This window comes from Chenopodium album, chromosome 14, assembly GCF_948465745.1.
Source record: "Chenopodium album chromosome 14, dcCheAlbu1.1, whole genome shotgun sequence".
Taxonomy (NCBI): domain Eukaryota; kingdom Viridiplantae; phylum Streptophyta; class Magnoliopsida; order Caryophyllales; family Amaranthaceae; genus Chenopodium; species Chenopodium album.
This window is the reverse complement of record NC_137847.1, coordinates 36,709,121-36,781,209: the sequence shown is the minus strand read 5'-3', so window position 1 is coordinate 36,781,209 and position 72,089 is coordinate 36,709,121. Positions and strand designations below refer to the sequence as shown.

Genomic DNA, 72,089 nt, shown 5'->3' with positions numbered 1-72,089 from the left:
TTTAAGTCTAAATAAACCAATTAATGACTAAAAAGGACTTTGTCTAATTAATGAATTAATTAATTAATTTGACTAATTAAAGACTAATGAAGTAATTAATCTGACTTAGTACGACTTTAGGCATGTCCCCTTAGAGTAAAATTACTGGAAACAGTCCCAGATTAATGTTCCAGAAATGGCGCAAGAGTTTGGGCTGTGGCGCCGCAGTTTACTGCTTGTCGCCTGGCGACAAGCTTTAAATTGTGGCGACAGTCTAGTTTCTTACTCGAGTTATCACAACGAGTCTAATTAAACAGTATGCTAATCAGTTTAACCAATTTGTTAATGGCTTTAGCCATGTCTAAGTCCTTAATTGAGTCTAGACACTTAGTCCCATGGTCATACACAAGAGTCAAAGCATGTCACGTACACTCACTAGTGTTAGCACTCACTTTATATAATCACCTTGACCATGTCTTAGGTTCATGCATGAGTCGGTTTTTTTCCGTCATTTGAGTTGGGGGTACATTCTATTCCTAATTTTTTCATATCTCTCCATCTACATCATCTCTCCATTCTCTACATGCTTTCCCCATATCACAATATTCACTCTTCCTACCTTCTTCCATCCATTGCATGTTGAATAGTGTAGAGTCAAATAATTAACAATGAATATCCCTTAATTTCCCTTTCCACAGTACTTGGTTAAAGAGAGAAGAGCACTCAACCAAGACAACACTTTTGATAAAGCATCACTTTTTTATAAAACAAAAGGGTTGTAGTAATGGCCGGCGAAAAGGAAATTTTCTTAAGTAATATTAGTGAAAACTTGTCAAGTCTAAAAGAAGACGTCCGAAAACTGCAAGATGTCATTGTCATGCTCTTGAATGTGGTAGAAGGATTAGCAAATCGGATGATGGTTGTTGAAGAAAAATTCTCACCAAGGATCTAATGAAGAACTCAATGCTCCTAAGCCACGGGCAAAACGGACCATTGAAGAATACACACCAAAAGGAATGACTTACAATGAAGCTTTTGACTATCTCCACGATCAAGGTCTCATTCGCCCCATTGGTCCCAGTCAAGACCCTCCGCCTGAAAAATGGTATCCCAATTGGGACCCAAAATCTTATTGCCGATACCATAGAGGTCATGGTCACACCACCGAAGTATGTCTCGCTCTCAAAGATCGTATTCAAGACCTCATTGATTCAAGTTTCCTTCATGTTCCTCCACGCGACAAGAAGGCCAGGATTAGTAACAATAACAACAGTGGCTGCAAAGGAAAGAAGAACGACTATCCTTCTTCTTCCGAAAACAGCTACTCTAGCAACAGTGTTGGTACTTTCGGCCTTAATTAAATCTTAGCCATGGATAATCGAGGATTTAGAAAGCAACGAAGAAAGGATTTCACCCCTATTGGAATTAGCTACGATGATGCTTTCGATCGACTCCATGAAAGAAACTCGTTACTCCTATTGGACCCATTCAAGATCCCCCACTTGAGAAGAGATTACCTAGTTGGAACCCAAATGTACGCTGCAAGTACCATCAAGGTAGGGGTCATACTACCGAGAGCTGTTGGAAGCAAAAGGAAGAAATTCAATATTTGATCGACAATAACAAGCTTCTTATACCTCCAGTCGGCAAGAAGACCGAGTGATGATAAGACACAAGACAAGAGGCGAGCTTCAACGATAAGATTTCGTGACCTCTTTTTCTATTTCTTTTTTATTCCTTTCCCCAATAAGTCTAGCATAGACACCGTTTTATTCTCCTTAGATTTATTTTGTTGGATCATTATTTCTTCCCCTTTAAATAAAATGAGCATTTATTTTCTTGCATATGATCATCGCATTGCATTGCATTCAAAAAAAAAAAAAAAAATCCATGTCAAACTAAGCAGAAGGTATACCAATGATTTGAGGCACCCCTTGTAGCCACATCATATCACCTTTCACCCTTTAAAAAATATGCAAACCTTTTTTGATAAACCACTTTGAGCCTCGTCTAACGATAGACCTGTCATTTTTCAACCCATATCTACCTAACCTTGGGATGGGATGGTGTGCAACTTATGCAATTTTCAAAGAACGAAAGCTTGAGTGATTTTACATAAAACTCAAAAAGCAAAAATGATAAAAGTGTACAAAAGGACAAGTGTTCCAATGTCATTGACATGAAAATGTCTTTCATATGAACACGTCTCAGATTGCGTCTCTTATCGAGTGCTCGGTACCGTGCCTGAGAAACATGAATGCCAAGTGAGTGATAGACCGCATGATCGGGATTGCCCACGCTTATAAAAAGAAATTGGAATTTGAAAAAAATGATAAAGAAGAAAGAGAGAGCAAAATATAAAGAGTTAAAACACTCAAGCATAAAAATACAAAGATTCAAAAGCAAGGTTGCACACCTTGGGGGCTTATCTAGGGTGTTAAGCCTTTATCCCTTTCTTCTTCAAACCTTTATCCTAGCCACGTTACAACCCTTAAAAGACCTTTTTGAGGTATACACACTTGTGCGAGGTTCGGCTAAAGCTACGTCTGGCCTGATTCCTAACGGATACGTAGGCAACCTTACATCGAGGTGCGGCCGTACTAAACATGCATTCATATTCACATTCACACACTCACACCATGATTATATCAAAGGATTTCCAATGCTCAACCTTAACCATTTAGAGCTACACTTGGGAACTTGATCCTTACATTATTAGCCTACCCAGCCTAAGAGTCACCACCATTTGACTCTTTTCAATATATTTTCCACATACTTAGCCCTTGCGGCCTAAATTTAGTGTCACTATCACACACATCACAGATACATGACCAAATAATCCTACCTTTAGGAACCCTTTGTCATGAAATCTTAACACAACGCTGAAGCATGCCTTGTCATGTCAAAATCAAGATCCATCATCATTGCATCACAAAGTATGAAGTACTTATCCTACGCGCCCAAGCCACTTAAATACTCTCATCTTTAAAGTCAACTAGGATAATCTAAGATGTTACAATCCTTGTACTGTGAGAGACAACATTAACGGATTAAGCTCATTCAACATGCACCATCAAAAAATTCGCTTCTTTCTTTTTTCGCGTCTTTCTTTTTCGGGAGAAAGTCGGTACCCTCCACCAAAATGACGGAAATTTTTGCTTTTTTGCATTTTTTTTAGTCGCACAATCACATTATATTGCATACACGAGTCATGTACGTTGAGTCATGTCACCTCAAATTAAGTCTAACACATGTGTCAAAACACATTAAGTCACATAAGAGTCACACACGTGTCAAAACACATTGAGTCAACCTCAAGTTAGTTAATTACCTTAGGACAACCCTAAGAAAAACACCAGCAAAATCTTTTGGCAATCTTTTGATATTTACAGGATACAACCATTCAGCAAAGCTCCTGTTCGCAGCCAATCGAACGATCTCAAAAAACATTCAAGTATCAAAGCTCTATTGTTCAGAGACGCGTGGACATTTATTTCAAAGCTCTTTGTTCAGAGACGCGTGGACATTTCATTAAAAGCTCTTTTGTTCAGAGACGCGTGGACATTCCTATTCAAGCTCTTTTGTTCAGAGACGCGTAGACATTTCTTTCAAGCTCTTTTGCTCAGAGACGCGTGGGCATCCTATTCAAGCTCTTTTGTTCAGAGACGCGTGGACATTCCTATTCAAAGCTCTTTTGTTCAGAGACGCGTGGACATTTCTTTCAAGCTCTTTTGTTCAGAGACGCGTGGACATTTCTTTTCAAGCTCTTTTGCTCATAAACGCGTGGGAATCCTATTCAAGCTCTTTGTTCAGAGACGCGTGGACATAAAAAGCTCATTTGTTCATAGACGCGTGGACATAAAAAAGCTCTTTGCTCAGAGATGCGTGGGCATATCATTCAAGCTCTTTGTACAGAGACGCGTGGACATTTCTTTTCAAGCTCTTTGTTCAGAGACGAGTGGACATTTCTTTTCAAGCTCTTTTGCTCAGAGATGCGTGGGCATCCTATTCAAGCTCTATTGTTCAGAGACGCGTGGACATTTCTTTCAAGCTCTTTTGTTCAGAGATGCGTGGACATCTCTTTCAAGCTCGTTTGTTCAGAGACGAGTGAACATTCCTTAAAAAAAAAAAAAAAGAGCTCTATTGTTCAGAGACGAGTGAACTTCAAAACTAAAGATGGCTACAAGCAGAGTTATCTTCGATCGTGTTCCCAGGATGTGGAAGATGGTCACAAGTGGCGGAGAATGACTACAAGCAGAGTCATATTCAATGAAATAGGAGGCAGCTACAAGCAGAGCGGTCTTCAACAAATACAACACAAATCGGTTACCTTCAGAGATGTGTGCTCGACGGTGCAAGATACGCGTTTCTTAACTCTTTTATCTGTTTTAACTAACGATAGTTTGTAGGTATTGGCGTTATAAGAATGATTTAGGATTGCAGAACGTTCTGAATCATTCTCCGTCCCCATCGCTACTTTGACTTTCGTTTTCGAAACTTGCATTTCTCCAAACTCAGTCAAAGTGGGGGCTTCTGTAGACACCCAAATGTGTCTCCCCAAAACCAAACCCAGTGATGAATACCTTTTGCGTCGGATTATTATCGAACGAGGTGAAAGTGTGAAAGGTCAAGTGTTGCGGTTGGTTTTTTATTAAAATTCTTTCTTTCTGTTTTCGAAAACAACTCTATTTTATGAAAACAGCCAATCTAGTTTAGTTTGGTCCACGACAACGGTCAAATAATAGTGTAGTTGGATGGGGCTTGCAAAGAGCTTTCCAACGATATATTATAAGCCCAATTCCGATGAATAATGAGGAAGTTATGGCAAAAATACTAAACTAGGCCCGGTTTGATCTTTACATGCGGCCCAATGATCTAGGGGAGGGCCTAATATTAATTATTATTCCTAAAGTTATTAGAATTAATTATAGTCTTCTAGAATTCTCTAGAGGGTTCTCTTTAATCCTAATAAGATTAAAATTAATAATTATATTTTGATAAAGTTTTATTTGGAATGAAATATTATTTTATGAAAGATACGATTTCAGTTTTCATACGGACTTTACAAATCGATTTTGATTCATATGTGGACTCCGTGTTGAAAGCGCGTAGAAATCCAGGCTGTCGCCAGACGACAGGCCTGTCGCCACGCGACAAGCCTTGTCGCCAATCGACAAGGTCGGTTTTGCAGCGACAGCGTGGATTTTTATTCCTTATCAAATTCTACCTATTTCCGGACTGTTTTCTTATAAATAGGGTCCTGAACCTCCGTTTTTATTCATCTACAATCAACAATCATCATCTCTCTCTTTCTCTCTCTATTCTTTTTCTAAACCTTCCCTCTTATAAAATTCCGCATTCACGAGATCTAGACACACCTAGCCAAGTTCGAAGTTGCCTTCGCCCTAGACGTGAAAGGTTATAATTTCTGAGGGTTTGGTCCCAAATCTCTATTTCAATTATTTAATTTAATTGTTTGATTTTATATTTTCCTTGAAGTTACTAACGCGTGTATTTTGTTATTAGAAAGAGGTACGAGGCATCAAAGTATGTAATCTTGTTGCTCTATTCTTGTAGAAAGCATGTTTAAATTTGTTTAATTTCTAGCATCATGTTAGGATGTTATTATTGCTTTCTAGTATCACGTTTAGGGTGCCTTTTACTCTTTTCAAATATCATGTTAGTATCATGCTAGGGCTAAAGCTTTGATCTTTATTGTTTAGTGACATGCTAGGGTTTGTTATTAATCTTGTTAGTATCATGCCTAGGATCTTGCTATTATTGTGCTTTAACATGATTATTATTGTTATAATTATTGTTTTTATAATTATGATTATGATTATTATGATGATTATTATTATGTTGCTTGATGATTATTATTGTTATTGCTTGATCACGCCTTTTATGCATGTTTAAAGGGAATTTGTACTTGTAATCACGCTTAATAAAATAATTAATAATCTTGTTTAGGCTAATATGATTATAATTCAAGTGATCACCAATAATAGTTTTATTTGTGCATTAAGTTCAACCAACATAGATAAACAGGTTTAGGGTTGATCTATTGATTGCATGTTAGTCAGAAAGCGCACATGAGTACGAGAAGAATGAAGTAGAGGCCTATTTTTAGGGCAGGTTCAATCTCTTTTAGGGTGGATTTGTACCTTCATCCCAAACCCTATTTGGTTCAAGACCTTTTGGAGTTGGCGATCTCCTGGATCGTTAAGGGGTGTAATCTTCACCTTGCGAACGGTTTACAAGTTCCTAAAACTTGTTGGCGACTCTTTTGCTCTAGCTTCCTTCCCTTTGGACGCCACCATGCTTAAGTGTATGATCACAGTGGGGTTCAAGCTTGGGGTTAATGACTTGAAATATTCCCTATAGTTGCCGACTTGGCTAATGCCTTGCTTACAGTGGAGAAGGAGTATCAGAATCAGAGCACGACCTTTGTTCAAAAGGATAAGGAAGTTCAATTGGCTCGCTCTATGAGGGATGCGAGGGCTGGTGAAGTGGTTCTCTTGTGAGAGAGAGAGAGCGGATGCCCTGCAACTTCAGCTGGAGAATTCCAGCTCACCAAGACTAAGCTGGCAGACTGTACGGGACAATTGGAGCTTCTCAAGCTAGAGTGTAAGCGTTGAAAGCTGAGATGGCCGATTTGCGAGCTGGGAGGGAGATTGAGTTGGGAGCTACTAGAAAAGAGGAACTTAGGTCTTTTGTGCTTTCCCTAGCTTGTGCTAAGTTGCTCGCTGATCGTCATGATGGGGGCTTGGAGGCCGCAGCTCGTTGTGTGAGCGGTCTTATAGTGAGGGTGAGGAGCAGCAGGCTCGTTTCAACGCCTTTTGGGCTAGGGTTGATGCTGTTGGAGAAGCAGGGCTTTACGACCTGCCTGCTGACCATCCTCGTGTTGCTAATTGCAAAGTCCCCACTCATGCTATGCTAAATTTGGAGGTGCCCTTATGTGCTGACATTGTTGCTACCATTAGAGTGGAGACTTTGTCTGACGAGCAATAAAGGTTTTAGCGGCTGTCTCCCCCTTCCTCCAGCGGTTCATCGGAGTTTCCTTCACCTAGGTATGTAATTACTAGGTAGCTCTTGTTATTTTCTTTGGGGTGTATAGCCACCAAATATTGTATTTTCTGCGTGCTTTCTCTTAACACTTTATTTTCTGTCTGTTGGGTTTGCCTAGCTTAACTTGAATTCTTTACTTTTCTGACTATTTTGCTGAATGTTTCCTCATCCTGGTGGATGGGGGTTCAGCTCTGTGAATGTTGTAACTTTCTGATGAATGTTTACTCTGTCTTGGTGGGCAGAGGTTTAGCTTGTTAGTATATGCATTTGATAACTCCTTTGTTATTTCGTTTATTGCTTATCTTGCTATCAGTATGCTAGCTCAAGCCTGCTGCTGAGTCGTGGTATAGTGGTACCTAAACCTTAACTCAGCAGCCCTTTTGTTGTACTAGGTGAAGCCTCGTAGGTTAGGCTTTCCTATTGCGTTTGTTTTTTACTGCTCCCTAACTTTGCTCCCTGACCTGGCTGTATAGAGCTTCATTATTTCTTTGCCCTTTATTGTTCTTGGTGGGAACTTGTTCGATTTTATGCCACTCATCTTTCTACGATGAAGGCTTGTGCATTACGTCATCTACTTAACTTTTGTAGAGACTTATTTTCATGTCATTCAGCTTATTTGGCTATGACTTATTCGTATGTCATTCAGCTTATTTGGCTGTGACTTATTCGTATACCATTCAGCTTGTTTGGCTGTGACTTATTATTTATGCTCCTTACTTATCTTTGGTAAGGGCTTATTACTGATCTATCTCCTCTCTCCCCACAAAAGAGGTGAGCTGAGTGGGACTAAGAGAACCTTGGTGATGCCCGCTTAGCCTGCTCCTTTGCCTTTTGTTCACTTTTCCCTGCTCAAGTTGAACGTGCTAGGCCTCCTCCTCAAGCGTCCCCGAGGTGGTGCCCTGTTTTACTTTGAGCAGGTAGGTTAAACTTAGGGAGGTGTGATCTTCACTTGCTTAATGATGCCTTACTGCACCTTGTTTTGATGCTCTCTACCTTGACTTTAATGTTTGTATGGTATTTTCTGCATGTTAGTGTGCGATGCTAAAGGATAACTTAACGAATAAACATGTTTAGGCAAGCTCACATAGTATACTCCTCATGTAGAGGCTCGTATTTCATTAAATTTAAATGGCTTGAATTGTCTTGATTAACATAGCATAATTTTAAACAAAGTTCTTCCATAATTTAAACAAAGTTCTTCAATTTCTACTAGCCACATGCCTTTTAAAAGAAATATTTCTTTAACACATCTGCGTAGTTGAAACTATTCCTTAGGACCTGACCTTCTTGATCTGCAAGGAGGAAAGCACCTCGCCCTACTTGCTCACAGATGATGAAAGGGCCTTCCCAATTGGCTGACAGTTTTCCATGTTGATTTCCTCTTCCTACTGCTGCAGTCCTTCTAAGAACCAAGTCTCCAAGCAGTGTTTCCCGGTGCTTGACTCTTTTGTTGAAGGCTTTTGAGATTCTGCTCTTCTGGGCTGCCAACTTGAGGGCTGCTTTTAGCCGCGTCTCTGGAAGGAAATCTAACTCTTCCAGCAAACGCTTCTCATTTCCTTGTTGCTCATAGTGCTGGATTCTCAGGCTGGGGATTTGAACCTCCACTGGAACTACTGCATCTGCCTCATAAGCCAAGGTGAATGGACTTTTCCCGGTAGATTCCTTCTCTGTTGTCCTGTTTAATTTTCCCATAATACCTCTGGGACTAGGTTAGCCTAGAGGCCTTTATACTCTTCCAATTTCCTTTGTAAGGTTGTAAGATCGGCTTATTTGCTACCTCTGCTTGGCCATTACTCTGCGGGTGGCAGACTGAGGCGCTTGCATACTTGGTACCCATTTGTTCCAAGTAATCCTTGATGGTCTCATAGTCAAATTGGCACCCATGGTTAAAGACTAAGCACTGTGGCACCCCAAATCTTGTTATGATGTTCTTCCATATGAACGTTCTTATTTGGGAAGCTTTTATGTACTTGGTGGGTTCAGCTATAATACACTTGGTGAAATAGTCCACTAGCACTATGAGATTCTTCTTGCCCGCTGACCTAGTGGTGAAAGGTCCTAATATGTCCATTCCCCATTGAGCGAATGGGATCGGGCTGAGAATTAGGGTCAGATCGTTTGCTGGCTGATTTATTACTAGAGTATACTTTTGGCACTTTTCACACTTTCTGATGTATGCTAAGGCATCCTGCGTCAGGGTTGGCCAGTAAGCTCCTCTTCTAAGCACTTTAACTCCCAGGGCTTTTCCGCCAATATTGTTGGCACAGATTTCTTAGTGTGCTTCTTCCATAATTTTTTTCCTGCTCCCTCTCTGGAATACACCTCAGTAGTGGCTTGAAGAAGCCCTTTTTGTTGAGCTCCCCATTCATCACCACGTACCAATTGGCATCCTTTTTGACTTTTTTGGCTTGTGCCTCATCATCAGGCAGCGAGCCATGTACCTTATAAGTCAGTATGTCTGAGAACCATGCTCGCTGTTGCCTAGTGCAATTCACCTGCTTGCTTTCTACAATGTTGCTTTCTTCTAGGACTTCTACCATGAATGTCCTTCTGAGGCTTTGAAGAGTGAAACTGGCTAACTTTAATAACGCATCAGCTTGGGAACTTTCCGCTCTGGGGACCAAATCTATCTTAAAATGCATTAGTTCAGTCGTTAGCTCTTTCACTTTGGTTGTGTACTTTAGCATTGTAGGTTCTCTAGCCTCATACTCCCCTTTTAGCTGGCTGGCTACCAGCTGAGAGTTAGTCTGCAAGTGTACCTTTTTGGCTCCTACTGCAATTCTCATTCTCAGGCCTGCAAAAGTTTCCTCATACTCTGCCTCGTTGTTCGATGTCTTGAACTTGAACTTGAACTTAATGGCATACTCGAATACATTGCCTTCTAGCGATGTTACTATTATTCCCGCTCCACTTCCCGTTTGAGCTGAAGATCCGTCCACTGCCCCCTTCTATACTCCAAACTTATCCTCTTTCTCCTCGTAACAGGCCTCCACTATGAAGTCTGCTAGGGCTTGAGTTTTGACGGTTGCTCTAGGATTAACCTCGAATTCATACTCAGAGAGTTCTATCGCCCACTTCAAAAGTCTGCCTGAAGCGTCCATTTTCTGCAGGGCTTTTTCCAGTGGGTGATTTTTAAGGATTTGAACTGTGTGTGCATCGAAATAAGGCTTTAGCTTTCTTGTTGTCGTTACCACTGTGAAGGCCAGCTTCTCTACCAGTAGAATGACCCAATTGTCTGTATTGGCTTACAAAGTACACTGGTTTCTGCTGTTTCTGCCTTCCGACTAGTAGAATGACCCAATTGTCTGTATTGAGGCGGAGATGTACAACTGGAGTTTTTCACTCTGCTTCGGGCTGATCATGGTAAGGAGCTTGGTCAAATGCTCCTTGATCCCCTCAAAAGCTTCTTCTTCTACTTCACCCCACTTAAATTCTCTGTTTCCTTTCAGCAACTAATAAAATGGTAAGGCTTTATCAGCTAACTTGCTGATGAATTGGGTCAGCGCTGCCATTCTCCCTGTCAACCGCATAATATCTTTAGTGCACTTGGGCTCTGGGAGGCTTAGGACTACTACTTTTTCTGGGTTCGCATCAATTCCCCTCTCACTGACCAGGAAACCTAGAAACTTCCCAGAGTTCACCCTGAAAACGCATTTCTTTGGGTTGAACTTGATATTATACTTGTTCAGTGTGGCAAATGTCTCCTCTAGGTCAATGATATGCCTTGCTTGCGTGACGCTCTTAACAATTGAGTCGTTAACGTATACTTCAACATTTCGTCCCTTCTGGTGCATAAACACTCTGTCCATTGTCTTCTGAAAAGTAGCCCCCGCGTTATTCAACCCGAAGGGCATAGCTAGGTAATTGTACACTCCCCCTTCAGAGATAAACGCGGTCTTCTGCCTGTCTCGCTTATGTAGGTTGATCTGGTGATACCCTAAAAAGGAATCCATGAAGCTTAGCATAGCATGACTGCTGGTTGAGTCTACCAGCTGATCAATCTGTGGCAGCGGTTAGAAATCTTTTGGACATGCTTTGTTGAGATTTGTGAAATCGATGCACATCCTCCACTGACCATTTGCTTTCTTTACCATGACCATATTGGCTAACCATTCTAGGTTGTCACAAGGCTCGATGAACTCAACCTCTAGTAGCTTGTCCACCTCTTCTTGGATTGCCTGATTTTTCTCCGTGGAGAAGCTTTGTTTTTTCTGCCTGACTGGCTTGATGTCTTCTTTTACATTCAGCCTGTGAACCATAACCGCTGGGTCAATTCCTGGTATCTCGTTTGCTGAAAATGAGATAATGTCCTTGTTCGCTCTTAGCAGCACTATGAGATGCACTCCCACTCCAGGGTCAATGTCTTTCCCAATTTTTACTGTCCTTGAGTTATCTCCCTCTGTGAGCTCGACGGTTATATGTTCCCCGCTGGGTAACGACCTAGCTACCTCTTCTTTTGTAGGCTCAAAATTCTCCATTGCCAACTCTTGCTTATATTTTTTCTTATGGTACTCTTCTCGCTTCCTTTTTCTTGATTTCCTTTCAGCATGCTCCTTGGACCTTGGCTTTGAGCTTGGCTGCTGCCTGGTCCTAGGTAGCTGTTTCAAGGATGTAATATAACATTGTTGGGCTGTCTTTTGATTTCCCTTGAGCTTTGCAGATCGTCCATCATATCATTGGTTGTGTATGCCATGGTAAGGTGATAAGTGGAGACCATTCTGCCTATTTTATGGATGAGCGACCTTCGCATGATCACATTATATGGTGATGGGGAGTCTATCACTCAGAATTCAGATCGGACATCACGCCGCCTCGATCCCTCTCCGACACAAACTAACAGTTCGATTAAACCCTCAAGAATCAGTCAAGACCCATTGAACACGGTGACTTCGTAGCTCACCCTTTTCAGGTCCCTTCTATCTAGTTTTAATTATTTAAATGCACTGACGTACATTATGTTGGCTAAGCTACCACCGTCAATTAGGACTCTATCTACCTCCCAATTTGCAATTCTCAATGTCACTACCAGGGGGTCATCATGAGGGTAGATTATGCCTTTCTGGTCATACTCGTCGAATGTAGCTCGTGGCTGCGGGCGAAGTGGCGGCCATATGCGCCTTTCTTTGTAATTTATCTGATGGATCCTTTCTCGAAAGTCATCCCTTGCTCTATTCACTGTTCCACCATGTACCGGTCCACCATTGATTACATATACTCTACCTTCTAGCTTGCTATCCCGATCTCTGCCCTCACCTGGGCCTCTATGACCTCCTCTACAGTCATGACCAGACCTGTCCTCTTCTCTTCTCCTGGAGGAGTTAGAATGTTGCTTGAACTAGTTTAGGTATCCTCTCATGACTAAGTCCTCAATGTTGTCCTTCAAGTGTGTACATTCATCGGTGGTATGTCCATGGTCCTTGTGGAAGTCACACCACTTGTTAGGGTCACAGTTTCTGTTCACCATCCTGGGTGGTCTCCCCCATTTATCATCAGCTTTGTTCATGCTGAAGATATGGGACCTCGAATGACTGAGAGGGGTATATTGATCAAACCTTCCAGCCCTACCTCCTCGCTTCTGGTCTGATCTTCTTACTCCCACTTCCCTGTCTATATCCCTACGACCTTGCTCAGCTCTGCTGGGTTGGTCCATCTTGACTGTATTTTTTTCTTGTGGGGCTTCAGCCTGCTTAACTGGGTCACTTGATGCTTTTCCGTTCAGCATTTCCCTGTCAGTCTCATCTACTTTTATGACCTCATGCGCCTTTCCTAGCGCTTCAGCCAACATTTTGAGGCTCTTTCACCCCATGTACGCTCTGAACGGCTAGTAGTGCTACCTCCTGACTCATATTTAGGATGGTTGTTGCCTCCTTGTTGAATCTGGTGATGAACTCTCTTAGAGGCTCATCTTTTCTTTGAACCAGTGACATCAACTCGACGATCATTTTTGTACGATCCATTAGAGTGACAAAGTGCTCCATGAACATCCTCTTCAGCTGATTATAGGTATAAACAAATCCTTTCGGGATGGCTCCGTATCACTCGGCTGCCAACCCCTCAAAGGTCGGTGGAAATGCCTTACACCAGACTTAGTCTGTCAAAGTGTACAGTACCATGTGGTTCTCAAACGCTGAAACATGGTTCTTTGGTGTTGTGGTTCCATTGTACTTACAGCTGGGCATCTTTACTTTCTCCATAGACTCTTCTAGAATCTCCCTGCAAAATAGGGAATCATCTGGAATCACCTGGATTCGCGCTCGCTTCTCCCTATCTAAACATAGTCCTCGCTTAGAGGCTGGTGACCTGCTGCTAGTGACTCGAGTCTCCGAGCTGCCCTTATCTTGGGCTGCCTCTTCTACACTCCACTCTCAATTCAGATTTCGAGCTTCCAATCCCAGCACCTTTTTTCTCAGTTGGACCTGCTCTTTCTTCTCCAGGGTGAGGGTTACTGGTGTCGCCTTCTTTACGGCTGGCTCTATAGCTGTAGCTACTGCTAGGGAGCCTGTCCCTTTACCGAAATTGGTAAGGACTGCTGTCATGGCTGCCAACTGCTCTTTACTGCACTTAGAGAGGTTCTGCAGGATGGCTGGCATATTGACGGGCTGCGGTTTCTGGGTTATTGGTGTTGAGATGATGGGTTCATTGTTCGTGCCTATCAATGGCATTCCAAACTTAAAAGAAGAGCTAGACCCTACCGGATCTTTTGGCTTTGCCGCCGCTTTGGTTGCAGCAGACGTCGATCCGGTGGGGTTAGATATCCGAGAGATGTTGGATTTGGGTTTTTCAGTTGATCCTTTTGGATCAAGAGTTACTGATGTTATTTTCTGTGGTGTTTGGTTGGCTTCGATAGCCTTAGAGACTGGTGTTTGTATAGTTTCTTCTCCGGCCATGGCGGTGTGTAAGCTAGTCCCTTGTTCAGCTGGTAAACCTCAGGTTAGATGATCCTTCCCCTCCTTCTAGCACTAATTGTTCCAGGTGTGGATCCAAGGGTTCTGCTGGCACGAGTTGGGTCCCAATGATGACCTGCACAAGGTAACACACGTGAACTGCCCTCCGGGGTGGCTCGAGGAACCCCCCTCCGATGCCTAAGTTAGAATGTGTTTTAGAGAGAGAAAGTGCACTTAGATAGATAGATGATGTAATAGAATGTTTGTCTAACCTCTTTTCCGTTGTACTTTATCTCTTATTTATAGGTGTACGATCTCCTTTGTGGAGAGTCGTACTTGGTTAGCCTGTGGGCTGACTCTGTCGGGCTGGTGAGCCCTTCTGATTATTCTTCCAGTGGTGAGTGCGCACCCCATGAGACAGTCTAGGAGCCCGGTGATAGTTCAGCGGGAGCTATCCAATACACCATCCATTTCAAAATTCCGGTGGAATTCTGTCATGTGGACCCACCCAACGGCTAGTAATGGCTATGTCTAAGCATTACAATCAGCCCTGTCTTCATTCCACCTCCCCCTTAAACCGGTTTATTGAGTACAAGACAACCTAAAACCAAAAGAAAACAACTAAAAAAACCAAGAGCTTGTTCTGAATTGCCACTATTCCTGATCATCATCTTACTGTCACCACGGGCCCCATAAGAGAAATCTACCGGAATTTCGAAATGGGTGGTAATTTGAGTAGTTTTTGAATTTAAGGGGTGGTAAAATAAAAAAATAAAAAAATTTAACGGGTGGTTATTTTGAAAAATGGATACATTTTTTGCTGGTAATTTATACATTTTTTGCTGGTAATTTATTAATTTTCCTAAATTTAATTAAGAGTAATCTTTGAAAGAAAAAGAAAAAAAAATTAAAAAAAAAAAAACTTCAGTCATGATTTTGGTTCAACTTGTCTCAATGTATAGTTTTAAATGTTACCCCTACAATTTTTTTTCAAGTGTTACATGTTTACATTACAAAATGTATTTAGTGGGATGTGATTTGAGTTTATTACCAAGTATGATTTATGAATGTATATAAAAATAAATATAAATAAATAAATAAATAAAATCAAATACTGTCAAGAAGGCATGTTTTCTTTTTTTGACAGAAGAAGGCATGTTTTCATTATATCTAACATTTTATTATAATTAATATAGGTAAATAATTATTAATAGGAAATATACACTTTAATAATCCCAACTTTGCTCAATTTATTATAAAAATCTCAACTTTCGATTATTTTACAATAATCCCAACTTTCATATGTGTTTTCTTTCTTCAAATCCATTACCGTTAACCTGGAGAAAGGGTTAAATTTTTTTTTCAGAAAAATAATTGCCACGTGTCGATCATTTGTTGGTTCAAAAAAATTGTAATATAGTTTTTTTTTTTTAAAAAAAAAGATTAAAAAAAGAAACCAAACCTGTCATGACCACCGCCGGTGGGCATGACCTCTTTAGCCAAACCAAATTTCCAACCCAAAATTACCGATTTCCCTCGTCCACCACCCATTTTCGACCCCTCCCTTCCCCCCACCTCAACCTAGCCCCAAAACGGTAGTTGTAGGGACCGATTTCAAAGGTGGTGGAAGGAAATCGGAAATTTAGGTTAGAAATCGATTTCTAGACTACTGAAAGGGAGGAGGAGCCGGGGTTGGTGTTTTGGGAAGCGAGTTGATGCCAATTTCGGCAGGGGGTCTAATTTAGAAGGTTGGGAAGGGGAATGCTTTCATGGCAGTGAAGGGCGGTGGCGATTTGTGGCAGAGAGCTAAAATTCGAATCGAAAGTGGGGAATGGTTTCAACGTTGCAGCGGTTTCCTAAGTGGGTTGGGTTGGGAGGCCAATTTTCGGTGTTAAGGCTGGTTCGGTGGCGAAACCCAATGGCGGGGGGCTATGAGGGGGTGGTTCGGGAGTTGGCTTGGGAGAAGGGCTGGTGGCTACCTGCTGGTTGTTTGGGTTTCAACTTTTTTTCTTTTTTCTTTTTATTTTTTTAATTTAAGACCAATCACGTGTAGGCACGTGTTAGGTGACCTAGAGTAGAGGGTAATTGACTTTTGTTGACTGGTTTGGGATTGAAGAAAGAAAACAAATATGAAAGTTGGGATTATTGTAGAATAATCGAAAGTTGGGATTATTTAAAGTAAATTGGGCAAAGTTGGGATTATTAAAGTGTATTTTTCCTTATTAATAATTAAAGTTGCATTATGCATAAGGTCAAAGAATTGCAATTAGAAAGCAACCAAGTAGTGTCCCAGAGCCAAACATTTTTTCATAACAATCTTCGAATTGGTAGGATTTTCCAGGTACTATTGGCAGGATTCTTAAACCTCAATTTTATAAGTTGAGATTCTTATCAATTGGACCATGTAATAATATTGCTTTGTTGAATGATCAAGTGGTTACAAACTTATACTCAAACCCTTGCATAAATAGTATTCTCAGTTAAGCTACATTTATTAACCTTAAATTTTTATAAGAGTGATAAGGTACAAACCTTATACTACTGATTGAGTTAAGAATTTAGCTCCAAAATTTCCAGACGAAGGTGATAGATGGAGAAGAAGAACAGAGAGGATAACAGAATAAAGAGAGAAAGAGAAGAGAGAGAAGAAGGTTAGAGAGAGAAGTTGTAATTCATTGCATAACCCACAATTACAACTAAATGTGCATTAATAAAGCATGCTTACTTAACAGAAAGATTCCCTAATCCAGCTGTAATAAACTAGGCACAAAAAGACAAAAATGGATAACAAATTGTCTAACAAACTTTCCCGCCAAATCTCGATTATGAATTCTATCATGTATCATACCCTCCACCTTAAAAAAGGCTTGTCCTCAAGGCAAAATGGAAGAGAAACTGGGAAAACAAGCTTCAAAATCACTCTTTCCAACCAAGAAGCTTCATGAGCAGGTTTATTCTGCCATTGGACCAAGACTTGATTTTGAGTTGCGCCAGCCAACTGGATAGTTCTGGTATCAAGGATGGCAGCAGGAAGGAAAGGAGCATGAACAACTTGAGGTGTATCAGGTGGAACCACAGAATGAAGTAGCAGGCAACATCCCAAAGAAGTGTTTCAATTGAGACACATGAAAAACATTGTGTATCTTTGCAGAACATGATAGCTGCAACTTATAGACCACTTTTCCAATGAATGTAGTTACCTTGAAGGGCCCAATATAAATACTTGGTTGCCAACTTGTTGTTGCTTCTGTAAGAGACAGAATGTTGCCTATAATTTTGTAATTTTAGCCAAACCCAATCATATCATTCACAGCAAATTGCCTTTTTGACCTTTTCTTATTAGCCTGCATTTTCATTCGATTATGTGCCTTGACCAAGTTATCCTTGAGTATCTTCAACGCCAGTTCCCTCTGCTGCATACAACGATCCACCACTGCATTACTTGACTCTCTAGGCAAATAAGGAAGATGCGCATGAGGTGCTTGACAGTACACAGCTTTATACGGTGACATCCCTACTGTAGAGTGAAAGTGAGTGTTATACCACCACTCAACCATAGGGAGGTACTTACACCAATTCTTAGGCCTATCACTAGTCATGCACCTTAAATAAGTCTTAAGGCACCTATTGACCACCTCAATTTGGCAATCAATTTTTGGGTGGTAAGCAGAATAGAGCAGAAATTTTGTCCCTTGTAGAGTAAATAAACCCTTCCAGAATTAACTTTATAAAAATGAATCCTTGTCACTGACAATGCTTCTAGGCTAGCCATGGAGCTTAATGACATAATCAAGATAGACCTGAGCTATCTCTACTGCAGTGAAAGGGTGCCTAAGTGCCATGAAATAAGCATATTTGCTAATTCTGTCAACCACAACAAAGATGACATCCATTCCCATAGATATGGGCAAACTAGTGATCAAATCCATAGATATATCAGTCCAAATATGTTCAGGGATAGGTAAGCGCTGGAGAGCACCTGGTTTAGCTGAAGTGTCATATTTAGAAGCTTCACACACCACACACTTCCTGACAAATTGACTAATGTCTCTACCCATCCCTTTCCAATAGAACAGTCCTTTCATTCTCTTGATTGTTTTGTCTCCACAAGAATGCCCTGCTTCCATAGAAGAATGATGCCAGGATATCAGCTTGCCCTTAAGACCAATATCAGGTCCAATCACAATCTTTGCATGCCTTCTAATCAAGCCTTCAACCAAACTAAAACCAGCAACAGTATCACCTTGGTTGAGTTTCTGAAACAAGGATTTAGTATTGTCGTCCTTATCATAGCTAGCTCTAATAATATGACTAAGATCAGAGTCAACTACTGATATTGCTATAAGCAAAATTTTGAACCAAGCTCCCTAGACAGTGCATCAGCTGCAGAATTGTCTTTGCCTTCCTTAAACTGAATTTCATAAGTGAAACCCATGAGTTCTGAAAGCCAAAATTGCTTAAATGGAGTTGAGATCTTTTGCTGTAATAGCCATTTTAGGCTCTTTCGATTAGTTTTGACAATAAAAGAGGCACCTATCAAATATTGTTCCCGTTTTTGCACAGCAAAAACCATGGCTTAGAGTTCTTTCTCATAGACTTAGAGCTTCTGCCATTTTGGACCTAAAGCCCTGCTAATGAAAGCCAAGGGGTGACCCTCTTGCATCAAAACTGCTCCTATACCTATTTTGGAGGCATCAATTTCCACCACAAACTGTTTAGAAAAGTCTGGCAATGCAAAAACTAGAACATTGACGAGAACAGTTTTCAATTACTCAAAGGTAATTTGGGCTTGGTCATCCCATTCAAATGCACCCTTTTTCAGCAGATCAGTGAGAGGCTTACTCAGATTAGCATAACCCCTTACAAACTTCCTATAATAACCAGCTAACCGCAAAAATTTTCAGAGTTCTTTGACAGATTTTGGACATGGCCAAGAACTGAAAGCATCAATTTTTCTTAGGTTAGTTTCTACCCTCTTTTCAGAGATAAAGTGTCCCAAGTACTCTACCCTTGTTGTTACAAAATCACACTTGCTTATCTTTGCATACTAAGAATGTTCAGTCATCAAATTAAAGACTTGTTCCAAGTGCTGCCAATGTTCAGCAATATTCCTACTGTAAATAAGGATGTCATCAAAGAAAACCAGCACACATTTCCTCAATAAAAGCTTAAACACAGCATTCATCCAGTTTTAGAAAGAGGAAAGGGCATTAGTTAAGCCAAAGGGCATAACTAAGAACTCATAATGCCCTTCATGAGTTTTGAAAGCAGTTTTGAACACATCATTTGGATGTATTATTAATTAGTGATACCCTGCTCTCAGATCCAGTTTGCTTAAGACAATTGCCCTAGATAACTCATCAATTAGCTCATCTAGAACAAGTATAGGAAATTTGTTCTTAACAGCTCTTTTGTTTAATTCCGTATAGTCCACACAGAGTCTCCAAGTGCCATCTTTCTTTCCCACCAAAACAACAGGAGAAGCAAATGGACTTGTGCCAATTTGAATAATTCCTCTATCCAACATTTCCTGCACCAATTTCTTAATGATATCCTTTTTCTTCAATGGAGATCTATATGGCTTGATGTTCACTGCTCCCATTCCATGTTCTAGGTGAATCCTGTGATCAAAGATACCCCCACTAAGAGGTAATCCTTTAAGTTCTTCAAGGATTGCAGCAATTTTGTGTTTCAAGTTCTGCAACTCAAGGTGTTCATTATTCTCATCACACACCTGCACCATACAAGAGCTGGTAGGTATGGAAACATCAGAGACATGTATTAGACAAATCCGACAAGCACCAGTTAATAATTTGTGGAAGGGACCAGCTGCCAGAACCTTTAAATTCTTGGTAGGATTCCCTGAAGTTCAATATCATCACCATTCATTTGAAACTTCATGTAAGTTGTTCGAAGTTCCAAGAGATGGAACCTAGAGTGCTTAACCATTGAATACCAAGAACCATATCACAGCTTCACTAGTAGAAAAATATAAATGAGCACCGAGAAATTAGCAATGGTTGTTAAAAATTGGTGCGAAAAAAAACAAGGCAGGAGTTAATTAAAGAGTAATCGCATCGGTTCAAACCGAACCGGTGCGAACTTGAGTTAGTAGCACCGGTTTGAACCAATGCGAAAGTTAAAAGAAAAAAACCCGCCCCTCTATTTTCTTTCTCTTTCCCCTTTCTTCTTTCTCTTTCCTCGATCTCTCGTTCTCTCTTCTCTCTCCTCAGCTAGATCTCTCTCTTCTCTCCCTTTCCTCTCTCCACCTTACCGCCGTTCATTCCACCCCGCCGCCGTTCTTCCCTCTCTCGTTCTTTCCTCTACCTTGCATTCACTCTCCACATCACCACCGTCGTTCTTTATTTTCTCTCTTTCATTTATCCTCGCACTAACCATCACGACGGCTAGGGGTGTCCATTATTCGGATAAAAACCGAAATCCAACCCAATCCAAACTGAATTATCAATTTAGATCGAATCCAAACTTTAAATCGGATCGGATCGGATTGAATTTTTTTGAAAATTTGAATTTTCGAATCGGATCGGATTGACCTTATTTGGATCCAAAAAACCAAAATAACCAAATTATGAAAGCGTTATTTTATAAAAAGATATTTTTAATATTAATCATGTTAAAATATGTTTTATGATTATAAAGGACTTCTGGCCTCATCGTAAGTCGTCTCCAAATCCCCTCTTTCTCGTGATGAACAAGGGTCAAGATCTACTCCTGGCCTTGTTTGATTTGAAGAGGTTAATTTTTTTAATTTGGTTGAGATTTGGTTGCTTTGATCTGAAATTAGGGTATTGTTAGATTGAGGTTGTAGTGATGAAGATGCTATTTTTTACTGTTTTGTTTTTAATTTATCAACTGGGATTTTTTATTTGATTCTACGTGTGCTTTTTCTTGCTGATGATGCAGCGAATCTTGGATAACACTATTGCAATTATCAAGAAGTAAATCGATTTTTAATTTCTGATTTTTTTGTTATTTGATTTTTAAACTTTTTTTTGGGGATTTTTTGTGTGTATATTTTCTGGATTGAATTGGATTTTTTGGGTGTGATTTCATCTAGGTATGTTGCAGATGTTGAAGGCAAATATGATTGTTTCATTTTTGTAATTCTTTCAGTTTTTTTTTTTTTTTTGGCTGTTATTGAGGAATTATTTATTAAGTTTCGGCTTGAACTCATGAGTGATTTATAGGGTAAAACATAACAATCAATCATCAATGCATCAATTAATCAGATCATAAAGGACTTTCACTACGTATTACAATCACAGAATTAATCTACCGGTATTAAATCACATCTCTCGAATCTTGACTTAACCATTTATAAATTAACCTACCTATTGAAACTAAGCCTAAACATCAATTCCCATCTCTCGAATCTCGAATCAACATTGCTTAACTCATACAATTAACCAGGCCCAATCTAATTGCATAGCATTAAATCAATCAATTGGAAATTAATCAAGCATTGACAATCAACAATAATAAATTACTCGTTCATATTATTTATGGATCCCCACAAACCCTAGAAAGAAAACTACTCACACATAATTAAATCTAAACTAATCAAAGCCATTAAACAAGACATGATGAATTAAGGAAATTAAAATTACTGAAAATAAAAGAGAAGAAATCGCTACCAAAGTTAGCGGAAATAATGAATTGAATTAAACCAAGAGTTGTAGAGAGAGAAACAAGAGAAAAGTTTAAGCTAAAAACTTAGTAAGAGAGAGAAAATAGCTAAGAGAAGATATAATTGTCTCAAAACAACTAAAAGCGTATTTATACTAAGCTCCTAAAAATCCTAATTAGAAACTAAGTAAAATCGCTGGAATTACTTCTTCAAGACACGCACCCGGTCGGGCGAAGCACCGACCGGACGGGCCCGCCTTTTTTTTCTCGAATGCATCTCTCGCGCCCGGTCGGGCGCGAGACAGGGCGGAGGGTAACTTCTTTAATTCTTCCGCCCCGCCCGGTCGGGCACTCCTCAGGGCGAGGAGCCTGATCGAGCAGGGCCACTTGGGCAATCTCATGGATCCTCCGGTTGGGCTACAAATCTTCAGCCCAAACTAAATTTCCTCCTTGGGACTTCAGTACTTGGTCCAATGCCTCAGTTTCTCCAAAGTCGAGCCCTTAATCACCTATTTGATGACACCAACCGGCTTTGGGCTATAAAAGATGGTCGTGCTCTTCCACTGCTCGTAGTTACTCCAAATAATCCCGGGAAAATGCTCCAAATATGCAATTCCCTACAAAACAATACCAAAACTACGAAAACACTAGAAAACACAAATTAGTAATAAAAGTGGCTCTAAAGAGCCAAAAACACTACTAATTATGACCAAGGGACGGGGGTAAACCACTATATAAAATAGACATATCAAACTCCCCCAAGCAAAACCTTTGCTTGTCCCAAACCAAAGAGCTCATCAATGAATAAATAAAACATGCCTCACCCCAAATAATCAAAATCAAGAACAACCAATTCAAGGCAAATCTAACAAACATGCTTCAACATCAACCAATCTCATCCATCTAATCACTCATCCTCCCTAACAATTGTCAAATAGAACAAACCACAAGAGAATATAGAAATCAAGACTAGTGCTCACACACTCGACTCTCATTTATGTGGCGAGTAAAAGATGTACTCGATCGCTCTCCATCCCAACCCCTTTATATGTGAACAATGCCCTCCCAACTCTCACACTCGTGTGTTTAAAAAGACATACACTCAAACTAATAGTAGACTCGGAATATGTCAAGTCATTCCTTGCACTGATAGGCAACACTTTCACATTCGCACGACTCTATGCACACGGTCGAAAGGTCTTTAAAGCTTGTAATGTAAGGCTAGGGTAAAGGGTAGGAAATATTTGGGAAAATGTGAGAGAAAAGCAATGCTTAAAGGGAGCCAAATCCTAGTAAAATCCAAGGTCAAAATAAATAATGACCAACCATCTCCAACATAACTCAACTCCACCAAAAATTTTCACCAAACATAACTCCAATCATATCAAAAATTACCAATACTTACAACTTCACTCATAAAAATATAACAATGTAACACTTTGAGTGAATAAACAAACTTTAAACTATCAAACTTTATTTTTCTTTTCTTTGAAACTCATCATTTTTCTTTCTTTTGATCAACCTTCACTTAGAACATTTGAACATTAACACTTTTTTTTTCTTTTTGCTCTTTTTTTCTTTTGAAGTTCACTTATTTTTTTCACTCTTTTTTTCTTGAACTTCTTTTCTTTTTCTTTTTCTTTTTCTATCACGATTTATTTTTTTCACAAGAAATTCAACTTTCAAATCATCAAAAATAAACCACAATCAAGAACAAATAACTTCTCAATACCACCCCACATTGTGCATATAATAAGCACACTACAAACTCCCTCACCTCACTCACTAATAGCTCCCCCAAGCCAAGCTTGGGACTAGTAACCAATGTGGCTAAATCGGCTTGTAATATGGCTAATAAACAACAAAAGGTCAAAGCAACAACATGGGTAGCAAGAAGGGGACAAATGTATCTAAAATCATCTGAAAACCACCTGAAAGAACAACGCCTTCGTCCTCCTCAATGTGCATAATAATGAGTCATAAAACACTACTTATAGTTGCAAACCAATACTCAAATTCATTGACATACCAAGAACTAAAACACATTCCTCACCAAATCAACTAGTCAAGCACTATATTCACAAGCAGTTGGACAAAATTGACGCATGTTATGGCATCCAATATTAAATCATGGCTAACCTATCCACAATATTCATCATCATATACCAAGAATCAAAACAATTTTCAACTATGGGGCACAGGGAAGCATGATTTATCATTCATTGGAACATATTTTTGCATTTTTTTATTTTTTTCAATTTTTTAGTATTTTTCTGCTTCTCTACACACTTTGATATGCTTATTGTGGTTTCTGCGATTTCGGAGGTATCTTGAATCGCTGCATCTGTTCAAATCTTTGATGAGCCTGAAAAGGTCATCTTCTAGTCCTGAGTCTAGGTGGTATAACATGGCTCCCAAGGAGGGTAGAGTCCTGTCTTACCCTAAGCTTGGTCGCTTTAGGGACTGGACTGGCAAGTTCTTCTGGGTCGTAGTGCCCTCTTCCTTCGCTGTGCCGCGCAACTTTCGAGAGATTCGCACTAATATGGCTGGAGTTACTGTTTCTCCTTCTAAGTCTGCTCGCGAAGCAGATGCTTTTGATATGCTACAGGGAGCAGGCAGAGGTGATGCGAAGTTTCCGCTCAATCCCTTGTACATTGTGGGTAATGCGCAGCTTTCTTCTATGCGCTTATGTTCTACCCATGAGCCTGGTATGCTTTGTTTTCTCTTTTATTTTTTCTAAGTGTTTTCCTTCTTTTGTTTTTGTCTATGCTGCACCCTTATGCTTTTTGCTCTTTTTCCTTTGCTACCTGACTTTCAGGTTATGCCTGGATAGGCGCATTCTTGGGCTGGCAGACAACTGGAAGGACCCTCTCACTGCCACTGCTGATAATCCTCCAGAACTTTTTGAGAATTTGGAGGTTTATGCTAGCTCTTTGAAGGGTGAGGTGCGCTTGGCTCCAGCTGAGCTGAGAGTTGTTTTTGGCACTGTGATCGCTACTGATCGTGTAGGGTCTAGTCGTGCTGAAGCTGAGCCTTCCTCTTCTACTATTGGGGTCGACGGGAAACTCACCCTGCACCAGGGAAGTTACCTCGGGGTTTGAGGTGTTACTAGCGTAGGGTGCTTTTCTTGAGAAGCGTTCTACAGCGGCTTTCGGTCGGGTGGCACCTCAGACTTCTGTGGTAAATGAACCACTGAATCAAGCTTTTGATGATTCCAAAAATGATAATGCTGATGACTTTGCTGACAGCGTTCTTAAGTTTCCCACTGAGGAGGCTAAGACTAACGTTGCGGTGGGTGAACAACCCAAAACTTCTGCCGAGCATGTTTTGCTCTATTCTCCCAGCATTGGTACTATCGTTGTGGCTAAGGACGCTACCGGTCTTTCTACTGAGGCTTTTGATTTTCAACTCCCTAATGAGACTATTATGGAGCTACTAAAAATTCCACCTCGCCCTTTTGGGCTGCGAGGCCGTTTGCGAAGCGCTAGTAGGGGAGGGTACTCTCAGCCTGGAGGTTCGCACAAACAGGATCATTTAGTTATTAACTTAGAGGATGACCCTATGCCTTCCCCTTCAGGTGACGCCGATCAGCCTCCTACTAAGAAAGCTCGTACTTCTCCTGTTCTTGACCCCTTTGCTTCTCACTCTTCCAACACTAGGCTTCTTGGTGAGAACGCTGCTAAGCAGACTGGCACCCAAAATTCTAGTGAGCTTAATCGCTGTGTTCACCAGTCCTTAGGTGAGGCTTTTGAGAACCCACTCTCTGCGACCTCAATTTCTGTTGTAGGAACTTTTCATCCTACTGTTCCTATAGAGTTTGGGGAGGTCCCCATTGATGTTACTCTTAGTCCCTTGATGTGCCCTGTTGGGGCTGAGAATGCTCCCTTTCGTCCTTTGATGAATGTCCGTGCTGATGAGTCTTTATTTATGGATAACCCACAAAATGGTGGCACCTTGGGCTATCGCCTTACTCAGGGCATTCGTCTCCCTGCTGACTCTACTAACATCTCAATCTGTCTTCCTGCTGCCACTGCATGCCATGATTTGCAGAAGGTTAGCTTTTATATTTCTAGCTTTTCCTTTTTGCTTTAGCTTCCTTCTTCTGCTTATTTTCTTACTTTTGTCTTAGTTTGCTTTTGTTGCTTTGCTTATCTGCCTTAGCTTGTTTGCTTTGCTTATCTGCCTTAGCTTGTTTGATTTGCTTTTGCCTTAGCTTGCTTTTCTTTGATTTTTCCCTAGCTTGTTCTTCCTTTGCTTTTGTCTTAGCTTATTTTCGTCCTTTTGTTTGTTTGCAGCTTACCAAGTCTGTTGGCGACTTGGCTAATGCCTTGCTTACAATGGAGAAGGAGTACCAAAACCAGGGCATGGCCCTTGCTTAGAAGGATAAGGAGATCCATCAGGCTCGCTCTGAGAGGGATGCGATGGCTGGTGAGGTGGCTCCATTGAAAGAGACAGCAGATGCCCTACAACTTCAGCTGGGAGAATTCCAGCTCACCAAGAAAAAGTTAGCAGACTGTGAGGACAGTTGGGAACTTCTCAAGCCAGGGTGCAAGCATTGGAGGCTGAGATGGCTGATCTGCAGGCTGGGCGAGAGAATGAGCTTGAGGTTGCTAAGAAAGAGGCACTTAGGTCTTTTGTGCTTTCTCCAGCTTTTGCTATACTGCTCGCTGATCGCCATGATGGAGGCTGGGAGGCCGCAGCTTGCTGTGTGAGTGGTCTTTATGGTGGGAGTGAGGAGTAGCAGGCTCGTTTCAACACCTTTTGGGCTATGGTTGAGGCTGCTGGGGAAGTTGGCCTTTTCGATCTGCCTACTGACCATCCTGGTGTTGTTAACTGCAAAGTCCCCAACCATGCCTTGCTGAATCTGGAGGTACCTTTATGCACTGACAATGTTGTTGCCATTAGAGTGGAGACTCTGGCTAATGAGCAATAAAGGTTTTGGCGGCTGTCTCCCCCTTCCTCCAGCGGTTCATCGGAGTTTCCCTCACCTAGGTCTGTAGTCACTAGGTAGCTTTTGTTATTGTCTTTGGGGTGTATAGCCGCCAAAGATTATATTTTATGTGTGCTTTCCTATAACATTTTATTTTATGACTGCTGGGCTTGTCCAGCTTAACTTGAATTCTATGCTTTTCTAACTATTTTGTTGAATGTTTCCTCATCCTAGTGGATGGGGGTTCAGCTTTGTGAATGTTTTAACTTTCGTGCTGAATGTTTACTTTGTCCTTGTGGGCAGAGGCTCGGCTTGTTAGTATATGCATTTGATAATTGCTCTGTTAATTCGTTTATTGCTTATCTTACTGCTCGTATGCTTGTTTAGACATGCTGCTGAGCCATAGTGTAGTGGTACCTAAACCTTAACTCTACAGCCCCCTTTATTGTACTTGGTGAAGCCTCGTAGGTTGGGATTTCCCATTGCTCTTACTCTTACTGCTCTCTAACTTTGCTCCCTGACCTTGCTGTATAAGGCCTCCTTATTTCTTAACTTTTTATTACACTTGGTGGGAGCTTGTCAAATTTTATGCCATTCACCTTTTATGGTGCAGGCTTATGCGTTATGCCATCTACTTAGTTTTTGTAGAGACTTATTTGCATGTCATTCAGCTTGTTTGGCTGCGACTTGTTTGTACGTCGTTCAGCTTGTTTCGCTGTGATTTATTTATGTCATTCAGCTTGTTTGGCTACGACTTGTTTGCATGTCATTCAGCTTGTTTTTCTATGACTTATTTGTGTCATTCAACTTGTTTTACTGTGACTTGTTTATGTCATTCAGCTTGTTTTGCTGCGACTTGTTGTATGTCATTCAACTTGTTTTGTTGTGACTTATCATTTTATGCATCTTACTTATCTTTTGTAAGAGCTTATTGCTGGTCTATCTCCTCTCTCCCCCATAAAAGAGGTGATCTTGGTAGGACCAAGAGAACCTTAGTGATGCCCGCTCAGCCTGCCTCGTTTGCTTTTTGTTCACCTTTCCCTGCTCAAGTTGAACGTGTCAGGCCTCCCCCTCAGGCGTCCCCGAGGTGGTGCCTTGTTTTACTTTAAGCAGGTAAGTTAAACTTAGGGAAGTGTGATCTCCTTTGTCTAATGTCGCGTTGCTGCACCTTATTGCGATGCTTTCTGCCTTTAATGTTTGTATGGCCTTTTCTGCGTGTTAGTGTGCAATTCTAAAGCATAACTCAACAGATAAACATGCTTAAACAAGCTCATATGGTATACTCTTCACATAAAGGCTCGTATTTCATTGAATTCAAATGGCTTAAATTGCCTTCATTAACATAACATAATCTTAAACAAAGTTCTTGCGTAATTTTAAAAAAGTTTTTCGATTTCTACTTAGCCATTTGCCTTTTAAACAAAATATTTCTTTAACACATCTGCATTGAAACTATTCCTTAAGACCTGACCTTCTTGATGTACGAGGAGGAAAGCGCCTGGCCCTACTTGTTCATGGATGATGAAAGGGCCTTCCCAGTTGGCTAACAGCTTTCCATGCTGGTTTCCCCTCCCTACTACTATTGTCCTTCTGAGAACCAAGTCTCTAGGCAGCAATTTTCGGTGCTTGACTCTTTTGTTGAAAGCCTTTAAGATTCTGCTTTTTTGGGCTACTAGCTTAAGGGCTGCTTTTAGCCGCATCTCTGGCAGGAAATCCAGCTCCTCTAGCAGGCGCTTCTCATTTCCTTGCTGCTCATAGTGCTGGATTCTCATGCTGGGGATTTACACCTCTACTGGAACTACTGTGTCTGCCCCATAAGCCATGGTGAAAGGACTTTTTCCAGTAGACTCCTTCTCTGCTTGTTCTGTTTGCCCATAATACCCCTGAGACTAGGTCAGCCCAGAGGCCTTTATATTCTTCCAATTTCCTTTGCAAGGCTGTCAGGATCAGCTTGTTTGCTGCCTCTACTTGGCCATTGCTCTGTGGGTGGCAGAATGAGGCGCTTGCATAGTTGGTGCCCATCTCTTCTAAGTAGTCCTTGATGGTGTCACGGTCAAACTTGCACCCGTGGTCAAAGACTATACACTATGGCACTCCAAATCTTGTTATGATGTTCTTCCATATGAACGTTCTCACTTGGACTACCTTTATGTACTTGGTGGGCTCAGCTTCAATCCACTTGGTGAAATAGTCCACTGCCACTATGAGATATTTCCGGCCCACTAACCCAGTGGTGAAAGGTCCTAATGTGTCCATTCCCCACTGAGCAAATGAGATCGGGGTGAGAATTGGGGTCAGATCGTGTGCTGGCTGATTTATAACTGGAGCGTACTTTTGGCACTTTTCACACCTTCTGACGTATGCTAAGGCATCCTACGTCAAGGTTGGCCAATATGCTTCTCTTCTTAGCACTTTAACTACCAGGGCTTTTCCGCCAATATGGTTGGCACAGATTCCTAAGTGTGCTTCTTCCATAATTTTTTCCTGCTCCCTCTCTGGAATACACCTCGGCAGTGGCTTAGAGAAGCCCTTTTTGTTGAGCTCCCCGTTCATCACCACGTACCAATTGGCGTCCTTTTTGACTTTCTTGGCTTGTGCCTCGTCATTCGACAGCGAGCCATGTACCTTATAGGTCAGTATGTCTGTGAACCATGCTTTTTGCTGCCTGGTGCAACTCACCTGCTTGCTTTCTGCGATGCTGCTCACTTCTAGGACTTCCACCATGATTGTCCCTGTAAGGCTTTGTAGAGTGGAACTGGCTAGCTTTGATGATGCATCAGCTTGGGAATTTTCCGCTCTAGGGACCAAGTCTATTTGAAAATGCATTAGCTGAGCCACCAGCTCTTTCACTTTGGTTTGTACTTTAGCATTGTAGGCTCTCTAGCCTCATACTCCCCTTTCAGCTGGCTAGCTATCAGCTGGGAGTCAATTTGCAGGTAACCTTTTTTGGCTCCTGCTGCAATACTCATTCTCAGGTCTACTAGAGTTGGTTCATACTCTGCCTCGTTGTTCGATGCCTTGAACTTGAACTTAATGGCATACTCAAATACATTGCCTTCTAGCGATGTTATTATTATTCCTGTTCCGCTTCCTATTTGGGCTGAAGATCCATCTACTGCCACCTTCCAAACTCTAACTTCATCCTCTTTTTCTTCGTAAGAGGCTTCCACTATAAAGTTTGCTAAGGCTTGATCTTTGATAGCTTCTTTAGGCTTGACCTCAAACTCATACTCAGAGAACTCTATCGCCCACATTAGGAGCCTGCCTGAGGCATCCATTTTCTGCAGGGACTTCTCCAGCAGGTGATTTGTAAGGATTTGAATTGTGTGCGCGTCGAAATAGGGTTTCAACTTCCTTGCTATTGTTACCACTGTGAAGGCTAGCTTTTCTACCAATGGGTATCTCTGTTCAGCCTCTGTCAGCACGTGGCTTACGAAGTACACTGGTTTCTGCTGTTTCTGCCTTTCGACCAGGAGAACCGACGCGATTGTCTATATTGAGGCGGAGATGTACAACTGCAGCTTTTCACTCAGCTCCAGGTTGATAATGATAGGGAGCTTGGTCAGATGCTCCTTGATCCCCTCAAAAGCTTCTTTTCTGCTTTACCCTACTTAAATTCTCTGTTTCCCTTCAGCAACTGATAAAATGGTAAGGCTTTGTCAGCTGACTTGCTGATGAATCGGGTTAGTGCCGCCATTCTCCGAGTTAACCGCATGATATCTTTAGTGCATTTGGGCTCCGGGAAGCGTAGGACTGCCTCCACTTTTTCTAGGTTGGCACCGATTCCCCTCTCGCTCACTAGGAAACCTAAGAACTTCCTTGAGCTCACCCCGAAAACGCATTTCTTGGGGTTGAGCTTGATATTATACTTGTTCAGTGTGGCAAATGTCTCCTCTAGGTCCATGATATGCCCTTCTTGCGTGACGCTCTTGACAATTGAGTCGTCAACGTACACTTCGACATTTCTTCCCTTTTGGTACGTGAATACTCTATCCATTGTCTTCTGAAAAGTATCCCCCGCGTTCTTCAGCCCGAAGGACATATCTATGTAATTATACACTCCCCCTACAGTGATGAATACGGTCTCCTGCCTATCTAGTTTGTGCAGGCTGATCTGGTGATACCCTGAGAAAGCATCCATGAAGCTTAACAAGGCGTGGCCACTGGTTAAGTCTACCAGCTGATCGATCCGCGGCAGCGGGTAACAGTCTTTTGGACATGCTTCGTTGAGATCTGTGAAATCAATGCACATCCTCCACTGGCCATTTGCTTTCTTTACCATGACCATGTTGGCTAACCACTCTGGATAATCACAAGGCTCGATGAACCCTACTTCTAGCAGTTTGTCCACCTCTTCCTAGATTGGCTGATTTTTCTCCGTGGAGAAGCTTCGCTTTTTCTGCCTAACTGGCATGATGTCTTCTTTCACATTCAGCCTGTGAACCATAACTGTCGGGTTAATTCCTGGCATCTCATCTGCTGAGAATGCGAAAATGTCCTTATTTGCTCTTAACAGCTCTATGAGGTGCACTCCCACTCTAGGGTCAATGTCTTTCCCAATTTTTACCGTCCTAGAGTTGTCGCCTCTGTGAGCTCAACAATTATATGCTCCCCGCTGGGCAGCGGCCTGGCTACCTCCTCCTTTGCGGGCTCAAAGTTTTCCATTGCTAACTTTTGTTTATCCTTCTGCGTGTGGTACTCTTCTCGCTTCCTTATTCTTGATTTTTTTCAGCATGCTCACTAGACTTTGGCTCTAGGCCTGGCTGTTGCTTGGTCCTAGCTGGCTGCTTCAGGACTGTGATGTAGCATTGTTGGGCTATCTTTTGACTTCCTCTGAGCTTTGCAGATTTCCCATCATTGGTTGTGTATGCCATGGCAAGGTGATAGGTAGAGACCACCCCGCCTATTTTGTGAATGAGCGGTCTCCCCATGATCACATTGTAGGTTGATGGGGAGTCTATCACTAAGAATTCAGATCGAACATCACGTCACCTTGACCTCTCTCTAACTCGGACTGAAAGCTCGATTATGCCCTCAGGAATAAGTCCGGACCCATTGAACCCGGTGACTTCATAGCTCACCCTTTTCAGGTCTTTTCTATCTAGCTTCAGCTCTTTGAATACACTAATGTATATGATGTTGGATGATCTGCCACCATCTATTAGTACTCTATCCACCTCCCAGAGGGTTATCATGAGGGTAGATTATGCCTTTCTGGTCATACTCATCAAAAGTAGCCCGTGGCTGCGGGGGAAGTGGCGGCCATTTGCGCTTCTCATTGTAATTTATCTGGTGGATCATTGCTCGCAAGTCTTCCCTTGCTCTATTCACAGTTCCACCATGTACTGGTCCACCATTGATTACATACACTCTGCCCTCTGGCTTGCTGTCTCGATCTCTGCCCTCGGCTGGGCCTCTATGACCTCCTCTACGGTCATGGCAAGACCTGTCCTATTCCCTTCTCCTGGAGGAGTCAGAATGTTGCTTGAACTGGTTCAAGTATCCTCTCTAGACTAAGTCTTCTATGTTGTCCTTCAAATGTGTACATTCATCAGTGGTATGCCCATGGTCCTTGTGGAAGTCACACCACTTGCTAGGATCACGGTTTTTATTCACCATCATGGGTGGTCTCTGCCACTTATCATCAACGTTGTTCACGCTGAAGATGTGGGACCTCAAATGAGTGAGCGGAGTGTACTGATCAAACCTTCCAGGTCTGCCTGCTCTTTTCTGGTCCAATCTTCTTACTCCCACTGCTCTGTCTGCATCCCTGCGACCTTGTTCAGCTCTGCTGGCCTGATCCAACCTGGTTGTATTTTCTGCTCCGGTGACTTCGGCCCGCTTAACTATGTCACTTGGTGCTTTTCTATTTAGCATTGCCCTGTTAGTTTCGTCTGCTTTTATGAACTCATGTGCTTTTCCCAGCACTTCAGCCAACGTTTTAAGGCTCTTTCACCCCATATACGCTCTGAACGGTGAGCCCGGCAACAAGTCGCTCTGCATTGCTAGCAGCGCTCCAAGTGCTCCATGAACCAGTGATGAATCTGGTGATGAACTCTCTTAGGGACTCATCTTTTCCTTGAACCAGTGACATCAGCTCGGTGGTCATTTTGTATGATCCACCGGGGTGACAAAGTGCTCCATGAACATTCTCTTCAGCTGATTATAAGAGTAAACGGATCCTTTCGGTATGGCTTCGTACCACTCAGCCACCAACCCCTCCAAGGTCAGTGGAAATGCCTTACACCGGACTGAATCTGTTATAGTGTACATCACCATGTGGTTCTCAAACGCTGAAACATGGTTCTTAGCTGTTGTAGTTTCATTGTACTTACAACTGGGCATCTTTACTTTCTCCGTTCGCTCTTCCAGAATCTCCCTACAAAATAGGGAATCATTTGGAATCACCTGGATTCGTGCTTGCTTCTCCCTGTCAAGTCTCCGGGCTGCCCTTATCCTGGGCTGCCTCGTCTACACTCCACTCTCAATTCAGGTTTCAAGCTTCTAGTTCCAACACCTTCTTCCTCAGTTGGACCAACTCTTTATGCTCCAGGGTGAGAGTTATGGGTGTCGCCTTCTTACGGCTGGCTCTATAGCTGTAGCTACTGGTGGGGAGCCTGTCCCTTTACCGAAATTAGTAAGGACTGCTGTCATCGCTACCAACTGCTCTTTACTGCACTTAGAGAGGTTATGCAGGATGGCTGGCATATTGACGGGCTGCGATTTCTGGGTTACTAGTGTTGAAATGATGGGTTCATTGTTCGCGCCTGTCAATGGTATTCCGAACTTAAAAGAAGAACAAGACCCTATCAGATTTATAAGCTCTGCCACTGCTTTGGTTGCAGCAGACGTCGATCCGGTGGGGTTGGATTTATGGGAGATATTGGATTTGGGTTTTTTAGTTGATCCTTTTGGATCAAGAGTTATTGATGTTGTTTTCTATGGTGTTTGGTTGGCTTCTTTAGCCTTATAGACTGGTGTTTGTACAGCTTCCTCTCCGGCCATGGCGGTCTGTCAACTAGCCCCTTGCTCAACTGGTGAACCTCGGGTTAGATGATCCTACCCCTCCTTCTAGCGCCAATTGTTCCAGGTGTGGATCCAAGGATTCTATTGGCACGAACTGGGTCCCGTTGATGACCTACGCAAGGAAACACACGTAAACTGCCCTCGAGGGTGGCTCGAGGAACCCCCACTCCGATGCTTAAGTTAGAAAGGGTTTAGAGAGAGAAAGTGCACTTAGAGAGATGTAGAGAGTGTAATAACTTATGTGTCTAACCTCTTTTCCGTTGTACTTTATCCTCTATTTATAGGTGTACGATCTCCTTTGTGGAGAGGGATCAGCCTGTGGGCTGACGCTGTCTTATTTGGTCAGCCTGCGAGCTGACTCTGTCGGGCTGGTGAGCCCTTCTGATAATTCTTCCAGCGATGAGTGCACACCCCGTGAGGCAGTCTAAGAGCCTGGTGATAGTTCAGCGGGAGCTACCCTATACAATAACAATCAATCATCAATGCATCAATTAATCAGATCATAAAGGGCTTTCGCTACGTATTACAATCACAGAATTAATCTACCGGTATTAAATCGCATCTCTTGAATCTTGACTTAACCATTTATAAATTAACCTGCCTATTGAAACTAAGCCTAAACATCAATTCTGATCTCTCGAATCTCGAATCAATATTGCTTAACTCATACAATTAAATCAGGTCTAATCTAATTGCATAGCATTAAATCAATCAATAGGAAATTAATCAAGCATTGACAATCAACAATAACAAATTACCCCTTCATATTATTTATGGATCCCTACAAACCCTAAAAAGAAAACTACTCACACATAATTAAATCTAAACTAATCAAAGAAATTAAACAAGACATGATGAATTAAAGAAATTAAAATTACTGAAAATAAAAGAGAAGAAATCGTTACTAAAGTTAACGGAAATAATGAATTGAATTAAACCAAGAGTTGTAGAGAGAGAAACAAGAGAGAAGTTAAGCTAAAAACTAAGTAAGAGAGAGAATAGCTAAGAGAAGAGATAATTCTCTCAAAACAACTAAAAACGTATTTATACAAAGCTCCTAAAAATCCTAATTAGAAACTAAGTAAAATCGCCGGAATTACTTCTTCAAGACACGCGTCTGGTCGGGCGAAGCACTGCCCGGCCGGGCCCGCCTTTTTGTTCTCGAATGCATCAGGAGCTTGACCGGGCAAGGCCACTTGGGCAATCGCATGGATCCTCCAGTTGGGCTACAAATCTTCGACCCAAACTAAATTTCCTCCTTGGGACTTCAATACTTGGTCCAATGCCTCAGTTTCTTCAAAGTCGAGCCCTTAATCACCGGTTTGATGACTCCAACCGCCCTTGGGCTACGAAAGATGGTCGTGCTCTTCCAATGCTCGTAGTTACTCCAAATAATCTCGGGAAAATGCTCCAAATATGCAATTCCCTACAAAAACACTACCAAAACTACGAAAACACTAGAAAACACAAATTAGTAATAAAAGTGGCTCTAAAGAGCCAAAAACACTACTAATTATGACCAAGGGACGGGGGTAAACCACTATACAAAATAGACATATCAATTAGTGTTATCGAATGATGATTACCCATGAAATTTCTACTTAGGAGCACAGCCGAGTTATAGATTGATTGAATAATTTGAAGTTTGATTGAGGAAGTTTTTAGTTAGGATCTAATAATTGTTCTCGAGTTTTTCAATTTGTTGATTGTATCTATGATTTTATTCTTTTGCATAATTACTTGTTCGTCTTAGGATTCATCTAGAGTTTTGACACTCGAATGCCCTCCTTGCTGCCCCACCGTAGCCCGGGCTCCTCCTCGCTGCATGTTGCTATTGCTACCTTTGCTTTGTAATTGCTGCTGCTGAATGCTGCTCGTAGTTCAATTGTGAGGTTCACTCTCCCTTTCCTCCTGCATCTCTCTATTATCTCTAGAGTTATATTGTAATTGATTTTGTGAATTCTAAGTGTTGATTGTTTGAATGGTTGTGAGGGTGTGTAATGGACATCGATGTGTAGAGAAAAGTATATGGCAAATTATTTTTTTGGTCAATACTCATTATTTAGCATGATAAATTTAATTAGTTAATTTGAAGATGTTAAAATGAATAAATTTGAGGTTAAGGTTGTTGGTTTTTTTTTTAATTACTAATAGTTAGATAATAAAGTTTAGCTCTTTATGCTTGAAATTGATGAACATAACTAGAGACAGTTGCAATGATTGCAGTGATAAATTGACATTATTATGAGGTTAAAATTTTCTTTAAGTTGTAGTATTTGATGAGAATCATATTGCTTATCCCCTGAGCTACATAGTATGGAAGAAATAACTATCTATTTTAATTGTTGGTTTAGTTTGTTTAGTTCAATTAGTCTTCTTGTTTAGTTTGTTATTAGTTTTGATTGATCTGCTTTGCCTGCTCAACTGTTATTGAATTGTTTCTTCTTTGAATGCGCTAATATTAGTTGTTGTGGCTGAATTGAAAGAGTAGCTTGGTTGTTGTCTAATTGATGGGTAGTATATATGAGTGTGGGCTGGTGTGAAGCTGCTACTGAGTGTGCCATACCTTAGTAAAACTTTGTGGATTTATTGGTATGAATTGGTGGATTGATTGGTAGGATAATTGGATTTATTAGTATGAATCATATTGCTTATCCCCTGAGCTACAGAACTATTGCTACTTCTACTCTGCCTGGACGAGGTTGTTGCTGTAGGTGGTCTGGTAAGGGCGCCACTACTGCTACCCTGCCGAGGCTGCTGCTGCAGTTGACCTGGCAAGGTTACAACTATTGCTGCCCTGCAGAGGCTGCTGTTACAGCTGGCCTCAAAGGTTGCAGCTGCTGCTGCCTTGCCAAGGCTAATTTTGTAGCTCCATAAGCAAGGCTGCAAATACATTAAATCATTTGCCTATACTTAAAATTTTTATTCCAAATAATGGTTTTCTTTATTTATCTGATTTATGTTTTGTTTACTCTGATTTGTGTAGGTTCTTGTTCAAATTGTTAAGTTTTTACAATATAAAAAATGGAGGGTGATAATGGAGGATGGAAGGTATGGAGGGTGAAATGCAGGCATGTGCAAGGATGTGGAGTGTTCATTAAATTTTGTCAACGAAGCACAATTCTTGCTCATATCCGAAGCAAGTGTTATGGATCTCAACGATAGATTAAAATCAAGTATGTATCTGAACAATTCATTTTTATTCCATCCACCTATCTTCATGTGCTGAGCAAATCCTATTCTGTTTTTTATGGTAAGTGAATTGTTGTTTAGTATGTTATGTTGTAAGAACTGAGTCAAATGCACCTACATTAACATATTTTTGAACTCTGAAAGCAAATATCAAATTAAAGTGTCGAAGAAAAAAACTTCATTAGTCCCCTCCTCCACCCCCCCCTCCCCTTTTCCTCTATTAATCATGAAATATTCCTTACACTTCAACTACCCCATTAGTTATTGAAATTCCCAGCTATTGTACTTTGCTCAATAAAAATTAGTATAAGAGGATACCCTGTTACAGGTTCCTAAATGAGGCTTTTGCTCATTGTACACCTACTTGAATACATTTTGTTCTTGACTGTTGCTTCAGATCCTTCATAAGTTATTTCGTATCATCTCAGCCCACTTGTGCCAGCAATCAAGCTCTGTTTGGCTCAACTAAAATTAAAGAATTGAATTAACATAAATCTATTTATCTGGCCTTTTCTTGAATCTTTTTATTCCACATCCATATTCTCTATCATGACTTCCTAGTTTGTTATCAATATAGTAATCTTCTGCCAACAAAAATTATGAAATAAGTTTGCTACATCATTTAACTGATCATGGTTATTTCTGTAAATTTGCTATAGAAACATCCCAAGTTCTCCCAGCACCAATTTTTTATGCAAGCTTATGTTAGTCTTTGGGAGGATGCAATCGATGCCAGATGATTAACTTTGATCACCAATCAGAACATGTGCACAAAACAAGCGAACCTTTGGCAACTTTAGCATCATATAGGCGGGTGAACGTATGACATAGCTTCCTACTTGAATATGTACTAAATTCTCATGCTTTATCTTTTCAAATTTGAATGGTTAATTGAATTATTTGAAGCAGGAAAGAATATTCTTTGGAATACTGCTGCGAGTTGAGAAGTGCAGTCTGGAAAACAAGGAATTAAATTCATGGTTAGCAGTGGGTGAAGAAGTTTATCCAGATATGAGGTAGAGAAAATTTAACATATATCACCACAAAAATGGTCAGTTGCAAAGACTCGGGTTGCAGCAGTGATGCCCTAGTGTTGTAGCAGTAACAAACTCAATGGTCTGAGATTGGACTATGTGTGTTCCCTTTAAAAACTAAAAACATACCTTTTTTTTTACTCTCCAAAACCACCCATACTCTCATAGTTATAATTGTTTTAGGGTGATAATGTTGTTTTTCTGTTACTGCACAATTCCTTGTTGTGCTACTGTTTCTATGCAATTGTTCTGCTACTGTGCAGCTGCATATGGTACTCAGGTACTCTTTGTGTGAACCTTGTTTTTTTTTTAATTTTATATTTTTGGATGAAAATTGTAATATTACAGCTTTTTTGTATGAAAATATGTAAGTTTATATATATGTTAGTGTTTATATATCAATTTAAGTGAAAAAAATGCAAAAAAAAAAATTATTTTTTGGCCATTAAGGGCACCGGTTCTGAACAGGAACTGGTGCCAATAACCCCTTATGCGCACCGGTTAACCGGTGCCAAATCCTTTTAATACCTAAAAAAACTTGGTAAAGGTTTTTTGGCACCGGTGCCAAAGTTAATAATTGCCACCGATTTTGAATCGGTGCGATTTTTTTAGTTTTTTGGCATCCCTCAAATAAACACCGGTTCAAAACTAGTGCTATAGGGGGGTTTTGAACTGGTGCTCTTTTATATTTTTCTACTAGTGCTTCCTAGAGGAATGAGCATAACATCAGCAACATAATCATGTCCTCCAATAGACCAAGTGAACTGTCAACAGATAGAATGACATAACAGTTGATTACCATCGGCAATCATGACAGCTTGACCCTCTATTGGTTCACTCTTACACCCAAGCTTACTAGCCAAGTGAATATCCAAGAAATTGTGTGTACTACCTGGATCAATCAAAGTATGCATGGGAGTCCCACCCACCATGGCTTTAATCCTCATGGTATGAAAACTTTGACCACCAGCTAAAGCACTAAAAGAGATACAAGAATCAATCTCCTGCTCCACCTCATGTTCATCTAAATGCACTACAGCAGCATCCATCTCATCCAAACCAGGAATCTCAACAGTAAACAACTAAGGTTCCTTAAATTGGCACTTGTGATTTCTATCATATGGAGCATCACAATAGTAACACAAACCCTTGGCTATCTTCTCAGCTCTAATATCAGCAAGGACATACTTTGGCTTCTCGTAAGGTTTAGAGTTGGGTTTGGAAAAAGATAAGGGTGGGGTTGGAGGTGTGGGCAGTAAGGGTGGTTGTTTGGAAGTGTGGCTGGGATTTTGGTAAGGTTTCTGGTATGTTTTGTTTGATTTGTATGTTTTTTGTGAGTTGGCTAGGATTGACTCATCTTGCAGCCCGGCATATCCAACAGTTGTTGCAATAGTCTAGGGTCTGAGACCAGGTTTAAGGCCTCCAATGAAGCTTTCCAGCAAGTATTTTTCAGGAAAACACAGATTATTTTGCAGCATAATAGATCTTAGATTTTCAAATTCATCAACAAATGATTCAATGCTATCAGTTTGTTGCAGTTTGTTAAATTCTTCTACCACAATTAACCCTCTCTCATCCTCAAAATGAGCATTAACATCAATGACAAAATCACTCCAGCTTTCAGCCTTACCAGACATATTCAGAGAAGCTAGATCAACCTTTTCATCCTTAGGAATTTTACACCGAACAAAATATTAACAGCATTTTTATCCAAATCCTAGGATTACTACCATTGAATTTTGAAAACTCAAGTTTAGGAATATACCCCAATTTAACCTGAATGATACGATCATCAGGTTTGGATTATGCTATTTGATCCTTCATTAGCTGCATCGTTCCTAAGAGGTCCTCAATTCTTTGAGCAGAATCAGCAGTCTGAGCTTCCAGCTTCCTCTCCAATGCTGCAAGCTTAGCTTCCACTCTGTTGACTCGAGTAGTGAAAGTAGGTGCCAGAATGTGAGGACACAGAGAGGTACAGCGGCGGCTCTGATACCACTAATAAGATACAAACCTTATACTATTGACTGAGCTAAGAATTTAACTCTAGAATTTCCAGACGAAGGTGATAGAAGGAGAAGAAGAACAGATAGAGAGGATAACAGAATAAAGAGAGAAAGAGAAGAGAGAGAAGAAGGTTAGAGAGAGAAGTTGTAATTCATTGCATAACCCACAATTACAACCAAATGTGCATTAATAAAGCATGTTTACTTAACAGAAAGATTCCCTAATCCAGCAGTAATAAACTAAGCACAAAAAGACAAAAATGAAATAACAAATTATCTAACAAACATTCCCGCCAGATCTCGAGTATGAATTCTATCCTGTATCAAATTCATCATCCGCTGATTTGGGTAGTTTTTGTTAATTATAAATTCATCACCCGCTAACTTTTTTTTAAAAATAAACCAATTCATTAATAAAAAGTCATCCGGCATCACCCGCTAACTTAATTATTCTTTGTTAACCCTTTATTCAACAATTAAAAAATAAATTAAACTTAGGGCCTGTTCACATTTACTAAACTAAGCTGAACTAAACTGAACTGATTTGAGCTGAACTGAACTGAGCTGAAATGAATATTTTATGAGAGAAGGAAATTAAGAGCTGAGTTGATTGGAGCTGATCTGAACTGAAATTAAGCTGAAGTAAACCGGCCCGTAGTTAGAATTTATGTCCCTAAACTTATCAAACTTATTAACTTTAGAATTAGTGAATATTAGGCAAAGACATCAGAACCTTAGGCCATGTTTAGTTCACCTTATTTTTACTTATTTCAGAAAAAATAAATTCAGATCAGATCAGATAAGTTTAGATCAGATCATCGTTTTATGTGTAATTTTTTATCGCTAAATATCTATAATTTCGCAATGAAAAAAATTATGAAAATTACATATTAATAAAATACACATTATTACGAATCTAACAAGATCCCACTTGATACCACTTGATATATTTTTACCTTACAGATTATCGTACACTTAGGCCTTGTTTAGTTCACCTTATTTTTACTTATTTTATAAAAAATAAGTTCAGATCAGAAAAAATAAATTCAGATTAGATCATCGTTTTATGTGCAATTTTTTATCGCTAAATGTCTTTAATTTCATAATGAAAAAAATTATGAAAATTACATATTAATAAAATACACATTATTACGAATCTAACAAAATCCCACTTGATATATTTTTACCTTACATATTATCGTACTGTTAAGGTCAAAGACTGGTCAAATCAGACAATAAGATCACATCAGATCGGACCAGACCAGACCAGATAAGCAGGTGAACTAAACAGGGCCTTAAGGTCAAAGATTAGTCAAATCAGATAATAAGATCAAATCAGACCAGATTAGATTAGATCAGACCAGACTAGATAAGCAAAAATCAAGTGAACTAAACAAGGTCTTAGTATCAAAAATGAAGATAGAATAATATCATTCCCATTTCCAATTCATATGTGCACTTCTCTACATATTCTTATTATTTTTATTTTTAGCTTCTCATATGCATCCCTAACCATTTCTTTTTTTTTTTTTTTTTTCACTTCTTAGGTAAGGGTTCATTTATCACTTTCCTTTTGATATTATTACTAAGTTGTTTTATATATTAAAAAAAAAAATTACTTTAGTACGATCAAAGATATTAATAATGGCAAGCATAAAAGTCCTATTGAAAGATTTTGATCACAAAATTCTCAAGCATACTTTAAGAAACGTTATTTTCCCATTTAAAAAAGCGTTGGCTTTTGTCCAAAATTCTCTTCAAATAAAAGAATCATTTCTCATTTCAACCACCAACAATTTTCTATTCACTCTTCATCAACTTCTCTTTAAGCCCACTATTAATTTTTTTCTATTCAATTTGTATCAACAATACCCTACAATAATCATCCCAGCAGTAAAGGACATAGCTTTATAGATGTATTACTTGTATATATCCGTACCAATTGAAATAAGGTTGTTTGATCATTGAACAAATTAACCAATCAGCCATCTAGTCTCACTAATACCAACACTTACACCTTACAGGATTACATAAGAAAGGGGGATGGATGGGGGTCGGAGTCACTCTACAAATGGTTGAGGTCACGGCAAGTGTGGAGATTTGAGCGACCAAAGGCTATTCAGTACTGATTACCAAATCTCTGATATTTTACAACATATTGCTATTGGTTTCAAGAATTTTTTTAAATGCAACATTATCAAGATATGGGAAACAAAAAATATTACATCTACATTGTTGGAAGAAGAAAAAAAAAAGGGTGCAAATTACTGTACATTATCAAACAAACCTTCAGCTGACAGTAGCAGGTTTTCCCTGTGTCATCTAGAAGGTTAGACTCAAAATGATCTGTTTACGCCAAGTAATTATATATTTGTGGATTATTCTTGTCTCTCTCCAAGTATTCTCTGTCTATAAGGCTCTCAATCCTTTTCTTCAGATCAGCTGGTTTAATGGGAAACTTGAGCTGTTTCACCAAATAAAACAAAGTAAATTCAAACAGCATAGAAAGAAATGCAAAAATCAAGTAACATGTCCAATGCGTTTAGAACGTTTAGCTACATATGAAGCATTTCAAGCATCAAAGACACATTGTGGTTGATGCAACTAAACGATAAGCAGCATTTCAAGCATCAAAGACACATTGTGCTTAATGCAACTAAACGATAAGCAACAAAGAAGGTACACCTTCCATCCTGAATTACTCGCATCATTTTCCTTTATTAAGCCATCACAAATTATTCGCAACACTTTGAGAAGGATGTAATATTCAACATCACACTGGAAGCCACTAACAGAAATTCAGTTCCCAATCCAGTAAAAAAGTTCATACTTGAGACTGAATATGACAAACTACAAACATATACGAACTCCCTTACCCAGCTACTCCCTAGCCCACCCTATTTTTTTTTTTTTCAAGTAAAAAAATTTACCTGTTGGAATAGTTCAGTTATCAGAAGAGTATGACTAAGCACCTTCCTCGTCTTCATGATACGAACTATAGCAGCATCAACCTTTGATTTACAAAAATGTAAAACACTGATTAGCTATGTAATATAAGAAAATCATACCCTGGAGCCAACTTGCAAGCATTACAAAAAGAGGGGCGTCGAATACTAGGCAACCTGATATTGACGATCTTGAAATACTCTCTCAGTGGTGCTTGTGTTCTCCTCCACCGTTTCCTTCATCTGGATTGCATTGACCTGCATCATTCAAGCATTCATGATTAATTATTGTCAAAGAAGCAATCCATGGTACATGACAAGAAGATGAAGTCTCAGGTTTCGGCAGAAAAAAAGAGGAAAAGGGGAAAGAGGGTTCTTAGATTTCAGGCAATTGCTCCCTGCACCGTTTAATAAAATCTTATCAGAGTAAGCAGCATATTTTGAAGGAAGATTTGAAATAAACAGTCTCAAATGTGGCTGGTCTACCATAAACAGCGCAACTACAACTGAGTATTTATTACTGGTTGGGCCAAACTTTAACTGCATTTGACATTATTGGACCAGGTAGGTATTTGTGCTCGCGTGCCATGCACGTGATTTTTGAAGATGGTCATTTTTTTGTTGAGTTTCTTCATTTCTTTTTTCTTTTCCTCACTCATGGTTATCACCACCCCTACCCACCATTGTTGACTTGTTACCTTCAACAATCTAGCCCCATGTCCACTGCCATCTCCACCTCTTTGGCATGGTGGCAAGCTAAATATTTCCTATTTCAATATCACACATTTACACATTCTTCTCTCTTTGGAAGATCTACATTTAAACATTTGATAATTATCCATGATACCACCGTCTTTGCACAAATTGCCAAAAAGGTTAAAAGCATCAGAGTTTTTGTAACATTCAACATGAAGAAAATTTTATGCTTGGGTTCAATTGCCATGTAGTCAAATTTCATTTGAAGTGGATACCCAGTGATCGAAAGCACATGCTTTGATCTGTTTGCACTAAAAAAAAAAGTAATCAATGTGCAAGGTGGCACTCTCAAGATCAAACAGATAGGGTATTTCTACACACATCAAGGGATAACTGATTACATTATATAAACCACTAATAGCTAAAAAATAAATAAAACCAACCCCTAAGTAAAAGCCAGATAACTGCTGTTTTACAATTTTTTTTTTTAATAAATACCACCTTCAAGCAGGAGCACTTATACATATAGCCACTTCTTTAGCAGAATCTTCATTCAGAAATCCACCCTCAAATTTGGTTCCATGTATGATTTTGAGAGTATTTGAGAGTAGCAGCCTTCATAAAGGGATGATTTGGTGTTAATTTCCCAAGATTCAATTAACATACTTAAGAAAAGAACATCCCAAATCTTATTCGAGGGAAGATGTGTTGTACATGATGCTATGGAAATCCTTTTTACAACACTCTGCAGCATATTAGTCCAAATTCTTTAAATAATCGACAAACCATCAAAGGTGCTCCTCAAAAAACTGTCAAAGTCTTAGAAAGAAACAAGTGGCGACAACTCCAAGAGAATGATGTCCAACAGCAACTGACTGACTAAGTACAACAAATCAACATTTAAAATGACTCGGCTCCATTCTTACTCACCCATCCTCACAGTAGTTCCTTAAAGATGCCATTGTAACCATCTATCAATCAATCAAAGCCTTAATCCCATAAGTGGGGTCGGCTAACATGAACCAAATTTGATTATTCCGTGTAGTCATCAACATAAATCTAATTGTAACCATCTCCTACACCTAATTATCTCATTAACACAGCAAATTACTAAAAATGCACTTCTAGCACTACTTCACCAAAAAGTCTAGGAAACAGTGGATAGGTAAGAGCACCCCATGGAGTTGTAAACTGTAGGAAGAACTGAATGACCCAGATTTAATTCAGCTTAGACAGAATTTGGGGAGGCCCACCTTACTGCAACTACTAGTTAAATAGAGTTAACAAAAAAGTTATTACTACAAAAATACATAAAATGGATATAAAAGTAACAAAGCCATTCTACCATATCATGTAGAAGAAAAGCATTAGAGATGAAGACTTCCCAAAGAATACATGATAAAACAACCATACCCTGTTCTTCTATAAGTAGCCCCTTTACTCAAAACTATCTTTGTCCATGACAAGACAACTCTAATGCCAAGTCTGCCAACCGATTTGGACAATCCCCTTATATTCAGATCTGTGATTGAGTCTTTGAGTCCTTGACAACAATTTCAATCAACAAGATTTCACAATTTACCTATTTGGAAGATGAACAAAGACGTAAAATTGATTAAATGACAAAGGATCTTCAACACTCAGTATACAATTCTAATATATAGGCATAACATACCGTCTAAGGGCCTGTTTTGTTTTGATTGATTGAACTGAGCTAAACTTATTAGAGCTGAGTTGAACTGAATATTTTATAAGAGAAGGAAATTAAGATAAGAACTGAACTGAACTTATTAGAGCTGAATTGAACTGAAAATAAGCCAAAGAGCACAGGCCCTAAAACTGCACAGTAAACACCCAGTAAAACAGCCAAATTGAAAATTTTAAAATCCTTCCTATCTTACCATGTCATATTTTTCAAACTAAATTTGCATTGAATTGAGTCTCAAAATATTTGTACCTACAAGGAATACTAGAGGATAATTTTAGGTAGTCTATTAACCATGTATATTTTGTTCAAAGAGAATTAATTCAAAATTAAGCAAGTAGTGTTTTGGTAGTTTGGTAACATGGACACTTTAAAACAATTTCATTGATAATAATTTAAAAGGTAATCTTAAGAGTAGTAATAGTCAGGAAAATAAGCTACTCCCAATAATCGATATTTAAAAGTGAGAGCAAACAAAAAGCACATGGGCTTGAGTCCAATAAATTAATCCAGTTTTGGGCCATAGCCATCATATTAAACCTGACATTAGATTCTCATTCCAATTTTCTTCCAAGAATAGATCTTTGTGTAAGGCCTCTATTGCTTCCACCTAAGATGCTCGGAGTCGGCTACGCGTGTTGGACTCGGGTATGGGCCTAAGTGTTGAACTCGGAAATTTATAAAATTAAGGATACACGGACACATTTTTTAAGAATCCAAATTTTGGATATGGACTCGTGGACTCGATAGTGTGTAAAATCAAACTTAAAAGTTAGTAGTTAAATTGTTTAATTGTATATAAAAGAGAATATAAGTTGTCAAGTAGTAAAGTCAGATAGCAAATAAAGTAGAAAAAATCAAAGGAAAGTCTTTCCCAATTCTCATTTGATGTTGACAACAGATTTAAATAAATGTGAAGAGAATAACATGAGGTCCTCCACCTAACCCCTCCCCACATAAATTGTGTTTCTTCCTCCACCTACCCCTACCTAGTTAAAACGGACACAGTCAAAAATAGAGAATAATTGAAGAACCCAGCCTCCCATTGCTAGATTAAAAAACTAACTTCTTGGTGCTTGTAATTCCTTTCCAATAAAAACCCCTAAGGTTTCGGCTCTTGTGTTGGTGAGTTCGACATTCTATTTCAAAGCTAGGGTTCAAAACTGTCAAGTTCACTTTCTCTTCTAAGGGTCCGACCCGGATTTCGCATCCGCACTCGCGTCGTGTCAAAACTGGCAGGGTGGTGGGCTGAGTCCGAGCATCACAGGCTTTCACATTAAGGCAACTAGATCGATTCCCAAATCCATAGGATATATCACTACTCCATTAACAATTTTGCCTCCAAGTGAAAAAGGTACCAACATAGGAATTAAGGAATATGCCCATGAAACAAAAGCTCCTCATGAAAGCAATACCAAGCGTTCGCTCTAGTCACCTGAAAAGCCTAATCTGAATCTATTATCCCCCATATGATCTAATCTACTTGCAGGCTGAATGTCAAAAGCTTTTATCAAAAATACTTTTTAGTTTTAAATTGATCTTGAGCAGTCTTTATCTGAACTAATTGGCCCTTATCTTAACTTATGGGCCTTGTTTGAGCTTAAATCTCCTGAAAATTATTTTCTAAGCTAAAGAGAAAAACCCTTCCTTTTAAATCAAGATAACCAAGCCTATCTTCATAAACTTTGTATTACCTTACCTAAAAAATAAATACAGTATTATGGTAACAAGTAATTAAAGCATCATAAACTTTGTAGACTTGTAGTACTACATCCATTTTATAATAATTGCAACAGTTTTTTGCTAGGAATTAGCATGATTACAGCACTAATAATGGCAGAAATTAAGAAGGAAAAAGATGATTATAGTATTAAGATGAGAATTACAACTAATAGAAGGATAATTCGAGAGGTGGATTCTCTCCTAATATGAGCTTTCGAGAGGCTCACTCTCTTCCAATAACAATCCTCAATAATATTCAATATGATGATTATTCCTCCTAATGAGGTCTATTTATAGAAAATACCCCTAACAAACCTCTAGCTTATTCCCCAAGTTACTACTAATAGACTATGACTAATGTGCCCTTCCCCTAAATATTGATTCCTTGCATTACCCGCCGCTCAAACTTTCACCTTGTCCTCAAGGTGGTTTATAATCGGAACTGGATTCCCGACCTTGGGTACGATTCTCGACCTCGGCAACAGTGACTGAGAGTGGGCTGCCATGTACACTAGAATTGGCATGGTAAAGGGCAGATTGGGCTATGAGTGTTGAGGAAGAAAAAATGGGCCTTAAGTCAATAAGTCCATATTCCAATATTTGTGTCTTCCCTTGTAAGTAAAAAGGCTTTGTAGGTAAGCCGGCCCAATACAACTTATTAGCCCACTGTTTTGATTTGGGTTGGTTTGCAATCTGCTAGCTTCTCTAAGTTTTAGTAGTAGCACGTGACCTAGGAGATAGAATTCTCTAGCAATTGCTTCAAGTGATATTACCATAATACCCTTACAAGCATATTCAATTTCTGTCTTCTTCTCCAAGCCAACAACAGACCCAAAGCTTCTTCCATACTCATCTCTTTCTAGACTAATCTGGAAACCACCCAAGAAACCACCACTCCAGACACCGAACAGTGGCGAAAAATTGATTTCACCAGAGAATCTCACTCGACCAACGCCGCTTTTATCACAGTCGGTCTTGTACCCTTCGCCGCCACCTTCTCTGGCAACCCTAGAGCCCGGACCACCTCCAGAACCACTTGCCCCAGACCCGCCCCTCACGAAGATACCTGCCCTATTCAGGCCACCACTACGGCCACCACTAGCGGTGGTCTGAACTCCACGCTCAACTTTTCCAGCCACAATTCCCTCAAAATCGCTGTGAAAACCACCAGTTTGCCCACAATATCCACTACCCAGCTCGCCGACAATTTCACCTGGACCACCACCTGTAAACCCATCCCCGAAATCGCCAAGCCTTCCCCCATATTTGAGTTTCCTTGCAAAACCCTCTACTCCACAACCAATCTCACCGTCAGATTTTTAAGACACACCCAAAAAATCACTACCACCACTGCCACCAAACGCGAATTCACTCAGAGATTGTCCAGATCTACTTGTCCTAGCAGCACTAAACCGAATTTTCGATCTCACAAGTCCTCCACCTGACATCTCCACAATCACACCACTGCGAAAACCACCCATAAGGTCATCGGCAAAAGAGCTTAACTCCAAATCGGCTTTCTCCACCACCATCTTTTCCTCTACTGACGTGATTTCTACATCACCGCTGGGAAAGTCAGTGGTGGCTGACTGTTTCGCATCATCGACTTCATGTTCTTCATTCTTGAGCTCTTCTCGAATCAGATTTGAACCAAGAAATCGCGTCACCAACTATTTCTCTATGTTTTTGCATAGTCTCTCTGTAATTTCATCTATTTTCTCCTTAAATTCTGGCTGTGAGAACATGTCAGTGAACTCACTGTTCACCGGCACCTTCACCTGACTTCTGGCAAGGTCACCGAGGACTTATACCATTTGCTAGGAATTAGCATGATTACAGCAATAATAATGGCAGAAATTAAGAAGGAAGAAGATGATTATAGTATTAAGATGAGAATTACAACTAATAGAAGGATAATTCCACTTTCGAGAGGTGGATTCTCTCCTAATATGAGCTTTCGAGAGGCTCACTCTCTCCCAATAACAATCCTCAATAATATTCAATATGATGATTATTCCTCCTAATGACGTCTATTTATAGAAAATACCCCTAACAAACCTCTAGCTTATTCCCCAAGTTACTACTAATAGACTATGACTAATGTGCCCTTCCCCTAAATATTGATTCCTTGCATTTTTGTACCACTCATACTTACTTTGACTATGTTTAATTTTAACCATTATATAAAAAACATACGTTGCCATGTAAAATAATTTTGGATTAGTCCTTTATGTATGTTTTTCTTTATATCAAACTTTTATACTTCATACTGATATATAATTACAAATATTTACAGTACAAGTAGTGCATTGGCACGTGTGCTAGTCAAATTGTTAATATGAAACGGAGGGAGTACTCATTTGGTGTTATTGCAAGGAAACTTTTGGGTTAACTCAAAATAATAAGGTAAAGTTTGTGAAATTGGATTTAGCATTTTCTACCAATACAAAGAGGGAATTTTTAAAAAGGGAAATTTATTACACCAATCTGTACATGTAATGCATCTCAAAGTCTCCATGATAATTATCTTTCATCTTAGAGCTTTGCTATTATGGCATGGAGAGAGAGAGAGAGAGAAAGAGGGAGAGAGAGAGAGTAAGGTGAGATGCAGTATGAGTTAAAAACACCAAAAAGAAATTTAAGCCAACAGCCAAAATATTGACTTTTTGGCCAGGATTCCAGCCATAAGGTGTCATTAAAAAAAAAAAAAAAAAAAAAAGTTTATATGAGTGTCTAATAGTTCGATTAGGCTAATTTTGTGATGAACTGTCATGATTTAGCCAAAATTAAGGGTAGAAGTGTACTAATCATGTATGAGGGATCTTAATCGAGCACTTGAGGTAAAATGAAGAGTGTGAATGATAATATTGTTTCCCTACCTTTTGAAAAGTTTGAAATAACTCTTATGAATAGTGTTTGAACAATTAACGCCGGTAAAATGTTTACTTATTTGCCCTCATTAATGTTAATTGCCTCTTTTTTTAATTCTTAAGAATACTGTGTGGACATTTATACCCCTAAAAAATTTGTTTATATATTTTCCCACATCAATGCCACCAACAAGTGACATAAGATTGCCCTAGATACATTAAAAGAATATAATAATGTATGTAGGATTTTAGTTTCCTAGTCAATAGTTTGTTTATGTTTGTTCTTGAGTTTTTTAGCCCTCCCCCCTCCCTCTGTCCGCTTACACACAATCTGTCTTCCCTTCTAGAACCACTATAATGCAAAAAACTCACAAACTCTCCAAAGCAATAACAAAAATCAAAGTCCAAACTACAAGGTGCAAACTTCGGAATATAATTGCAACTTCGCAGCACAAGCAACCTCTCTCCACAAAATTGCTCATCTTCCCCACCCAATTTTTCCATGTACCACTACAATGCAAAAATCTGTCAACCTCTACGAACTCAAATAAGACAGAAAATGCAAAGCCCAAACTAATATAAGCTACACATTAGCAAACATGATGCTATGTTGCAAGACATGTAAATTATTATTTAGGGATAGATGAAAATGATCTGATGTAATAATTGACAGAATCAGTTCGATGATCATCTTCAACACTGTGTAATATATGGTAGTCCATGTATAAACTCATAATTATAAGACCTCGGGTACCTTTATACGATAGAGCGGGGCAGCAAATGTGTCATTGAACACAAAAGAGTCGTCATCCTCCACTTCTCTGCCTTTAGGAACCTGCATTTTCAAATTTATAACAAGCGTTTAATACAATATCTCAAACATAATATCCAAAGAAAGTTTTGAATAAATTAATTGCTGGTCAGTACCTTCTGAAGGACACGAACTTTGCCACATGCAAGGGACTGGAGAGTTCTCCGCAGCTCTTTATCCTCAATTCCAGTGGCATCCTTCATATCTTGGAAGCTCAGACTCTCAGCATCGTTAAATAGCATCAAAACTACGGCCTAGATATTACAATACATAAGTTAAAGAGTCAAAACAAATTAAATGGACTTCTGTAACAAGAAATAAAGTCAATAAACAAACAACAAAAGTAATAGGAGACCAACCTGAAACAAAGAAACTGCAAGCTCCTTTTTACCTTTTGGGAAGTCTGCTTTCAGGACACAGTGACCCAGAGAATTTTGCCACATTAGCCGTCTACCACTGTGTTTACTAAGGTAAAACTCTTTAAATATGTCCTGCACATCAAACCAGAATCAAAACACTCGTATGGCAGTGCGTTTACATATCCTCTGGCTTCACAACTTGTAACTTACCTGGTATACATTTAACTCATGTGGGAGCCGGACATCCATCGGGGGGTACGTTGGCCAATAACTGCAGCACAACAAGAAGAAGATTTACCAGTGGACCAAGCAAGGAAGCCTATATAACAAAATCTCTTTAATCCTTTTGGATTCAAAAATCAGACTAGAATAACAACCTACCCTGTGGTTAAGACATGTACGCTCATCTCAATTCCTGATGGAAGTTTTGTCCTTGCTTGTGATGATTGTTTAAAAGACTCATTGATTTCCTTCGATAATTCAATGTCCTGCAAAAACACAAGAGAGGATAAACCAACTATACACACACACACAAAAAAAAAATATGCACATTAAATTTCGGATATATATATATATATATATATATATATATATATATATATATATATATATATATATATATATATATATATATATATATGTATTAAGAAGCATACAGCCATTTTACAATGAACTCAAAATTAGGATATTCGAGTATTTTCACGAACGTTTATTATTGGATTAAACCGCCCTATTCAAATTTACTTGACATGAAGACTGCGAATCAGGAAGCTTAATATGCATCAATCAACGAATCTGTCGATGTGCGTAATCATGTTGAAAACCAAATCTCTACACTCTAACACTTTAGAATTTGATGCTGTATAGCAATTAGATACTCCACTGAATGAGGAACGGATGAAGATACAGTCTTTCACTAGATACACAGTCCCGCGCTGCACAAAGAGGACTTGTAACCTAATCTGTATAGCAGATTGAGAGCAATGAGACAGATCAAGAATTATTAGGCCTTTTTTCCAGTCAAAAAATAAAGTAAAATGAGGGTAGTTGGGTCATCCCAATTCAGTACTATTCCATAACAAACAGAAGCTAAGTTTTGAGCTTCCCAAAATGCCCTCAATACGAGGGTAATGAACACTAGTAGGGGGCTGAATTAATCTTAAAATTACCTAGAACCATGATCCTTCCTTTGTAAAGTAAGCAGCCCTCTAAAACCACAAATCCCTACTGTTTGATGATATCCCTCCTTTAGACCAAGCATAGAGAAATTCAAGACCCGTAGAGTTAATCTAGAAGCTTACCAATCACTACAAACATTGTCTATCTGTTTAGGGCCTCTGTAATGCACACATAGCCTCCATAACACATACTTCTTTATTAAAGAGAATCAGGCTCAAAAATGGCCTACAGTAAGGCCCTATTATTCCAGCTGAAATCATTAAATCTCATCAGGATTGGAGGTTCTGATAAAGCGCATGCTTACAAGATCATTTCCCTAATTGCATGTTCCTTTCCCTAATTGGTGGGCATACAAAAGATCTCTAATAATTGTTGCAAGGTAGTATGCAAATATGGTGGCACCGTTCACTCGTGTACCCCTACTAATGTTGTACCACCTTTAATTGATTCTAACTCAATCTCAATCTCTCCTTTCTCTTTGAATAGTCCTCAACATGGCTTATAATGCAACTTTCATTGTTTTCCTAAGTTAAATCTCCAAGAAATTTTACGAAAATCCCTCCAACCTGGAATGAATTTCAAAGCCGGAAGCTTCCAACTGCTGAGTATTGGACAGCCAATTTTACTCTCAATATTAAGTTACCTAGCACAAGGGGTAGAAATTTGAAACAAACTGTAACTCCTAAAGTTGGAGTGGCACCCCCTTAATTCGCCTTCCTTTGAACCAAGACACATTGACATAATTTTTTAGGTGAACCACCGTATCAAGACATGTAATATTGTAATAGTGGGTTGCACCAAGATCCACCATGAATACTACTTCTTCCTCCCTAATTTTAATCACCATTACGGAGATGTAAAAATTATTCCCACCCACCAATTTTAAAGAGACTTAAGAGAGCCTTAAATAGGAAGATGGAATGTTACATATCGTCTATGGGCCAGACTACCGCTTCACTCTCCTCTTCATCATCTTTGCGGAGTAGCACACAGCTATATGACCCACCAACCACCTCTCATCAGAGCAAATTCAAAGGTTTTTCTCCCATTTATGCTATAGATCGTAATAGTCAAGTCTCTTTACTTCAATGGTAGGCTTGAAGAAGGCTCATTGTGTGTGTTTGTTTTGGGCTAAGCTATCGAGATAAGATAATTGATTAAATGGCTTCGGGTTATAAAGGTAGTTTGTTAAGATTGTATACGTAATAAGGGGTAAAGGATGTTCTTAATGAGACCCTAAAATTGCTTGGTAAATCCGGCCCTTTTTCCTCTTTGACAGCAAAAGCAATGGCTGAATTCGGTCTCCTATATCTCCTCCATTAGACCTTTGATGCAATCTATGTCACTCGGACTCTTCGTTTCACACAAAGTACCCAACGCACTCCAACATATCTTTGGGCTAAAAAATAACCAAAATATTTCACAAAACAGCCAAGTTGACACTTGGACACGTTCCCAAGGCCAAGACATAGTATGTAATCCATTGAGCATGATGTTTATTGACTATCTTTTACATTCCTTCAAGTCTCCATCTGTGTCGAACCAGAAGTAGGTTATTGGCATGTTGAAAACACAGAATCCAGTTGAGCTTCAGTCAAAGCTAGACCTTTACTCTCTTCCCAAACACTTTCAAGCAAACATAATTGGATTTCGGAAACAATGGAAGGGACAAAATATTGCTTCAACTACATCTCTTGCAATAGCCTCAACAATTAATACTTACAGACCTACGATAAACAGCCTTTATTCCCTGTAATAAGAACTTAGCCCCCTACAGTTACACAAAATCTTTTCTTTTTTTTTTTTTTTTTTTTTTTTTTTTTTTTTTTTTTTGTTTGAAGGAACAGTTACACAAAATCTACTTAATAAGAGTATTTTGCTTCAAGATTTGAAGAATTTCCCCTTTCATTATTTTCCACAGAATCCTCAAGGCCTACAGTTGCTGAGACTTCAAGAACATAGCCATTGGTCAAAGGCTCATCTCTTAGAAAACCTCACCTTAATGCAGGCTGGCTTTTTGCATCAAGAGGTTGAGGATATAAAGGATTTCATAACAAAGGTTACCACCATAGAGAAAGATGTCAAAACATACAAAGGCAATTCATCTCCACATTAGCCTGGATGTACATTCTAAGACTGTTACTGTCTCATACCGTTTTCACTAGCTCACAAATACAAACTAGGCAACCTAATGAATCTTGAACTGCCACATAAAATTTGAATCATAACACCCCCCCCCCCCCCCCCCCACAACACAAACTCGAGTTCCAGTCATTGGGAAGATTGGGAATGTGCAACTTTCCAACAAACTCAAAAGAGGGGGAAAAACAAAATCCACTTCAAAGACCAAGATATTCAAGACTCCAAGATTTCTTCAAAATGAGGTTATGCTCTTCTTCAAATAGATACACGTTCTATTCAAAAATAGGGAAACTAGGAAAACCTAATATATTAAACAGTTAGAAATAAGTCCGCATTAGGAGAAGCCTCATATTATGATATTATGCTTAAACATCACATTGACATTTGTAGAGTAACAAGGGTATATAGTTATATAAAATTAAAAAAGCATTCTATGTGTGTTTGCCTGATTGGTGTCCAAGTTAAATTCAGGGTGCACATTGAAATTACATGCATGCATTTTTGATGTATTGACATATAAATTGTTCTCTTGCCATTCTCATGACCAACTCTTCTGCATTTCTTTTCCTTATCTTAAGCATACCTTCTCTTGCCTTCCTAATCCCCCCCCCCCTTCTCCCCCTAAGATTTTTCTACGTCCCTCTTTTCCATCTTTCTCAGCAGCATTCAGCCCTTCATCTCCTCTTAAAAGAGAAAATGATCATTCTAAGAGGTAAAAACCTGCCAAAAACCTGTCAAGCCAGCGGAAAGAGTACCATTGCCCAATTAATTAACAAACAGTTGTTTCCTCATTCTTCAAACAACCAGCAATTTTAGAAAACAACCAGTTAATGTACAGTGTGCTGGTTGGAGATCATCAGAAGAAAGGGGAAAGAAAGAGAAGGGAAGGAGGTGAGGGGAGAGCAGGGGAAGTGAGGACTGGACTAGAATCTTCTTCCTAAATCATTTCCATGATAGAAGGATTTAGTTTATAAAAAAGGGAAACAAAACAAACACTTCTCCAATCCCTTTCCTCTCCCCATTCCATATCCAATAAGTCAGAGTAAATTCCTTTACCTCATATTTCTCCCTTTTGCTCCAAATTGCATTATCCAATCACACTATTAGAGCCAAATATCTTTAAGTTGAATGATATCTCAATTTTGCATTAACTGTTAATTCTTAAACTTTTAATAAATTTAAAAATTTCCATTTTACATTATGCTTCCCCTCTCTCCTCTCCCGTTTCTTAGACAGCCATATGTACACTCCAATCATTAAACGGACAGAACATGCAATGATAACCATTTACCCCATATATATTAATTGCTCTCACTACAAATGGCTCCCAAATGAAACCCAACCTAAGTTGAATTAATACGGAAAAAATATTTGATGTTTATATAGCCCATCAATCTAAAATCTTAACAATTGTTAAATAACGTAAGGAATTGGTGTATATATATATATATATATATATATATATATAAAGAAACAGATACCTCAATTTTCCATTCCTTATCAATTAAGTTATAAATCCTTTCACCTCTCAAATCTTGTTTTTCCTCAAAATTCCATCATTTGAACACACTACTAGAGCTATATTCTTAAAACTGATTTGCATATTTATTTTAGCAATGGAGGCTAATTCTTAAACTTTTGATGCATCCAATAATTTCTATCTTACATCATAATTTTCCCACTCTTATATTTCTTAAACTAGAGCATACCCGTGCTAATGCACGAGATATGTTATTCGTGAAAGAAAACAATACAAAGTGAAATGTTAGTAGTTGTTGGAGTACCATATATATATATATATATATATATATATATATATATATATATATATATATATATATATATATATATATATATATAGCATAAGATTTGAGTATTGGAGTTTTTGAGTCAGTGGTGAAAAGTTAGGAAAAAAAAAACTCTTAAATTATAAGATTTGAGTATATATATATATATATATATATATATATATATATATATATATATATATATATATATATATATATATATATATAGCATAAGATTTGAGTATTGGAGTTTTTGAGTGTCAGTGGTGAAAAGTCAGGAAAAAAAAACTCTTAAATTATAAGATAGATAGGCCATACGTACCTCAAACCATAATATAGACACAACAAGCATATGAAAATCATTTAGTCCATGTTTATTATCTGTGTCCCCTAGAAATAGTTCCCACAAGATATCCAACCTAAGTTGAACTAACACGGTAAATCATTTATAATAGATGTTCATTTACACACCATATTAAAATCTCATATACCTATTCTTATAAATCACAATCACCAAAATTCAGAGTTGAATAGTATCATAAACCTCTACTCTTGGTTCATGTCATAAATAACAACTGGAATGACCAAACCCATCCATTTCTACCAGTGAAGATGATTTGATACATCTTTCAAATAGAAGGCCCTAGAACACTAAGCTAACATAGGTTAGCACATCATCTTCATTACACTATACCAAGCACAATGCTAAAAGTAAAATTTAAATTAAAAGCATGATTGTCTAAAATGAATACCTAAGCTTCATAAGCACATGAATTGCATCTTTAGGCCTCTCAATTAGCAAATTACAGTCTCAAAACAATCGCCTGATATTAACTATTCACAATCAGCTGGCAGTTTTATAGTTTTTTTTGGATTACAAACTGTTTTCACACAGAAGACCACCGAAGAAATAAAACAACCTCTTTCCCTTGGTCAATACATCAACACGCACCCCCCCCCCCCCCCCCTCTCTTCACCACAGTGATCCAGTCAAGTACCTGGACCCTTATGTCCTCCAAAAGACCAGCTTCTCAACATACCATGTCGCTAAAAGACCAGCTTCTCAACATGCCATCAACCTCAATGATTGAAGAGCTATCCTTATAGTTAACCTCTGATTTATGGGAAAAGTATGTAACAAACCATATGAACCTTTATTTCACATGATGTAAACAGCCAAAAGACACCGAAATTTATATACTTCTTTTTTAATAAAAATATAAGCTAAAGAGGGAAATAACAAGATAAGCTAGACAGAAGGCCAAGCAGCTTTGGTAAATCATGGCTTTGTACTGGTTTGAAATTGGGAAAAATTAAACCTAAAGTCCCTTAACGTACACTCAGACTCTCGAATTCATTTCTTATTCAGCTTTGGTAAATAATCCCACTTGATAAGGTAAGATAAGATAAGATGCAAGTAATTCATCATAGTTTAAATTACTTTTAATATTTTATTTTGGACAAGTAAAGCCTTTTTTTCCGTTGGAAAACCAAAGGTATCAGATACAAGTAAATCAGAAGAGGACAAACAGTGTATGTCACATAATCACATTGTAAACAATTGAATTTGTAGTTGCTTGTTTATAATAACAATTTCCAAGATAAAAACCATACCTTGAACATTCCTTCAAGTTTATTAGTAAATTGACTACCGCACTCAGTTTTGAGCTGCAATGCCAAAAAAAAATGATCAGAGAGAATAATTGAACTTCAAACAATCAGAATTGTATCAATAAAGTCACCTTTGAGATCATAGACTTTTCAGCATCAATTGAAGCACTCTTTCCTAGCAAAAGCCTCTTCGCAAGATCCTTTTTGTAGAATGCTTCAAAAACATCCTTACCCTAGAATAAACAGAAGGAATGAGATATTGGCCCAAATATAGCATAGATTGAATTAATAGAACAAAGAAAAAAATTCTTGGATGCAGGTCAATTGCAACAGAAGAGAATCTTCAAATTTTCACTTAACATAAACAAACTTACCTGTATAAAACGGAATAAAACCAAAACTTTATCAAGGGTTCCCTCCAATTCCTCTTCAGATGTTCCCTTATTCCCCGCTCGAAGTTTCTCATCCAGAAACTTCGCAATCAGCTCCGCAGGACGGTTCTATTAAATTGAGTATAAAGTTAGATTTGATGATGCATGAATATAGCCAATTTAAGCAAAGCACATAGAGAACAAAAGAAATAAAATATAATACACATGCATGTCCCGCATTCATTTTTGTATTAGCTAACTTGACTTCAAGTTCGTAAATCGTAACTAGAAAATGGATGCTTTTAAAATGCCTACCTGACGTAGATTAATAAGGTACTCAAACGAATCTTTCATAGTATTTCCAAATGATTCATTCTTTGAGAAACTTTCTTCCCATATTTTATCAAGTGCTGCCTTGAACTCCAAGAGGCAAGAAACCATGTCTTTATCTTTCTCTTCATCCATTACTGTAGCCTGACCAGCTTTGCGGATGTATGAACTTAGTGCCTGTCTCAGAGACTCAAGGGCATCGACCCTGGAAAATAAACTGTACATTCTATGGAGATCATCAACACGACTTCCATCCATCAGCATCATGAAGCCCTGGTCAATATGTTAACACTTCAGTAATAATACAGCAAAACAAAAGAGATGAAAGTGCAGAGATACCACAAGTATTGCAAAAGTCATACCTTATCAAGTATTGCAAAAGGCATACCTTATCAAGTATTGCAGATATATGACGCTCAAGAAGCTGCTTTTCAACCGTTGAGATGAGTGGTTTTCTAGTACTTGCATCCAAGTAAAGTAGACATCTTTCTTGTTCTTCATGTAATCTTATCTGCAAAGAAGCATCAGTATCAGATTTTGACCGCAGAAAGGTTGCTGTATAGGAATAGCCATATCGTATGCCACCCACTAAATGACAATAACAGCAATACAAACACACAGTTCCAGTATCATACTAATGAATAATGCCAGGAAAAAAAATGCTTTAAACTAGAGGGAATACTAAAAGCAAACACATACTTCGACATGCTTCAAATAATCTGGAACATCCGACTGCTGCATGTATTTTGCACCTTCAGCAGCATAAAATTCCTCTGTGCAAGCAAGGAACGGTTTTTCAAAGCTCTCTTGGTAAATTCCAAGAGCAGTAAACATTTTCAAAAGATGGTTCAGAAGAGTCCTATCAACAGCTTCACCTAATCTGGGAAACAGTAACAAAAATGAAAAAATAAACACCTTACAATGGCAGAAACTCTGTACACAATTTTGTTATCAGATAGCACCTAGTGTTAAAGCAAATGTATATAATGATTTACAAATAACTCAAGAACAAACTTTTTTGATCACAGACAGATGAAAAAAGTAAAAGAAGCATATATATAAACCATAACAGATGTAAAAACAGCATTTTAGTCCCTCTTCTTTCCTTTGAGACGGCAAAATAAGAAAAAAGAAAATGGTTAACAGAAAAGAAAAGAAAGAAAAAACCTTTTCAGATAAAATCAAAAGAAAGAAGCACAAATATAATACTACATATTAAGTGTACTACAAGCACTTAGTCCCTCTTCTTTTCCTCTGAAACAGCAAGTGTCATGGACCCAAGTAGCCCAGTACGTAATTTGGGTCAGCCACCTCATTTGGGTCAGCCACCACTAAGGGTCTATGCTCGAAGGCAGAACAAAATCAAGGAGACAGGAGTACAAGGAACAGAACAGCCAAATCAGCAAAAGGAGGAACAGAACAAAAGTCATCAATGAAGCACTAAGGGGAGGGAGAAATGACTGATTCTCTGAACATTTGATACTTTTGGCAGTAGAGGACAATGTAATTAAAGAGTAGGTTTAACCCTTGTAATATAGCTTGAGTATAAAAAGCCAGGACTAGTAGAATAGCAATCATCCAGAAATTGAGAGAAAACACTTGTTGAGAGTTGTAAGCCTAAAGCTACTAATTGAGAGTGATAGCCTAATCCTTGTAAGCAATTTCGCATTATTAATCAATTAACCAAGCTTCCTACTCTAAACTCTTGCATAATTACAAATTTACAATTAATTAATACTTGCCGGAGGTAGTCTATAACAGCAAGATAAGATAAATATGAATTGAACATGCCAAAAAACAGAAAGCAATATGAAGATAATTTGCCATTATAAATCAATTAACCATGCTTCCTACTCTAAATCTTTGCGTAATTACAATTAATTAATACTTGCCGGAGGTAATCTATAACAGCAAGATAAGATTAATATGAAATGAACATGCCAAAAAACAGAAAGCAATATGAAGATAATTCTATTCCATACACACATGCACACAAACGCACACACGCATGCACACACCACAGGCACACATACACACGCACGCACGCGCGCGCGCGCACACACACACCCCCAAAAAAAAAAAAAAAAAAAAAAAAAAAAAGTTCCAAAAAGGTTAAAATAAAAGCCTTGCTCTCAACTGTAAAAACTAGTGCAGAAGATAATTCACGAACAAATATCAAATTTTAGCTTTAACCACCATTCAAAACAACATGCTAGAAAAAACAAAAGGCATAGGCAAAATATATAAACAGCAGGTGTAAAGATAAGATGTCCTCTTAGAGATATATCACACAATACTACATAACAATAGCATAGGGAAAAAGCAGAAGAACCAAAATATCAGTCAAATTAATCTGTATGATGGAAATATTGTGTAAGGGATCAAAGTTGTGATACAGATGTCATTGCATATTTCAGCCATATGTCCATAGAGCATAGTTTAGAAATAATAAAAATACTAAGCAAAGAAACATGCAAATTTACCTTTCCCTCTCGATCATTCTCAAAAGACCAGTAACGGTTTTGTGTTCAACTTCAGGACATGAAGAAAGATGTTTACGAAATAGCTGTAATCCCATGTCCCACAATGACTTCACATTTGGGGTCTGTTTCACATATGTCCTATCAAGATACAAAGCTATGCCACGAATCATCAGCATTTGGTCACAAAGGTCCTGCCAGCATTTCTCAACAAGTGATAGAAAAACTACTAGGTCTGGACTTTGTCCGACCAATGAATGCAGTACCGCAGAAACATGGGCTTCACACTCCTTCTCAATTCTTTGATAAAGACTTCCCCCCATCTTGTGCAGGCAAAGATCATTAACAGCCTAAAAATTTGAGATTCACAAGTGTAAATAATATTCCACAAAAGACAAGGCAGTTGTGTTTTCTACTCTGGAAAGACTTGGAAGTTGTGAGTTTATTTACCTGGTAAAGTTTCTCTAGGTCACACGAATCAGGCTGCTTCAAGAATATAGCATTGATGGCTGACTTCAGGGTTGCCCAAGTATCTTCTTCGAAGTTTGGGGGTAGGGTGGGCTTAGCTGTTTCACAATGAGCAAAGAAGAATAAAGTCAAATCAGCATTTGGAATAGATACACTCTCAGTAAATATTACTTTCCAATTCCATTTGATAAACTCCAATTAGATTGAAAAAAGTCAAATGGCAGCATGATGAACCCAGCTGTTTTGCTTCCACATACCATGAACAATATAATCAATACAATTACCACAGATTCTAAAGGAACACCGTTATCATTTACATCAGCTACCACAGGATAATCAAAGAGTGAATTTCCAAGATATTGCAATCTGATGCGTCGGCATTAAGTCTTACCGAAGTAATGTAAAACTGAAGGAAGGAAGACAAAATGGTCGTGACTCGTGAAACAAAAGCCCGATATAAATTGATTCACTCTACCTCTAGCAACAACCTTAATTGAAACAACAAATACTGATAACCAAACACAACCTATAAAGCCCATTCCTCTTCAGAAAAGAAAAAACATGAAGCACTTACATCTCCTTTTAAACATTTTAATCCCTAAACTTCATTCATGATGATGAAAATATCAATATATTTGTTTCAGGTCTCTACTTTAGTTTCTAGTTCCTCTTCACGAGTTATAAATAAATGTCAGAAATTTGTGTAAATTTCATCTCAACATTCTGATACTTAAACACCTAGTACTGCTTCATTTATCCCAATTCCCAAAGTTCTGATAATATCCTTGATTTTCTGATATAGAATAAATTTGAAAAAATATGGAAGTAGAATCCCTGGATTCCATCACTCTTTTTCTCTAACATGACATAGGCAAAATCCTTGATTACAATGTCAGCATCTGCCTCACACAAGGGCCATAAATAGTGTTATGGAAGAGCTACTGTTTTCAAGTTTGTTTTTAGGAACTGGAAGATATTTGTTCTATTGATTGTTGCCAAATTACTAAGATTAGAACAAGAAAATTAAATAGTTGTGATATTTTTTGGTAGTCCAGTTATAAGTGAATATCCTTCCAGTAAAAAGCCATCGTCACCCATAGTTAGATGTTATAGCTAATTATAGCAGATAATTAAATGGTTTTAACACCATTCAAAGTACCATGTAATATCAGTATCAACTGAAAGTTTAGTAAAAAATATTTAGCATTAGAAAATCCACAAGCTGTGTTTTAGGAGAGCTGACATAAAAAGTTTTCTTTCTAAGAAGAATTTTCCTGGCAGTTATTTCCGAATTGTTCCAATAGTATCAGAATTAAGAAAGCCTACTATGTAATTTTAGGATAACATTTGGTGGTTGCTCAGCTGGCATTAAGTAAAAAAGGGAGGTAAAGTTCCAGGTAAGTGAAAGAATGTACTTAATTGGTGGCCAGAGATAGAGAAACTTGATTCAAATTAGGAAATTTTGTCAAAAACCACCTTTTAAATCCTTGTTTTTGTGAAAAAACACCTTTTAAAATAAATGATGTAAAAAACCACCTAATTTAAAATCTTTGTTGTAATTCACCACCTGCTGTACAAAAATGAGCTTCAACTATATATGATACAGTCATGAATTGTTATGCTGGCAGAGGCAAATAACAACAATAATTTTAAATTAGGTGGTTTTTTACAATTTTTTTTTTAAAGGTGTTTTTTCACAAAAACAAGGATTTAAAAGGTGGTTTTTCACAAAAATTTCTTCAAATTATAAAAAGGCTCTCTACTCCACAAATACCTTTCTTGTTTCAATGAAGGCACAATTAAGGATGATCCTTCAACGCAATAGGCATGCCTTGGTGCAAACATATATACCAAATATTACAAGTAACAATGATTGTTACCTTGTATCAAAGGCACTTCCCCATAGTTCTTTAGTTTCATGTGTGTTTTGCAATTGATTTGTCGTTTTCTTTAAATTGTAGGACTTTTCCCATTAACACCTATATTTTTTTATTTTCATAAAGGGCAGCAATTAAATCTGAATCCAATCCATGACCGACTCACTGCAAAGGAATTTTCCAACCTATATTTGAGTCCAAACTGTTTGAAAACAAAACTGAATAGGAATCGGGTTAAGTTTGAAGGCTACAAGTATATGAACCAGGTTAAACTCATTAAAAGGCCAGTGAATTTTTTTTTACTTTGCTGATTCTTTAGAGTATTAAAGCCAAAGTAAATCTTAAGCCCATCACTTATTCTAACTTTGCAGCCAAGAGTCAAAACCCCTCTCTCCCCCAGTTTATTGCATTTGCTCATTAAAGCCAATCAACTAACTTCAGTTTCCAAAAAGCAATCTAAGCTTCTCTCCCTGTCATTCTTCAAGGATGTATATACTTGACTTCATTTCCAGTTTTGTCAATTGGGACTAGGTTTATGTTGCTAGTAGAAAAAGATAAATAAAAAGGAACGAATTATTAAGGGTTCGTTTGGCATCGCTGTGGTTTTTTGTTTTTTGGTTTTTTGTTTTCTAAAAGTATATTATATATGTCATATAATGAATCAAAAAATATTTTGACTTATTAAAATCATGATAATTTTGAAAACTGACAACAGAAAAGTAGAAACACCTTTTTCTTATTTCCTATTTTTGGTTTTTAGTTTTCAAAAAAACGGGAAACTGAAAACCGAAAATGATGCCAAACAAGCCCTAAGTTATTGGATTCAAATTATGTTTTGCTATCGTTGGCTCCTGTAAGTGTTAATTACCTTTCAGTTTTCCAAATCACAAGGTGTATATGGCACTTTGTATTGTAAACTAAATTAAACCTTGTGCAATACACGGTTGTTAAATAAATTTAATGACTATAAATTTATATAAAGAAAAAAGTAATGAATCAACTCGCCAAGCATTTAGAAGTATGAAATATATTAAAACATATGACAAAATATAATTAAACATAAAATAGTTATAATGGGCAATTTTATATTATAGGAAGTTTAATTTAGAAACAAAACTTCTTTCTATGTAATAATGAATTTTATTTTATTTTTTTAGCAAATAATGTTGGAGGGAAAATATTTAATAACGCGTTGCCAAGCGTCCCTTCTAGTTTCGCCTTTACTAGTTTGTAATAGATTAGAATTTTTTTTATTTTAAACGCTTACTTATGAATAGATTTGTTATACTTATTAATATATTTCAATTTTACATATAAGTCATGCTACAAATTTCAGATCTCAACTCCTTGGTTGGTTTATTGACCTTTTGAATTGTTGTTTACAATAATTTTCTTTTGGGAACCACAAATACTATCAAACAAAAATTTTAGTGGATTTGTAATAGAAAGTGAGAATATCTGAATAGATTGGACTTGAAAGTGAGCAATACAGTAATACAGACTTGGACTCGGATTTGGAGGCAAACTAAGATTTCTTTTGCTGGTTGGGTTGATTTCAGATGCACCTGTAAAGTCCGATTTGTTGTTACCCACCCATCTTTAATCTTCATCCTTGTTGCAAGGACAGAGAGCTTCTCACCTAAGACAAAGAGCTCGTCTAATACAAAATTCTTCACACCATTCGTTGAGAACTTCAAATATAGCCAGGTCAAGTTCTAAAAACTGTACCTAAAATCTAGCATTTGGCGATTACTAAAAATTGTTTCTCAATTCAGCAAACATCATAAAAGATAATCCCATAATAACCTATATCCTACCCATAACATGCACCACCAACATTACTTAAATCTCGGATCCTCACCTTTTCCATTCCTGAGAGATATCTTTTTTTTTTTTTTTTTTGAAATACCATTCATGAGAGATACTTATCTCCAACAAACATGAAGTTGTTCAATGAATAACGGCCTCAATACATATCCCAAAATTAACTGGGGACGTTATGTACAGTGGGAAATGATAGTATCAAGAAAACTAACTTTATGGCTAATGGAAGTTACACAGGCCAAAAAAAAAAAAATACTACCAAAAACTATGGACCCCCAAAATATTGATTTACCACTTTGATCAACATAAATTCACCCTTGATGAATAGCTTCTACCACTACAACACTAATAGATAACAAACAACAAATTTGGGTAAGAACTCTTGACTAGCAATATCCCGAGCAGTCTAGTGCACTATGGTATTCACCAATGCGAGCTACCTTAGGACAACCTAGAGGTTGGGAAATTGTAAGGTAACCTGAAATATGAGCACATAGATGATGAAAACAATATTAGACAAGCTGACCGCAATACAATAATAGATAGTCATTACTTAAACACCATTTCCTATGACTTTGAATGCACCAATACAATGGTTTGGCAGCCTGAAGGTCCTTATACTAAATTCAGTTTTTCCTGTTCTTAGTGCAGCAAGGGCAAGTGCGGAAAGTGACAACAGGTTTAACTAAGACAAGGAAAAAGTATTATACTTTGCAAACTCCCCTCCCCTGATTGCATTTTAGTAACAATCAAAACCTAAAGGTACAACATGAATGCCACTAATGGCATATATACAAAGCTAACCCTGTATCAAGCCTTATACCTCCACTGTAAACCTGAAATTAACTATAAAGCAGCAACACTTGATGAAGATCCCGCCATTGACATGTCTGCTAAAATTAAGACAAAAATGGCATAAAGAATCCACTTAATCTATTCCAAGTTCGTACCAACAAAATTTACATATCTAACCCATTCGCCTCTTAATTTTACCTTTCAAATTTACATAGTACCTCAAGTCACAAATTACCTCTTAATTATTTACCTTTCAAATTTACATGGTACCTCAAGTCACAAATTAGGAAACTTTGTCTATATGACCATAATTCCAACTACTCATTATCCCAAATAAAATAGCTATAAATTACACACTGCTCAATGCTAATGATGGAAACAACAGCAACCATAACAACGGACACATTTACCATATCCTCAAACATCTTCCGATAACGAATGTTCATAAAAACCTCCATCCAAAAACCGAAGCCAAGCGCTATCATCCTCGCCTAAAAGCACTCATCATCACTAATAACCTTAAACATTTAAATAGCTAAGCTAATGTAAACCTACCGCCATTTCTACCTCAATTCAACAACAAATCGCTCTCCATCATTCGCAACACTCCAAAAACATAAACCTAACATAATCCCCTCAATTCAATTCCTCACTCTACCGCTAAAAATCTAACAAAAATCACAAACAATCCAATTAAACAGCAAATTCCAAAAACCCTAACAATCCAAAATCCCAAATTACCAAAATCAGGGACGAGAAAAAGAAAGAGAAAGAGCAAAAACCTTTAACAAGCTTAATAACAAGCTTCTTGGTAGAGGGATTAGGAGGGGTGGCCTTCTTCCGGGACAAATTCGCGGTAACCCCAGCAGTGATCGGAGCACGAGAATTCGAAGAAGGCGAAACAACAGCAGCATCAGACTTGAGATCGTCATCAACAATCATGGAAGCAGGGGTATCGGTATCGTCATCGGCGGCGGAGTTGAAGGAATGGTCGAGGGACTGAGAGTGGGACTTGGGCTTCTTCATCGGAGAAGAGAAGGCGGAGGAGGAGAGGTTGTTGGTGTTGGTGTTGGTGTTGGTGTTGGAAGCGGCGGAAGAGGGGCGCTTGGTGTTGGGGGGAGACATGAAAATGAGGGAGAATGAAGATGGGTAGGGGGGTGTCTTAGCTGAGGGTCATGGTATTTGGTGTTGGTAAGAAAGAGAGAGGGGGGGGGGGGGGGGGGGGGGGGATATGGAAGGAAGAGGAGTGACTATGGTGTGGAGAGTTTAGAGGGGGGAGAGAGTGCTCTAGATTTTGCCACTTCTTTATTTAGTACTTCGTATACTACAAATTACCCTTTTAGCGGAATTTACATAAGACGCTCGTTTTACATGTTATCTTAATCTTAATCTTGAAGGGGTGGCAATTGGGTTGTTCAATATCGATTATGATGTAGATTTTTTGGTTTGGGCTCGGTTGTTGATTGTGTGGTTGTGGGAGTGGTTACAATTGGATTGTTCAATATCGGGTTTGGTGAGTAGTTTTTGGTTCAGATCTGATTAGCGATCACATTGTTGTGATGGTTGCAATCGGGTTGTTCAATATTAGGTTCAATATGGAGTTTTCTGTTCGGATCTAGATTGTTGTAGCTTAGGAGGATCGAAACAAATCGATTTATTTAAATGAATTCTAGTCTTCTAGATTTAGATACAAGTTGAAGATTAGTTTTATTGTTTGGATTGGGTTAGTTTTGTCAAATTTTGACATCATTACAACCTTGTATGGAGGGATAATAATCTAATCAAAGAAGTGCTCGCTAAGTATATGGAACAAAGCTTGAGCTTTTTATGGTTATATATTCACTTGCTCACAACAAGAAGGAATTAGAAATGGTCAAAAATTTCACGGCCCAAAAGAAGCAACCTTAGTTTGCGCCTATAGGAAAACCACCAAAATATGAGTAGAAGAAGAAAGCTAAGAAAGCTAAGAAATCTAAATCCACTGAAATTTTCATACAACTAAACACTAGATGTTGCTCCTAGTCATCCAACCCAACCTATTTAGGGCTTTTATATGCAAGGGGTTATCAAGGAAAAAAGAATGTCATTTATCAAGGTTAGCTCTTAAAAATTGCCTCCACTATAGTATTTAAAGGCCTGGCCTCTATTTCATCATAGTTCACATAATTATCCTAACAAGCTAAGAGGCGTGTGTGCAATTATAAGAAAAAGCCGTAGGAAAATTTGTCAAAAAAATAAGCCAATCTTTGCGTGGTTAGCTCAAAATAAGCCAACTTTTCGATTCACTCATAATAAATCGACTTTTAAGGGGTATTTTATTTTAATAGGTCAAATGACCTATAACCTACCAAACAGGTCATTTTTTTAATTAACAATAATTTATTGATTTTAATTAAATATATAACTATAATTAAATATTATACTTATAATTACTAAATAAAAAGTTTTTAAATAATTACAAAAAAAGATCCTAAGCCACCCCCTTCATGACCCGCACTGCCACCCCCCTGGCTAGCGGCCGGCCCCCCTCCCTCCCTTAGCGTCGGCGACCCTACTCCTCCCTTTTCGCTTCCTTGCCTTGACATGAAAACCTCATAAAAACTGTTGTTGAAAACCCTCACGGTGGATGGTGAGCCTCGCACAACCAATTGAAACCCTTATCCCTACCCTGCAACAACCCTGAAAACCCACTTGACTACCCACAAACCTGGGAAATTCGATTGAATCGGACTGATAGGATTGCGAAACGGCGGGAAGTGGAAGGGGTATGACGGGAATGGGCACTCAGGGACTCCTCAAGGAGGAGGATCAACGGGGAGGGGGAGTGGAGGGGGAAGTGGGAATGGGGAAAAGGAGGGGGTGGGGTCTCCAGCTGTAACACCCCCAAAATTTGAACTCATTTTATAATAACTAAAATCATATTTTTATTGAAAATCGTCATTCAAACTCTATAAGTGTTACTAAGAGGCATAGGAAAGTTCAATAAAAACAAACATTAAACTATTATACCATAGTTAGGTGTCTAAAACAAGTATAACTTATTACAACCCAAACTTAACATAAAACTTAAACCAAAAGTATATTAAGTGACGACAAAGACAAATAGTCTTATTCTATGATACTGATATGTCCAATTTATATAGTATTTTACCCCCATCCCTTGATCATAATCAGTAGTGTTTTTGGTTCTTTAGAGCCACTTTTATTACTAATTGGTGTTTTCTAGTGTTTTTGTAGTTTTGCTTGAGTTTTGTAGGAAATTGCATCTTTGGAGCGTTTTTTCGGGTTTTTCATGGAGCAACTACGGACATTAGGAGGACACGACCATCTTTGAAGCCCAGGACCGGTTAGAGCCGGTGATTAAGGGCTCGGTGTGTGATACCGGGGCATTTGGACCAAGTATTCAAGACCCGAAGAGGAAATCCGGATTGGGCCGAAGAATCAAGCCCAATCGAAGTCCAAGCCTCGAGGAAGAGACCGGGCCCGATCGGGTAAGCTGATCGGGTGGGCGCGTAGTCAGAGGCATCAGGAAAGGTGCGCCCGATCGGGTGAGCATTAGCTCGATCGGGCGGGGCTACCCAGGAGAGTTGCGAAGAAAAAGCCGGGTCCGATCGGGCGGCCCTTCGCCCGATTGGGCGCGTGTTTCTGAGGAGAAGTTTAAGCGTCGTTTAAGTTGTTTTAATTTAGGATTTTCGAGCTTAGTATTTATACGCTTTTGTTAAGCGAGTTTAGAATTCTTTTCTCCCTTCCCTTACTCTCTCTCTCTCTCTCTCTCTCTAACTTTTCTCTCTCTCTCCACTTAAACTCTAGTATTATTTTCTCTCTCTACAACTCTTTGTTTAATTCCATCTCTTGTTTCCTTCAACTTTGGTAACGATTTCTTCTCCTTTAATCTTAGTTATTTATTCTCTCTCTTTCATCATGACTTGTTTAATTTCTTTGTTTAGTTTATATTTAATTATGTGTGAGTAGTTTTCTTTTTAGGGTTATGGGGATCCATAAATAATATGAAGGGGTAATTTATTATTGTTAATTGTCAATGCTTGATTAATTTCCTATTGATTGATTTAATGCTATGCGGTTATATTTGGTCAGATTTAATTCGTATGAGTTTAGCAATATTGATTCGAGATTCGAGAGATGAGAATTGATGTTTAGGCTTAGTTTCAATAGGCAGACCAATTTATAAATGGTTAGGTCAAGATTCGAGAGATGAGATTTAATACCGGTAAATTAACTCTGTGATTGTAATACGTAGCGAAAGCCCTTTATGATCTGATTAATTGATGCATTGATGATTGATTGTTATGTTTTACCCTGGAAAATTATTTATTGGTGAACCTATGCCCTAGGTCTTTTATTATTTGATTTCTCCCTACTTTTATTTCTCCCTAATCATATTCTTCGTAGTATAGTTCCTTTAAATAACAACTTTTGGTTACTTAATAATTTAGATTACAATAATTAATTAGGAATAGAAAGACTCGTTTCCCTGTGGATTCGACCCTACTTCCCTATCTATTATTAGTTAGTGGTTTTAGGAATTACTTTTGATTAGGTGATACGACTTTAGCCTGTCAGATACGTCCTCACTCGAACCAACCCGTCTTACTAACTTGTAAAAGTAAATAGGAAACACAAGGAGAAACTCCAAAATCAGATAAACTGAGTAATTATGACTCCATCCCGTAAAATAATAATTTTGTTTTGAAAACATTTTTGTACGTGAAATAATAAAATGAATTAATATAATCAAGTTAAGCACTCGCACAGGTAACAAATGACATAAACACGCAAATTTACTTATAACTTATATTTAAGAAAGGGGAAAAAGAACGCTAGTAGGCCGGGACTAATCCCAGAGTAACCACCTACTTACAAGGGTTGCACATCACCCTGTGTTGGCCAAGTGTATGTCAACATAATGTCCCTAGTGTGCACACCCCTCACTAATCTAATGGGTAACCGCAATTTACCGCGCACCAAAAGTATTAGGAGGAAGACTCATGAAAGGTAATCGATAGAAAGTGTAGTACCAAACCTACTAGAAGTCTATTGGGTATACACATATGTGCACCAATAGAACAACATCTAGTAGGGCAATCTATTCTTCACCCTTTTGGGGGTTTCATTTCCTTTCTTAAAATTATTATTTTAAATTCTTTGCAAATAAACACTTAGTCATAAAATTCACATATAATCCAAGATTATACTTGTAAAAAAAAATTATAGTACCCAAGTCACTTTTAAAAGAAATCAAATAATATCGTATATTGTATAAAACCGTCGTATCAAACATCATATTCGAAACAACATACCCAAAGTATCAATAACAAAAAGAAATCAATATTATCATATACGTAGATACTAGTAGTAGTAAAAGTAATATCATTCACTCTAATGAAAACCATTTATAAAGTTTATATAATAAACTACATAATCATAATTTATTTATATAACACGTCTACCACATAATCGCATCAAAACGGTTTCCTAACGGGATTCTAAGCTCTTGATGGACATCGAAAATTACCTTGATAGCACGTAAGTTCGTCATACTAATTTCCCGAGCGATCACCTATGTAGCCTTCGTCTATCAACAAGCGGATATAAAAAAAACTTAAGTTAGTATGACCATTATATTAACTCGATCTTGTACACAATCTTAATGCAAAGGTAAGGAAAAAGTAGGATGATGATGATGATAATAATAATAATAATAATAATAATAATAATAATAATAATAATAATAATAATAATAATAATATAATACTAATAATAATAATAAATAATAATAAAAATAATTATAATAAAATAAAATAAAATAAAAAGAAGGGAACAAGTACTGTGTACAAGTTCCCAAAACCAAAGAAAAAGAAAGAAACAAAAATAGAAAAAAAAAATAAAAAGGAGCTTTTATACTCCATTATCACGAAAAAAAAACAGAGCACTACTTAACCCAAAGAGATTTTTTTTTTAACTAAATAAAAAGATACATAATCAAATCCCATGAAAACTTTGAGTTGCAGACTTAATTGAGGAAGAAGAGAAGTATGGAGAAAGAATTAGAAGAACAATAACAATAGCTTCAACAATGGATATGGCGACCTCGCAGAATTATGGCTCCAATGGCGACCTTTTCCTAAATTAATTTTTTTTTTACTCGAATTTTAGGCTGAAAGTAGGAAGGACTGATAGATTCTTACCAAGAATACGAGATCAAAACCCAGAATTTGGAGAGATTGAAAGTTTGATGTTGATGATATATATATATATAGGGGTGATTGAATTGTTAACCATCACTTGATGAGGGGAATAGCAAAGGTTGAGGATGATGACCGTACACATTTTTTT

At 38.4% G+C, this 72,089-nt stretch overlaps 2 protein-coding genes across 2 annotated transcripts; both read right to left on the bottom strand.

The window, feature by feature from the left end:
- Window positions 1-7,490: 7,490 nt before the first annotated feature.
- LOC145578012 (uncharacterized) lies at window positions 7,491-8,739 on the bottom strand. The gene is made up of 2 exons (XM_081635421.1): window positions 8,326-8,739; window positions 7,491-7,589 (listed from the first exon to the last, which is right to left on the bottom strand). The coding sequence occupies exons 1-2, from the start codon at window positions 8,737-8,739 to the stop codon at window positions 7,491-7,493; spliced, it is 513 nt and encodes a 170-aa protein (XP_081491547.1).
- Window positions 8,740-41,693: 32,954 nt separating this feature from the next.
- On the bottom strand, window positions 41,694-66,917 carry LOC145579194 (cullin-4-like). The gene is made up of 17 exons (XM_081636441.1): window positions 66,518-66,917; window positions 61,222-61,337; window positions 60,775-61,121; window positions 58,991-59,171; window positions 58,680-58,802; window positions 58,277-58,564; window positions 57,965-58,090; window positions 57,722-57,823; window positions 57,594-57,647; window positions 51,253-51,359; window positions 51,082-51,142; window positions 50,872-51,003; window positions 50,629-50,766; window positions 50,456-50,536; window positions 42,886-42,966; window positions 42,694-42,774; window positions 41,694-42,227 (listed from the first exon to the last, which is right to left on the bottom strand). Exons 1-17 carry the CDS (start codon window positions 66,858-66,860, stop codon window positions 42,114-42,116), a joined length of 2,475 nt encoding a protein of 824 aa, XP_081492567.1. The 5' UTR covers window positions 66,861-66,917; the 3' UTR covers window positions 41,694-42,113.
- Window positions 66,918-72,089: the final 5,172 nt, after the last annotated feature.

What these genes read in the sequence shown, in the direction of transcription:
- LOC145578012 (XM_081635421.1), bottom strand. Translation starts at nt 8,739, where the DNA reads ATGGGAAAATTAAACAGGACAACAGAGAAGGAATCTACCGGGAAAAGT. An exon ending in TTGCAGATCAAGAAGGTCAG is followed by an intron (nt 7,590 to 8,325) that starts GTCCTAAGGAAT and finishes CCTTCATCGTAG; the next exon opens with AAAGATGAGTGGCATAAAAT.
- LOC145579194 (XM_081636441.1), bottom strand. Translation starts at nt 66,860, where the DNA reads ATGTCTCCCCCCAACACCAAGCGCCCCTCTTCCGCCGCTTCCAACACC. An exon ending in TGTTATTAAGCTTGTTAAAG is followed by an intron (nt 61,338 to 66,517) that starts GTTTTTGCTCTT and finishes ATTGTGAAACAG; the next exon opens with CTAAGCCCACCCTACCCCCA. An exon ending in AAAAGTCTATGATCTCAAAG is followed by an intron (nt 57,648 to 57,721) that starts GTGACTTTATTG and finishes TTGGCATTGCAG; the next exon opens with CTCAAAACTGAGTGCGGTAG.